This window comes from Leptidea sinapis, chromosome 27 (genome assembly GCF_905404315.1).
Source record: "Leptidea sinapis chromosome 27, ilLepSina1.1, whole genome shotgun sequence".
In the NCBI taxonomy this organism is placed as follows: Eukaryota; Metazoa; Arthropoda; class Insecta; order Lepidoptera; family Pieridae; genus Leptidea; species Leptidea sinapis.
In genome coordinates, this window is record NC_066291.1 from 9,526,099 (window position 1) to 9,586,114 (window position 60,016).

Genomic DNA, 60,016 nt, shown 5'->3' on the forward strand with positions numbered 1-60,016 from the left:
TCACTTGGTGTTAAGTGATCACCGCCGCTCACATTCCCTTGCAACACCAGAGAAATCACACGAGCGTTGCCGGCGTGCACCGGTTAAAGGTTTTTTTTAAAAGGTGTGCACGCTTTTCTTTTACCCATGCTTTGTAGTACGTGGAAGAAAGTTCCTTGAAAACCGCACTATAGAGAAACCACACATCCAGATGGTGGGGATGATATCCTAATTTGTGGCGTGTCTTGCGAAGGTGAAATTCAGCGGCAGGAAGCAGGTGAAACAGCTATTATATTCGGAACACTCCCTTTGATAAATGCGGTACAATACACACAATGAAGCGACGTCTCTACGCAATGCCAAGTTATTCAGTCATTCACAGAGCACAGGGTCCCCGACAATTCAAGCTGCTTTGCGTTGCAAGCGGTCAAATGGGCGCGCTGATGGCTTGGCTTTGCCCTCCAGATGACTGCGGAATTGGCAATCGCTCGAGATTTCGAGACCCAGTATTCTGATACTAGGCGAGGCTTTAAGGGGAGGTCGTCGAAGAGTGGTGATACGACAAATAGTTTTTTTTTGTGGTAAACGCGCGAATGTCTTCTGGGGGTTAAATTGGGCATGGTTCAATTTACCGCATTCCGCAACCTTCCCAAGAGAGGACTCAAAAGAAGACACAAGTTTCTCCCGGCACTGGTCGACGATTTCCCGAAAGAAACCTGCATAGCCCGTGTATGCATAGCAATGTATGTTGGTGGTGTCCAACATATCATTGATATGCAAACAGTGTAGTAGATAGCTCACAGCCTAGGGGAACTCCAACGTTCACGGGCTTCGGGTTCGAGCAATATCCGTCGACAATAACCCGTATGCTGCGCCTAGAGAAAGCTGGAGGTCAACTTGCATAAGCTCGGGAAGCCTAAAAGATGGAAATTTTGAGAGATGCGCCTGCCAGGTCTTCTACCTTGCTTTCGAAAGCCTCCGTCCATCTATGTTTTAGGTATACCATGCCGACCATGGCGAAAGCCGTACTGTCAGTCGTTGATCAACTGGTGACCTTCTCTCTCTACCTGGCGGCGGTTAATTATGCTCTCCGTGATTTTGGAGGTTATAGCTAAAGGCTGTAGTTTGCCTGTGTTATAATTATTAATTACTAGCTGACCTGGCAAACGTTGTTTTGCCATATCTATACTATATATATATATATGTATTATATAATATTATAAAGCTGCAGTGTTTGTTTGTTTGTTTGTTTGAACGCGCTAATCTCTAGTACTACTGGTCCGATTTGAATGATTCTTTCAGTGTTGGGTAGTCCATTTATCGAGGAAGGCTATAGTCTTATGTTTTTTTTTCAAAATTAGGGATCCGTAATAAAATTGCTATTTTGTAACACAAGGTGTAAAATCGAAAACCTATTTTTGCGTGCGCTGCAAAAACTATTGACAATAGAACAAAATGATGTACAGGCTATAATATAGGCAATATTTTATTACTTATAAAACTATCGCGTGAATTATACTTTATATGGCAAAACAACGTTTACCGGGTCAGCTAGTATTATATAATATTATAAAGCTGCAGTGTTTGTTTGTTTGTTTGAACGCGCTAATCTCTGGTACTACTGGTCCGATTTGAATGATTCTTTCAGTGTTGGGTAGTCCATTTATCGAGGAAGGCTATAGTTTATGTTTTTTTTTCAAAATTAGGGATCCGTAATAAAATTGCTATTTTGTAACTCAAGGTGTAAAATCGAAACCTATTTTTGCGTGCGCTGCAAAAACTATTGACAATAGAACAAAATGATGTACAGGCAAATTATATATATATATATATAAAATTTGCCTATATATATAAAATATATATATATATATAGGCAAATTTTTTATTACTTATAAAACTATCGCGTGAATTATACTTTATATGGCAAAACAACGTTTGCCGGGTCAGCTAGTAAATTATATATGTAAACCTTCCTTGAGCTTCAACGAATCTATTACAAAAGATTTCATTGAGATCGGTCTCCTTTTTTTTAATCGGTTGGACAAGGGCTGACTTCCATGAGTCAGGGATTACGCCTTTTGTGTATGAGTGCGGCAATAAACGCGTTAGCCTCGGCTTCAACTCAACGTGTGCCCACGTTCTAAGCACAATTGGAGAAATACCATCCGGCCCGCTCGACTTCCTTACCAACGTCTAACGAATACAGTGCTCGCAGAACAGGTTTCTGTCGGAACTGTACTTCTGCCACGAAGGTCTGACACCGCGGGACGGTTGGCGATGTTTCGCCGAACAGTATTCTGTCAGAACTGTACTTCAGGCATAGAGTTCTGACACCGCGGGAAGGTCGGCGGTGTTTTTCCGTTGTAGTCAAGAGTCGAGTTGAAGGCAAAAAGAGCGCGCAGAAGATCGGCTTTCTCTTTTGCCAGGGTGTCATTCCTCATGTGCAGCGGCAGCATGGACGGATGGTTGAAGATAGGTACGATAAGCTTTCGACAACGACCGGTCCTCAATACTAACCTATGCGAGACAAAGCGGGTATTTTGTGCGAGTGTGGTAATTAACTCGGACGAGTGTGGCCCGATTGTGCTGACGTCATAAGATGGCAGCGTGACACTCCCACTTCTAAAAAGTCCTGTGTCGCCTCTTACGACACCCTTGGGCCTGGCACTCCCCTATTCTTTTAACGCACCGGGGAAACACAGGGCGAATTTCTACTGTATGCTTTAAGAATCGAGTGGCAAGATGGCGCATACTTAAGCCTTTTCTATTGTATTGTAATCCAGTGTTCCATCAGGGTTGCTTGATGTCATCCATGTAGACTGCAGATGTAGGCCAAATATGGATATGACCTTCATCGCCCTTGGATTGTGGGCCCGTGTTTCCATCCGCTCAGTGAGTGCGGACGTATTTGAGAAAAAAATGTCGTGCGAACACCATGTCCATAATAAATGCTAATGAAAGGGATAAGAGATAAAACAACACATATTTCTGTATGATACATTTAAGTAATTTGAATTATTATTTATTTGGAATAGTAGCGGTCTCTTCCTTTATAATAATGAATTTATTTATCTGCATTTCTCTTACAATAAAATATCGCGCGAACACCATGTCCATATTAAATACTAATGAAAGGAATAAGAGATAAAACAACACATATTTCTGTATGATCCATATAATATGCATTATCATTTAAGTAATTTGAATTATTATTTATTAGGAATAGTAGCGGTCTCTTCGTTTGTAAGAATAATGTTTATTTCAACCCAAACTGAAGTGTTAATTTATTGAAACAAATTAACCCTAAAATTGTAAAGCCTCAAGCTACTATGATTTAGCAAGACCCACTGTTTGAAGTTTGGACAAATTAAGAGCTATTATTATTTTCTAAGCGTCGTCGAGACGCTGAAACAATCTAATTTAAAGTGCTTTATCCTCACATACAAAATAACTTAGAAAGTGCTTTTAATTTTTTCATTATATTTGTACCAAAATAATTTAATTAAAAATGTAACAGTTACCAAAGCTACGCTCTTTGTTTGTTATTTTAAAGTGATATTCCTCACTTCTGGGATTAATTATACAAATTTAATTTGTATACCAAAATTTTTGGATGATGTGGGATTCTAGCCGGCGCATTTCGGGTTACGTACCGTCCTAGACGATTGGCTTAGTTGGAAGAGCGCTGGGACGTAACCCGAGAGGGAGTTCGAATCCCGTATCAACCAAAAATTTTGGTATACAAATTTTATTTGTATGCTTTTAGTTTACAATGTTGACGGCAGTGTAGTGGTGTCAATTTCAAAACGTTCCCCAATAAATCAATAATATCAACAGTTTTCCGGTTACGCTTAAACCACTCTTGCATTCCTAGCCAAATTAAGAATAAGAGACCATTCTCTATGTGACTGTGGACTTGATGAGGGAAATGTATACCATTTGTTCTTTAATGAAGTCTTGCTTCTACAATTTTATACCTCCTGAAATCCCCCGCCCCACCCCCATGAAATGCCTTCTCACCTTCGTTTTCACTCCTTTTGTAAATATTTTATGTAAATATATTAAACAAAATAATATTAAGTTATAACTAACACAATAAATATTTTATATAAGTAATATTATCAGTGTTTGTCCATTATAATATAACATGTATATTTGTTTCAGGTATAATAAGAAAAAAAATCTGTTTTGATTCTGGGCACCGGTCATTACTATAATCACTGGTAAATTCGTTAACACCGATCGAATGGACACACTAAGCTTGGTGGTCTACTGAAACGTGACATTGGCGAATTGTGGTGCCCCATCCACTGAAGCCACTAGAAAGAATAGAATAGAAGTTTATTACAAATCACATAAATTAATAATGGTTTGGTGTGGCAACACAGGGCCGCCAAACATGAATTCCGGCCTATGGACTTGCATCCCGTGCCACTAAATAAATTAAAAAAAAAAGATGAATTCCATATTTCTAAATGAAAAGGGATAAATAAAAAACAACAACTTATGCACTTCTGGTTTCTATTCTCATCATAGATTTAATTGTTCTTAATCACATTATACCAAATAGCTTGATAAATTGATGATCCACAGTAAACCTGATTCAATTATAGTTTATTATTTTTATATATATCTATATATAAAGTGCCTGGCTTCCAGTTATAAATAATTATTATAATATCATGATTTCTTGATAATACATATATATGCCTTAGATCATTAAATTATATTTCTAAATAGACTGTGACAGCTGTGAAAACATCAGAGAAAGGAGGTCGCCAGTAATTTATCTCTATTTTGATAGTGTACATACACACAAAGTGACAAACAAACGTGGACGTCTTCCACGCACGCAGCTTGTCACGCACACAAAAGTAATAAGCCTGGCCTATTTTCATCGGTTGTCTAGCAGCAAGACACTCTATTTAGACGTATAAATTATCTAATATAATAGCTTATAAACTCTACACCGCTTGTTTTTAACTACCAAAAAAGGTTACAATAACAGTTATTTTAAAAATGTCAATGATTAGCTATTTTCATGGAATAATTTTAGGACTTTTTTTCCTGTACCTAATATGTTCAGTGATGGCAGTGCCGGATTAAGCGAGCGAGGGGCCCGTAGTAAATTCTATGTAAGGGCCCTTGATTTGATGGCGTGCCGATAAAGTACCTGCCCGTGCAAAAGTTTCAGTATTTATTTTTACAATTTGATGCACTGTCTCTATTTTCTGTTTCAATTCCCAGAAATCCGTGTTTCAAAACATAGTCGTTATATTTCTCTTTTACATTTTGCGTGCCCCAAGCGTGGTGTCGACCCCTATGTCTAAGTCTTTTCATTAAACTACTATTCATTGTAATGACTTCGTTCTGTACACAAAATAAATGGGTTAAATATAATCTCGCTCTACATGTTAATGTAGGAAACACAAAATTTCGGTGTTTTTCGGTGATCTTTGATGTGCTTAATTTCAGCTAAATACTTTATAGCAAGAAATAGAAAAAGTAATTTAAGCGTCGATTATAACTTATATGTTCGCATTTTGCCATGAAGACGAAGTTATTTTGTATGTGCATTACCTTTATCTGACATCAAAAATCATTCCAAATTTGTATTTACTGTAGTTATGTATTACCCAAAAAAATAGGTAATTCTATTCTTATTATGAAACTGTTATGTTAGTATTTTCTTTGATTCCCGCAAGTGTTACACATTTAAAGAATTAAAACGCGTGTTCTTGTAACTATGTTTTTACATTTTGTATTTATTGAAATATGTTATGTTATGCATTTAGATTGAAAAGATCGGTCTGTCTGCGTACTCTTGGAATTGTGCTTTGAATCACGATATTTACTGCTCTGTGATTGGACAATGTGAGAAAGACATTATCAATCACGCAATTATTCATATTAAATTGTGTCGGCATTCACAAAAGGAACCGCTAGTAAAGGCACCCTACACACTGCACCATTTCTTATTCAAGATTTTTATGTTATTTTGGGAATTAAATGAGTTTAGATTTTTGATAAGCTATAACCTAAGCACTTCGATGTAGGATTATTTGAAATTTTCTTCAGCTGACATTGAAAATAATTCCAAATTTGTATTTGTAGATGATGGGTACCACAACGGCACCTTTTTGTGCCGTGAAGCAGAATGTGTAAGCTTTTGTGAAATAGTAATTGTATGTGAAATACATAAACACAAGCCACGTGCTCTTGTGTGGTTTCATGTAGTATACCTTAATCACAATATCCCAATTTCAATGGATATTTAATTATTTACCAAATTAAGTAATTTTATACTTCAGTTATCTTCCTGCAGTCGTGTTTGTCAGTTCGTCACGGACTTTTAATTTCAGTGATTTCCTGTGATAATTATGATATAATACTACGACATGATATTATGTGTGAGTGCGGTGAGTGCGGTACCGGAAAAGGAGGCTTTTTTTTTTATGAAAATAAGGGACGAGACGAGCAGGACGTTCAGCTAATGATACGCTCCCAGCTAATTGATACGCCCTATCCATAATAATGCAGTGCCGCGGCCGCTCAGGATTCTTGAAAATCCCAAAAGTTCTGAGCGGCACTACAATTGTGCTCGTCACCTTGAGACATAAGATGTTAAGTCTCATTTTCCCATTCATCTCACTAGCTACGGCGCTCTTCAAACCGAAACACAGTAATATTTACACATTACTGCTTCACGGCAGTAATAGGCGTCGTTGTGGTGCCCATAATTAAGGCGGCTTCCTGTGCAAAGGAGCCTCCCACTGGAATACAGCTTACACCCTTCCACTGGCTTACCTCATACACCTGTTTCCGAAGGTTAGTGCATAGGCTCCACTTAACTGGGTGGTGGTGGAAGACAGAGGAGTAATGCTTCGCTTGATCATGTGTGATGTACCTGGTCTGTTTTGAAGGTACTAGTGATGAAATAACTGGGTACCTACTAAGTACCTAAAACATCGTCAACATGACATGATGTGGTGTTTTCTGTGTATTTATTGTGTAATTCCATGAGTGTAAAAGCTGCACAAGATACAAATAAAAAGAATGGAACGTACCTACGCTTTATTTATGTTTAAGTCCTTAAGTCCGTAATGGCGGTCTCTTTAAAAGTTAGGATTGTCTAAGAAAAGGTGATGAATATTTTTTTTATTTCAATGGGGATTTTTTTTCTTTTTTAAAATTTATTTATTAAAACTTAAACATCACCATACTATTGCATATGACCCAAATAAGGAAACCCATTGAAGGGATGTTATACCCTTTCTGATTCATGCAGTATATATATCTAATATATAAAATTCTCATGTCGCGGTGTTTGTAGTTAAACTCCTTCGAAACGGCTTGACCGATTCTCATGAAATTTTGAGTGCATATTGGGTAGCTCTGAGAATCGGACAACATCTATTTTTCATCCCCCTGAATGTTAACGTCACGTCAATTTTTTTTTAATTTGTTTGATTATGAGTCAGCATTAAAAATACATACAACTTCAACTTCAAACACGTGTAGAATTGTTTAAAGACAAATATTAGCGGAATTAGCACTAAAGAAAACTCAAATCATTTGTATAATTATGGATTTCCGCAAAGTAACGCCTACATCAATAATTTTGTTACATAGATGTATTTAAGTACATAAATTCGGTATATAAAAAAGACAACCATTGATTTCTAACAAGATGCAACAATATAATAAAATGTATCTTAATGATGTTGAAAATCTACAAATACAATTTGCTTGCAGTTAACAAAAATATTGGAAACATACATGATTTATATTAATTATTTAAAGATAGGACAATATTATATCTAACACCAACATAAAATTGTGTTCAACATACATACAACCGTTTTACTTTATTTTTATCCTTATATTATACACATTTCGATATATGTGTCTTATTTGCATGAATATCTATACAATTTTATAACAAAATATTACACTACTAAGGACTAAGTAAACCTTCTTATATAATAACTAATGGAAGATAGCCACAAAAAATATAAAATATTTAAAAATAGTGTAAAAATTTCAATCCAATATACACAACTAAGAATCGCGATTTAAATAAGATAACAAGGAAATAATTCGATAAGGGAAGCCCGCGCAAGTAGAATAAAGACCGATAGAGACAGATGAGTGACCGGGAACGCCATATGAGTACAAAAAATACAATGCAATGTGTGTGCACATATGTTGTAGCGATTAGCAAAATATATTTTTAATGATTTCTCTGGCGAAAAATTGTAATTTATTTTAAATTGCAATTATTTTCTTATAAATTAATTATTTAAATTTCCTTCATTTTCCAGACATATTTAACTTAAGTACAAATTAAAAGTGCAGTTATATTTACACTTTCCTTAACATATTGTGTTTTGCCCGGACTTCCTCTACTCATACACAGAATCATAAATAATAATAATTATTAATATTGGACAAAGTCTCATGTCAAATCCGCTGCGTGATCATGTACTGCGGCTAAGTGTGCGTCCTGAGTCACAGCGCACCGCGTATGGCGGATTACAGAGCGGATTTACAAGTCGATAAGGACAGGTCCTTAGTGCAAGCGGAAAAGTAGATGCGTGCGCGTGTGTTTTGTTTATTTTACTTTGGTTTTAATATGTCCATATCTAAACTTAAACGTTTACAATATTTAGAACAAGCAGTTTCTTTAACGAAGATATATATTTTTTTTTGTGAAAAGAAAAGTAAGCATTATATAGACTACTGAAAAATGAAGCGGTGAATACGTTACACTATTGTATTAAATTGAAATTTGTAACCAAAACGTTAGACTATATTATAAAATTAATAAGTCCTTCTGAAAAATTATGGCATAGAACATAATGAAAATATATGAGTTCAAATAAATAACATCATGACATAGCATGTAAGATAGTGTTCATAATCTTCAGCAGGAAAGTCATTATTTGCGACATTTCATTTCACTATTCGCGAGTACAAAATACGCTATTGACGAGCGGATCCGCCAATAGAATGCGCCGTTAAATGTGCGCGCCCGCTCACACTCCGGATAAGTTCAAACATTTTTTTAATGCGCCGTTCATTCCGCCTGCGCGGTGCGCCGCCACTCAGGACGCACCCTAACGGCCGTTCTCAATATACTATCTACAGATAGAGATAAATTGTACTGTTAGTAATTATGTAGCTGTCAATAATCTCAAGCTGTCCCACTATAAGTACCTGGTTAGTCATTATTATCGCATTATATTATAGGACGCGTGAATTGCAATTTCCATACAAACTTCTATCGCTGGTGAGCTATACGTCCTCCCATTGACAGACAGCGTGTTCGGATAAGAAGAGTTACCGTCGAGTTTATTGGGAGAGAAAAGTCAACGATACTTACGATTTTTATCTCCGGTTGTGGCCTACTTGAACTGAATATTGGGAACGGCCGTAAGAGTACAAGGGACCACCGCGGGTCTCAAGTTATCAGGCTAGCACAAATAGCACAACATCTCAACCAAATTCTACAAAACTCATATAGCATTGATAAGACGATTTAATAACTGAAGAACATTTTTTATAATAATAATATTGACACACTTTTTACACAATTTATCTTGCCCCAAATCAGGCATATATAGCCTGTGTTAAGGGTTGCAAGACAACAATATATTTAATACAATACACTTACTTAAACATACATAAATACATATAAACATTAATGACTCGGAAACAAACATCCATATTCATCAATAAAATTTTATAAACGATGCGGGATTCGAACCCACGACCTCCGGCGTTCCATGCCGGTGCTCTAAACAACTGAGCTAACCGTTCGAGTACCATCTCGTTATAAAATTCTGTTGGCTTTGTTCAACTCTCAGGTTGTGTTCGAATCCCGCAAATTTTTGTCGTGTATTAATCCTAGAAGTGAGGGTTATCACTTTAAAAACATAACATATTATCCATATTCATCGTATAAATGCCGGGTTTCGAATCCGGGACCTCTTAGTACATTTGAAAGTCTGATTTGGAGAGCAACATACCGCCGAGCGCTGCGAGTGCCGCGGCGGTGAGTAGGCGTCACGCACACACCACAACGCGCCACACGGAGGAACGCGGCACGAACGGGAAGGCGTACCGTCATTGTGCCGGCTTGTGAGCGGCCATCTTGCGACCGCGGGCGCGCGCTTCATGGCGGGACGTCGTGTACTCGAACCAGAGAACATTCGGTATCAACGTTGTATCTCTTATCATTAGCATTTCACTGATTTTCCTGAAATTATTATATTTTTTAAGTTAGCAGGGAGAACAAGCCTGTCTACTGTCTAGTAGCAGTAGAAGTAACTCTACTCTAACAGTGTTGGCATTATTATAAGATCACGCTTCAATGCACTGCATTTTCATATACGGGCGCAGTGCAATATGATCAGATTTTTTTGTGATATTTTACGATTCAGTTCATATTGAAGTATGTAAGTTTGGGCGAGGCATATGCTATTCAACATGATCCCGGAAAATGTACGAAATTCAAAAGAATATGTCGACTTTCTTAATCGCAAATTCAGTGACCACTTTCAGGCTATTTAATAAATAAATTTTATTGCATCTCAATTTTATTTAAAAAAAAGAAGAACCACAATGATTTTCTTGCGTCCATTCTCCTCACAGGTAGGAGGCAAACATTTTTTGATGTTCGATAAGTGATTTATTCCCTTTTTTCATTAAAAATAAATGTTAACCCTTGTTATTTCGAAATTTGGCAGCAGGAATCAAAAAGTTGAAGAAAAGTAACTTATGGCCTATTTCTGCCATGAAGCAGTAATGTGTAAACATAACTGTGTTTAGGCCTGAAGGGCGCCATAGTTAGTGAAATTACTCTCATAATTCAATTAGATGTCTCAAGGTGACGAGCGCAATTGTAGTTCCACTCAGAATTATTGGGTTTTCCAAGAATCCTGAGCAGCACTGCTTTGTTATCGGCAGGGTGTATCAATTACCATCAACAGAACATCTTGCTTGTCTCATCCCTTATTTTCATAAAAAAAAAGAAAACTGCAAACACTTGTCAAGTTAAGAAGAATATATTTATCACCATTCCAGTGAGTACCATAATATGTTATGAGATTGAAGAAATTATCACCAAGAAAAGTTTGTATCATAGTATGTTGTAATGGACCTCTGGACCCTGTCCTGAGAATATAAGGTGAAGGTGGTAATTAAAAAAGTATTGTGGTGTGAAAAGTCAGTAATTTAACTATTATCTATATATATAAAAATGAATTGCTGTTTGTTAGTCTCGCTAAAACTCGAGAACGGCTGGACTGATTTGGCAAATTTAGATCTTGAATTATTTGTGGAAGTCCAGAGAAGGTTTAAAAGGTGAATAAATAGGAAAATGCTGCTAAATTAAATAAAAACAACTAATTTGTTTTTCCTTTGATGTGTCCATACATAATTTCTATGAGAGAATTTATTGACGCACAGTTTGACAGTTCTGCTGTGAAACAATTTCATTACAACAGCAGGGTGCATATTTTACGAAGTAATTTTTGATGTTATGATATATTATTGACAAATTCATATAAAATCATTATTTTATTTATTATATACAGAACATCTGTCGGGTCAGCTAGTTAATAATAAATATCATAAATTACTTAAAAAAGTAACATACTTACAAGGTAACAACCTGTGGAAAGAGTGGGGTAAGTATTTTGTGAACTACAATAAACCAAACAGTGGCTGTCACAATGCCAACTATAGCTCCAACAACCACTTGTCTCCGTGTGTGGTACTCTAAGTACACCCTGCCAATGCTGACAATGAGTGCCATCATAAAACAACTGCTCACAATTATTACACGCCATAAAGCGGATATGATATTGTTGTTATTTAAATGATGCAATCTGTAAATATGTGAAAAAATTATATAAGTGAATTTAAAGATAGATGAGGCAGTGACTAATCATGTATAGTGTTTTTTTTTAAGTTGGTCCAAATCAACCTTCAACACTCCCGTTGGCACCATTTTATGGTTAAATAATAAGTAATGTGTTTTTAAACTGATCCATAGAACTAAATTTACGACAGTTTAAGCAGCTCTGGTTTATAAGTTTTAAGGCAAAAGAATGACAAATTTATATGGTAAAAAATTAAATATTATAATAATAATATAATGCTGACACACTTTTACACAAATTATCTTGCCCCCAAACTAGGCATAGCCTGTATTATGGGCACAAGACAACAATATATTTAATATGATATACTTACTTAAACATACATAAATATGTAGGTATTGACAAAACAGAGGATATAATATTTAATTTACAACATACTTATTGATTATAAAGCAGATATTCATGTCGAAGAGATAGGCTAAAGAGCCTGTCAGTTACGAATAAAACATACACAGAATGTAAAAAAATAAGCTTACCTGAAAATAAAGAAATATAGAACATAAAGGCTAAAGAACCACATGAATTGGGAATGTGAAGAAGGCATGCCATATTCATTATAGAGATTACTTCTTACAAGTGGCCTGTTTTCACATATAGTGTGCTTTAGTATTATATTAATCAACTCATTAATTAATGTACCTATGAAGAACACAATCTGCAACAAAAAGGGATCTTAACAACAGATTTCTTAGAAATTAGACAATATAAAAAGATGATCTGTATGATTATTGTTGTGAAATATAATATAAAAAGGACTAACCGTATGTAAATCTCTTCTAAATAATATGAGAGCAATAAACCCAGCCCCAACACCAAATGGTAATAAACTTGTTAGTGCAAACATTTTTCCTAATAAGTCTCCTGAAATTAAAATTATGGCATTACATTTATTGTTTTGGTGCCTTTTTCTGTAGTGAACCTATAATGTGCAAGTATTATTGTGTTTGAAGAGCATCTAAACTAGTTAAATTACTGGATTAATGAGACTTATAAATATATGCTCTAATTATTAGCAAAATTGCTATGCCGGTCGGTATTTAATGTTCAATCCGTTATTTGCACATTTAATACTGGACATTCCAAAATTTTGAGATTGTAATAATCATTTTTACCTTTTGGATACATAACCAACGTAAGAGCCAAAGGCTGCCATTCTATATCATCTTTTCCTAGATTATCTGCTGATTCCATTGTATTTCTTTGTTATATCTTACATTTATAGGATTAATATTATTATTACACAGTAGTTTATATTTATTGGGCACTCGCTGACGGCTTTGGGCACTGGACCACAGAACACTTTTATTCTAACGAGCTGGACTGTCGTGAGGCAATCTTTAGAGTAATAGTGTTCTGTGGGCAATCTACAATTCTAGAGTACAGACTACACTATTTCTATTCCAGTCATTGTATGTAGTATTCTATGTATATAGCCAAACCACTGCAAATATTAGTAATTAGTGTTTCAATTAATTTTGTTTGAAGAATTATTTACTCTTAAGTTGTGTTACACCAGAGAATAGAGACTAGTTTAAACTTTAAAATAAAATATAGTGATTATATTCACTTTGCTTTAAAATAAAGCATCACTTTATTCAAATTTCAAGTAGTGAATGTATAGTGATGCGACTCGAGCCGTTTTTTACTCGAGTGACTCGAGTCGAGCGGACGAGAACTAACTCTTATTTTGATTTTCAAGTGAAAACAAATTTGACTCGAGGGCGTTTGCAGTTGTTCTCAAGCTACTGCGCAGCCAGTACATTTCGTAACAGGTTTATTACATTTGACTGAATTTAGTCATCTTAATTCAGTCATTGAATTGAATTGAATTGACTGAATTTAGAAAAGTATAATCGCATTCAGCAAGCTAGCATTCATAATTCAGAAGCAAGTGTGGTTTCTGACTGACTGAATCATATTTTAGAAGCCTAATTAGAAAGCATTTAGGATGGTGTAATCGCATTTAGTTATTACTGAATTCAGTCGCACGTGGGTCTTCGTGCGTACAGGACGTATTTAAGTTTTGTTTTGTGTTCCCGCATAAAAATATAGGGGTTGAGATATTAAAGAATTGAATTTTAAATCTTGATATGAATTTTTTGATGCATTTAATCTTAGTTTACGACCAATCTTTCTTTTGCACTAATACTGTCTCGTAGGATAGAATCTTGCTTTATAATAAACGGTGTCACAAGATTTAATAATTAATATATCAAACGATCTCGAATCCATTCGTAAATAATTTCTAAAGTCTGCTGGTTCTAAAACACGCATATTCCCCGCAGTAATAAATATTATTTTACCCATGTTTCATTTTTCAATTTTCATTGAGCCAACGGCCAGGGCTAGGCAAAGGCCAATTTTTGGGTGCCTGGACAACGCTGGAGCCATCCTCGTAATTATACGACACGTCCGAATTCTTCGCACTTGTGTAATAACCGTATAAGCACTAAGAGCTACGCTAAGGAATATATTATAATAGTATAAGTATAGATGTCCCTACGTCAATGAATACATCGGGAGTTTATATGGTATTTGGTTAAATTTTGTCAACTTTCTTTTATAATTTATTTTTATTCTTTGTTTTACCCAACGCGTTCCAGGCACTCTAAATCTTGGTTTAAAAAAACCGTGTAGTAGGCCACCGGATAAGAACGAAGTTCCTTATTATAAAAATATTTATTTTTAAGTTCTATTCGAAGTATAAAGAAATTCGGGTATACATTTTTTATTGTGATTTTTTTATTGATAGATAAAAATAAAAAAAAACTACTTTACAAAGTTATCAACTATTTTTTATTCACAATGATTTATAAAAAAATATATAATAATAATATACAAAGAAACAGCTATTTATATGAATAATAAAATCGTACCGTGTGAAGTTGCCACTGCGTAAAAAATCGGTAAAGTATCAAAGATAGTATGGTGGAGCTTATAAAAAAAACTGTGTATGAGTGGGACCAGTTGGTCCTTGGTGTCATGTCCAGTGATACCCTGCTGCAGTGCGATCGAGCCCGTGTAGTGTCGCGATCGATCTGCGGATTGCAGCAGGGTGGTAGGTCCGTGGTTGGCTTGCACCCGCCGCTCAGCGAGGTTGAGCCCGCCGTCAGTGTACCGGTGAGCGCCATCAGCCAGCGGCGAGGATGCAGTCGTGACTAGGTCACGTGGTAGTCCTCTTATGTCCAGCGGCCGTCGATGATGTGGCGCGCTGCATCGGCGCCCTTGAACAAATTCGTCTAGGCTCTCCATGCGCAGGTACCTGGAGATGACCTGATTCCGTATGAAGCTTGGTGCTCCGGAGATGCTCCTCACAAGAGAGACCCGTCTCGCTTATTAGCGTGAACCATTCGGGAGCCGCGTAGGTGAGTCGCGTGCGAACGTACGCCTTGTATACGCACAACTTCGTACGGAGAGGCAGGTGGGACGCCCCACGGGGCGAAGAATGTTTCGTGCGGCGCGCCTCTGGGCGACCGCGATCTTCACACGGGGCCGCATCGAGAGGGTCCTGTCGACCTGAGTCTTCGCCACGTTGATCTGGAGTCTCCAGTCCTTCAGCCAGGTTGGAAGCGCGTCGAGGGCTCGCTCGAGAATCTTCAGCGCTGCATGCGGGGCATTCAGCGAAGTGGTAATGAACGCCGCGTCGTCAGCATACAGCGCTAAAATGGCAGTGTCGGCGACTGGGAAGTCGTCCGTGTATCTGCTCAAGCAGACGGGCAACAGGTAGGTTCCCCGGGGCACACCGGCTCGAATGGGGCACTCCGTGGACAGAGAGAGTCTTCATCCGCCACTTGAAAAAGTCTGTCTTTCAAAAAGGTGGCTACAGTCTTAACTTGTACACGAGGACAGCTTGTACACGAGGCTGGCGTGCCAGACGTAAAGGAACACCTTCTCCATTTCGAGGAATACTGCGACTGACTGTTCTCGCTTGTTATAGGCGTAAGCGAGGTGGTGCAGTACCCTCGTCACTTGTAAAGTGGTTGAGTGTTCAGCATGGAAACCGAAGTGGTTGTCGCGTGGCTGAAGATAAGGCGTGATGTACAGCAAAAGTAGCTTTTCGAAGACTTTTGTGGAGGTGGACAAAAGAGTGATGGGACGGTAACTCCCAGGCAGCATAATGTTCTTGCCTTGCTTAGGAATCAGGATGACTCAGCCGAGCTTCCACGACGATGGGAAGTGCCCGGTACGGAGGATGCCGTTGAAGAGCCGTGTTAGCGTCACGATTGCTCGTGGAGGTTGGTGACGAACGAATTTTTACATTTATATGATTTCTTAATGTAATGTTCATCGTTTGCTCACGATTGATACAACTATTCTTTACTATGTAGCACTACAACCGGACACGTCCTCACGCAACCAACAGCCGATTAGAACAGGCCTTCCGCTGTACTGTGCATTCCTTATATAGCACTCAATGTCACAATGTAACGTCACTGTCGATGTCGTGAGAGTGACAATGATAGTTAACACATACTCTGTTAAGACTAGATGTCAGTACACTACAACACTACATTCAGTTGAGCTTAACAATGGAAAATTAAGGAATATCCTTACTTATAATAGATAGAATATTTCAAAATGAACTATGTAGACATAAACACATTGGTTACGAAAATCGTGAGAAGTATAATATAGAAACATTAAGAATATAAATGTACCTACGTATAACAGTTAATAATTTTAATTAAACAATGACTTATCCGTGGATTGAAACTAAGTCATGTCTATACTTCTTTTCCTATCAACCCTTGTCTATCTGTTACTGTCAATGTTTGTGAAAGATCCAAATATTTTTATTCAGAACATGGCATGACATCACCCATTGAAAGTCAAAAGCCACTACCCATTCGGGAATGCATTCTCAGACTCGAGGAAACCGGGCGCCAGAAACTCAGCGAGCGTAAAATCTTGATACAATCAAAACTATAATTCAAATAGCCCGATGGCAGTCACTCCATTCCCAATCTGTGGCATCACTAAAAAATTAATTAACGTAATAGTAACCCTTACCACACAAGCATCCCTCATATTTTTTTTTAATTTCATAATACTTACACGTTAAGCGCTGCCAACGTCATGGAGTCATAAGACGGGGTGTCTTTAGTCGTTAAATAGTTTTAATTTAAAAATTAAAACTATTTAACGACTATTATTATTTATCTTTTAAATGCTTGAAAGGTAGGTTAAATATTTATTGTGTTGTAATTTTATTTAATTACCACTTTAGCTTGAAGAACGTGTCAATATGTAGCGACCTAATGAACCATGAATGAATATCTAACGACAGTACCAAGATTAAATTAAGATCTTCGTAATATAAGTAATAAAATAATTATAGTATCACGTATGAAGACTATAATTTTTTTTTCAATCCGGCAAACATCTTATTATACTGACAACGGCAATAAAGAAACACAATTGTTCAATTCTAAATAACCATAATGTTGCACATAATATTCAGATCTTTATTCAATGTGATTCATGTAAGATGATGGTGATAGTTGACCAACAAGGTCAACTATAGCTGTCGAGTCTATATAAGCGAGTGCGCTAAGTTTTATGTATTTATTACTTGTTCTTAAATTAAATAGATGGAAACTCTTCCCAGAATACAGAAATATCAAGAAGTGTGTATAATTTATATAGCCACCCCGATCCAATATATTCTGGGATCCTGCTGCACAAGCATATGCATCGCCTCATAAAAGACTCCAACTCGACTAAATAAATTGATGCTAAATTCGATACATCATCATTCATACCACATAGAATGCCTAATCGGGAGAAGACCTCTCTTAAGATATAGAATCTTTGCTGGTTATTGATTACATGACCTATAACGTACATTTGTCTATATTTGATTGAAAATTATATTGAAACAATACATGGTATACCTACTTCTTTCAAATCAACCACATGGCGTAGCCATAACGTTAGCGTACAACGAGCGTCTTCATCAATGTGTGACAGAAACAAGACGTTAGCTCGTCCACAAAAGTACTACATAAACTCACCGCGGGCGTTCTAACAAACTAACTGACCAACCGTGTCACACGATGCCAAAGGCCACGCCGCACCATCGGTTAGAGCGTGCCACACGATGCCACAGCACGAAGAGCCGACGCCCTGCAGCAGCAACGGCAGCAGATGCCGCCCCGCAAGGATCGGGAGTGCTTCGGGCGCAACCGTGCCCTTACCCGAGACGGATCGTCTTTCAGTCATTCTTCCGCAATAATACGTGCACGCCCTTTACGTTATGAATTCGTAAAAAGAGCATTGTGCTCCTCAATCTTAACAATATTAAAAAGTTGTTACAGTAAATGTTATCTTGACAAACCATTGGAATATGTGAAGTAATGCGCGCTTTAGCACATTGTGAATAAGTGTGTGTAGATGATACCCCGATGTTGCCACACTGCAGCACCATAAACTTGTGCCTCTCCGCCAACGGAAGACACAGGTGACGGCTAACATCACCGTCAGTCACTCGAAGAAGCACGCGCTGTACCATGTGATGCCGCATGCATCTTCCGTAGATGCTGTACATGGGGCCAGGTGAAGCAACTAATGCAGGTGCCAAAGTGGCACCGACGCCAAAGTAGCGTGACGAGCCAGTGACTCACAGTTGGATCCATTAAATATGAAAAATTCATTGAACGCCTTCTAGTTAATCCTGTTTCAGCACTGTCGGATTTCTAAATAAAATTTGCAAAAGGTAGGTACACATCTCACCAACTGCGCCACCGACACAGACTCAAAGCCCAAGGACGTTTGTCAATGGTATACCATCGTCTCGACGTGTAGCCTCGCTATGTCATGAGAGTACGACGGTGGCTTCAAGTGACGTCACACGCCACTCTACGCTACGTACTGCAATGCATTCGTTCCAATATTACCTATAAGAGATTTCTTGTAATTGTTGTCCTCGGTAATGCAATTAACCTGCCGCCTCAATGTATGTTAATAAGCCCCGTTTGCATCTCTCCTATCTAATTAATATAACTCGCAATTTAATGCGCAAATCCATTTACGAAACACTTTTCGCAATTTAATGCACAACATTTTCGCAATTTAATGCACAAACACTTTTCGCAATTTAATGCACAAACACTTTTCGCAATTTAATGCTCGCAATTTAATGCACAAACACTTTTCGTAATTTAATGCACAAACTCTTTTCGCAAATTAATGATGAAATGCTTATACGCAATTCTATGTTAATGTCGGACACCTCTTCTTCTTTAGCCGTTCTCAACTTCTAAAGTGTAGGCTCCTTCAGCTTATGCCATCTATTCCGGTCTTGAGCAGTTTCGAAACACTGTTCCCGCCAGTCTTTTGATATCGTCGTACCAACGCACCTGCGATCTTCCTCTCGTGCGTTTCTCACCACATGGTCTCCATTCTATCACTGCCTTGCACCACGAGCCATGCTTTCGGGCGACATAGCCAGTCCACTCCCATTTCAATTTCGCAACATGTTTGGTTACATCGCTCACTTTGCTTTGCAACTGTGTTGAGTGTAACTCTAACCAGTTTTCTCTCAATTGCCCTTTGAGCCACCTGAAGTTTGTGAAGGATCTCTTTTTTAAAAACCCAAGTCTCAGCCCCATACGTAAGCATGGGCAAGGTGCACTGGTGGTGAATAAGAGCTTTTTGTTCGGCACTGATTTTCATGTTGAACGCGAACTTGAGTTTGGAGTAAGCTGACCACGCCAGTATAAGACTGCGCCTGTCACTTGTTAGCCTGATATCCCATTTCCATTATGACCTCTTGACCAAGATACCCATACTTTTCCACTTTTTCGATGAAAGTACCATTTACGTTTATGTTTGCGGTACTATTTAAGATGTTGGTCATGATTTTGTCGAGGTTCATTTCTAAGCCACACTGCTCAGACGCTTGATTGAGGATTGATTTGTCCTGTATCATAGCTTGAAGGTCGTCCGGGTTGTCCGCAAACAGTAATATGTCATCCGCAAATCGGCATCAAATTGCCCTCTATATTTATGTCACGCTCTTCCCAATCAAAGTTCTTGAAAACATCCTCCAGTACTAAGGTTGGCAGACACAAATTAGTTTATCTAATATATAAAATTCTCATGTCCCGGCGTCTGCCACCAAACTCGAAATCGCTGAACCGATTTGTATGAAATTTTGTGTGCATATTGGGTAGGTCTGAGAATCTGCCAACATCTATTCTTCATAACCCTTCATCAAAAGGGTGACCCACCACTTAATATTTTTTATGTTTTGACATTTTTTATTTTTTTATGATTCAGTATTAAAAATACATACTTCAAAATTTCGCATTGTAATAGGATTCATTCCGACAGAAATCAACATATTAACGAGTTAATTATGTTATTGTAATACATATCCATATTTCTAGACTATAATGTAGAATTATTCGCCTAATACAAGTTGAACAATAGTAGAAGTTATAAAAACATTATCCATATAATTATGTTACTACTTCAAACTTGCAGGTAGAGTAAAATTTGTCTTACCATTATTCCTCCTCTTGTTTTAGTTGTAATAAGGAAAAACTTACAGTTTATCCTCGTCGCCATTTGTAATGTTCATCGTTTGCTCACGATTGAAACAACTAATCTTTACTATGTAGCAATACAACCGGACACGTCCGCACGCAACCAACAGCCGATTAGAACAGGCCTTCCGCTGTACTGTGCATTCCTTATATAGCACTCAACGTCACAATGTAACGTCACTGTCGATGTCGTGAAAGTGACAATGATAGTTAACACATACTCTGTTAAGACTAGATGTCAGTGATGATTGATTGATAGATGAGTACACAAAATTGATAATATATTATCAATATCGCTATATAGCTATCAATTATAATATAGCTATCAATATCTGTTTTAATTTCACATAGAGTCGTTATCAGTCACCGAGCTATAAACACGTCTTTCACAGATGCTGTGCATTGTCACATGCCGATAAAAGTGCAAGTTTTACATACCAATTAAACTTGTATTATTGAGAAGAGATGCACAACATCCCAATAAGCTCCTGGTGACAGACTTCTATGAGGGCGAACTGCCGCCATTCCCCAACGGTGACAAACAAGTTTCGATAGAAGGCACTAATGTACTCAAATACGGCACTGCGATCGCTGGCAATATAAAGGAAAGTTTAAAACGCAATCTCACAGATGATGTGTATGATCTCTGATCAACGATCAACGATCTTTGTATTACAAATGTTATTATTATGGAACCATACCATTGCTTATGTTTATCAAGACTTTGACGTCACACTGCGCTGTAACCAATAGCATTGCTATTGGACGTTTTATATTTCGCGCGTATTTATTGCACTTTTGTTTATTTAATATTTATTATTCAGCTAAAATTTATATTTGAACTATTATAAATATAATTTACACGCATACTGGGTGGGTCCCTATTGTCATGATTTTGTTTTGATAGGTATTTTGCTTAGCAAAGTGTTAGTGCTTTTTGTGGATATGTGTATTATCTTTTTACCCTCAAACTTAATTTTGCATTGGCGTATGGTCTGTCCCAATTGGTTGAGTCGCCAACGCGGCTCCCGATGTGGATAGCCACATGCCGTCCTTATTAGATCTTCTGCTGACTACACATCCCGATGGTTACCAGTTCTTTGTCGACGCCCCTCTCGGAACGTCCGACCATTGGTCAGGAGTGTAGTGTCTATCCGACGCAAACATCGCAGACCACCAGCGACCCGCCGCGTTTGGCACTATAAGTCAGCAGATTGGGATAGGTTGCGTTCCTTTTTTGCATCCTACCCTTGGGGCAAGGTTTGTTTCCCTTCGGATGATCCTAGTGCCTGCGCCGTTGCAGTAGCCAATGTGATACTGCAGGGCATGGATATTTTTATACCAAGTTCTCTAGCACCGATCGGTGGTAGATCACAGCCCTGGTTCGATGCGTCATTTAAAGCAGCATCTGACTGCAAAAAACAGACGTACCGAACTTGGGTTGCGGCGCTGGGCACAAGGGATCGGAACTGCAAATTTCTTAAGAGGAAATATCAGTGCCAATAAAGTGCCTCCAGTTTTTTAAGCGGCAAATCGCCCATGCGAAATCGAAGCACATCGTCAAAATCGGCGAGCAGCTTTCTAGTTACCCGACCGGAACACGCAAGTTCTGGTGGTTGTCGAAAGCTGCTCTTGGTAACTTCAACCATCCATCCCTGCCGCCGTTGCACATAAGGAATGACACCCTGGCCCATACGGCAAAAGAGAAAGCCGATCTCCTGTGCGCTCTTTTTGCCTCCAAATCGACTCTAGACGACAACGGAAAAACACCGCCGACCATCCCGCGATGTCAGAGCTCTATGCCTGAAGTACAGTTCAGACAGAAAACTGTTAGGCGAGCTCTGTTTTCGTTGGGCGTCAGGAAGTCGAGCGGGCCGGATGGCATTTCTCCAATCGTGATTAGAACGTTTGTCCCTGAGTTGACGCCGGTGCTAACGCGTTTATTCCGGCACTCTTATTCAAAAGGCATAGTCCCTGACTCATGGAAGTTAGCCCTTGTCCATCCGATCCAAAAAAAAGGAGACAGTTCGGATCCAGCAAACTACAGGCCTATTGCTATTACCTCCCTGCTCTCCAAAATCATGGAGAGCATAATCAACCGCCAGCTCTTGGTATACCTAGAGGGTCATCAGTTGATCAACGACCGACAGTACGGCTTTCGCCATGGTCGGTCGGCAGGTGATCTTCTGGTAAATCTAACACATAAATGGGCGGCGGCTATTGAAAGCAAGGGGGAAGGCCTGGCAGTTAGCCTGGATATAGCGAAGGCATTTGATCGTGTATGGCACAAGGCGCTCCTTTCAAAACTTCCATCATTTGGGCTTCCCGAGAGCTTGTGCAAGTGGACCTCCAGCTTCCTCACTGGGCGTAGCATACAGGTCGTTGTCGACGGATATTGCTCGAACCTGAAGCTCATGAATGCTGGAGTGCCCCAAGGCTGTGTGCTATCTCCTACGCTGTTTCAACTGCATATCAATGATATGTTGGACACCTCCAACATACATTGCTATGCAGATTCCAGCACTGGTGATGCCGTATACAAGGGCCATGCAGGTCTCTCTCGGGAAATCGTCGACCAGTGCCGGGAGAAACTTGTGTCTTCTATCGAGTCCTCTCTCGAGAGGGTTGCGGAATGAAGTAAATTGAACCTTGTCCAATTTAACCCCCAGAAGACTCAACGGCTGGATCACTTGGCGTTCCGTAGAGACGTCGCTTCATTGTGTGTCTTCTACCGCATTTATCACGGGGAGTGTTCCGAAGAGCTGTTTAACCTGATTCCTGCCGCCGAATTCCACCTTCGCACGACACGCCACAAGTAAGGATATCATCCCCACCATCTGGATGTGTAGCGGTCCTCCACAGTGCGGTTTTCAAGGAGCTTTCTCCCTCCTACTACAAAGCTGTAGAATGAGCTTCCTTGTGCGGTGTTTCCGGGACGATACGACATGGGTACCTTCAAAAAAAGCGCGTACACTTTCCTTAAAGGCCGGCAACGCTTTTGTGATTCCTCTGGTGTTGCAAGAGAATGTGGGTGGCGGTGATCACTTGACACCAGGTGACCCGTACGATCGTTTGTCCTCCTATTCCATAAAAAAAATCTCCACGACGATCGGTTCTGCGCTGCCTTCATCCAAGTTATTCCGGTGATCTTGGCCTGATCATCGGTCCATCTTGTGAGGGGCCTACAAACACTACATCTTCCAGTACGTGGTCACTATTCAGGACTTTAATGCTCCGATATCAGTCTGTCCATTGAGCTATTTGCCCTGCCCACTTACTTTTACAGAAGCGGTGGTCGTTTTTGAACTGACATCAAGAAAAATTCTAAAGGAATCAATTTTGAGAAAATAAATGCCTTTTTATGCCTTTTCACTGCCGTTTCACAATCATTTGGGCTATGTCGGTGATTTTGGTTCTCTATGAGCTTTCTCAACAGGCTCATAGATAGCGACCACGTCTGCGAACCGTAAGACATCACAACAACACACACTGGTTAAAATTCTTCGTCTTCTGGATTGTTTGTTCGACGTACTCGTCAACAATTTCTAAAGCACGGTGTCTGATTGGGAGTAGGTGCGACATGGACATTAGACATGATCTTCCTCTTGTTCATGTTCATTTTGAGATCTACTCTTTGGGAAGTTGAATTAAGGTCATCGAGCATATTATGGCTTTTAAGTATTCTTAATATATCAAATCTGCGAATTGAATGTGAGTGATATTCTCGCCGTATAAATTTAGAAAACACATTTTAAGTACTCCAAGCTTGGTTGTTTACTTTAACGTGACATTGGCTATGTTATGGTATGTGTTCCGCAGAAGCCACAGTAGGAAGATTAAATAGAATAGAGTAGGTCCCACTCTCAGTAACCGAGCCATAAATACAAAAAAAAAACGTACAGGTTTTATTCATCAATGTCACAAAAAAAAATTAAAATTCCTTTCTTCTTGTAGTGAGTAGTGAAAAATAATCGCTGTATTTCTACAATATTTTAGGAGGTAGAAATCTAATAAAAATTATATTTGATTTAAACTAAAACTTTCATAAAAATGGCAGAACCAGAAGTAGTTGATTTGGATCTCACAATCGATGATTTAGTACCAAAAAGTCCTGAAAGGTAAATTTCCTATCATTCTGATTTTATTATAAATCATAATAATCAATTTCATACACTCCGTGTATACTATGAGTACAACATGATTAAAGAAAAGGATTTAAATTTTAGGTTTATTGACTTGACCTACTTGTAGAGCAAGTCGATGACCTATGATCATTTTCAAAATAAACATTATTTCTTAACTGATGGTCTTGATATCAATGCTCTAAATAATTATAACTAAAAAACTAAGTGACTGTCATAAAACCTATCCTTTTGTACTGGTGTTTGGTAAAGACTTACACAAAAGGATAGTACTGTAGTAAATGATATTCCTTGTCCAAAAAATAGGGAAACTCTAGATGTGTGTTGATGAAATTGATAAATGTAGAACAAACTATTCTTGATAAGGAATGAAATAACTTAGACACAGTACTAGTTTGGCCTATTAATAACTAAACGCAGAAAGCTTAATCTTCATTTAAAGATGTGTGATGTAGTAAAATCCTTGAAGATAAACACTTAGATATATTTTATCTGCCCTAATGGTTATAATGCATAGGTGGTAGCATTTTGCTATGCGAAGCAAGCTGTTGGAATGAGGAAACATTATTCTTGTATTTTAATGACATTTGATAAAGGTAACATTATTTTTAAATAAACAACAATACAAGATCTAGCATGTAGGTTCTATAAGGATGCAGAGGAAGCAGCTTTGTATATCCTCTGTTCCTGAGGACCTTTAATTTCCAAAAAGTCCCAATTTAAATTGGCACATCATACAAGCAGAAGAACTACTACTCACTAAGGATCAAAGAGTTAAACATTTTTGATGTTAAAGGTCTAGTTAGTGACATTTAACAAGTACATAAATAAATCAGTTAAGTGAAGGCCATGGTATAGAGCTATATGGCCAGTATGGCATGAGTTTTCATATCAAATCAAATCCACAAATGACACTTATGAATGTTAGAATTTAGCTTTTACCACCTCATTGCTTCATGACATTGGTATTTGGTGGCTTATTGCTCCGGTAGCTTTATTGTTTTACAAATTATTTTAATAATAATCTGTTCGGTGATGCAACAAAAATATTCAAATCTCAAATACTCAATGACTATAATTGAGTTACATAAAAAAAGAAAGAAAATATAATCCACAGAGACCAAAAATTCATAAATGCATTATGTGAGTATTAACAATTATGAAGATATATATTAACTTTAAAGTTTAACCAGCCACCATAAGTAGCAAAGGTTTATGAGCATGGCACTTGTACCACCCATTGCCACTCACCACCCCACAACACTACCACAAGTAATGACATTAATGTGAGCAAGACAAAGCCAATTTGGAACTATGAGCCTAGTGGGGAATTCCCACTGGGAACATCAGTAACCAATATCCTTTGATATATTGATTGATGTGGGTCTTCTGGTCACTCACCATTAAATGCATGCTCTTTATTCTTTTAACAGCTTTTTGATGGAGTCTGCAAAGCTATAACTTCCAGCTATAGTTGTGTTAGTCTCAGAAGTATGGATCTTAATAAAAATTATAAATAAATAAAGTTAAATAAATACACTTATATTGAGTGAAAAAAATTATCATATCCATATTTTATAATTATATCATTGTAATTAACACTAGAGACAGTCACCAGAATTTTATTTTTGGACAAAGTATTGTCAAAAAGTTGGGTATTCTCATTCTCACAAACATATTTGTAGCATTGCAAAATCTGGGAAGTTTCATAAGAGCTTGATATGAATCTTTATATTGGTGTGTCTTATAGTAAATTTATGAAGTATGTGTTACTTTACGGAAATCCATAATTATCCAAATGATTTGAGTTTTCTTAAGTGTTAAATCCCCAATATTTGTCTTTAAACAATTCGACATGTGTCACCAAAATCTGGCACAAAGAATCTTTGTCTCGTGTCAGTGTTTAAAGACAAATATTGGCAGAATTAACACTAAAGAAAACTCAAATCATTTGGGTCTTATAGTGCTTAAGGTCTTGTTTGCAAAATTACACCACAGTTGACAGATGACACAGGCAATAAGTTTTGATACACTTTGCTAACCTTTGTGTAATCATATTACTATGTGCCGAGAGTGGCCTTCACATCCTCTCATCATTGCAGTCATTGACACAAATTTAAACTATAATCATTCAGATATATCTCAGGAATATTTTCTGGTCCATTTCCAGGCCTAAATACCATCAAAGTATGATTTTATTAACATTATACTTCAATCCATGTTAGCTCCTCCAATCTTCTCCATTCCTGCCTTCCTGAAGCTACTCTACCCCAGATAGTTCCTGTAAGCTGTCTTATATTATCATCTTATTTCTTTGTTTCAGTCTTTTTTTCCATTCCTTGTCTATTCCTCTGATCACAATATGTCCTGCCCATTTCAACTTTTGTGTTCTTATATTCCAGGTTATATACTGACTTTTGTGTTGAATCTAGGCTTTAGAGCTTATTCTAGCCCTCCTGAGTTCGGTGATCAAAACATTTATGAAAAGATTGAATATCATCATTAGAATCATTAGAAGTCGACCCACCTTGACACAGACCACTACTTGTCACCACATTTAACATATTTTATTTGATTTCCGTGGCCGAGTTTTAATAACTAATGTGCATAACATACTAAGAAGTCTGAATTTAAAAGAGATTCAAAATGGTGCATATTAAAAATAGTGATGAGATATTTGATTATGTGTTAATGTGTTTGTTTTTGTATTTAATTTTAGTGTTTCTTATTTCCTCTTTTACTGTGTTAATATATATTGTTGCTATGGATTTCAGAAAAAGCCTATCCAAATCCTAGAAATTATGGTGCATTTGAGATTTCTTTCAGGATACAGTTCTGACATCTCTGTATTAGACTAATATTGAGGTCACTTGCCAAGCCCCACTGTTGAATCCCATAGATCCATATTGGCCTCCCGTCCCAACATCCAATATAAACTCTTGCATTTAATATTTATTTCATCCCTATTAGTCTGTATGTGTTTTCTCCAAGTAAATTGACTGTCCAAATGCATTCCCAAGTATTTTGCATAGTTGTTTGATAGTTGATAGTTGTTTGGGGGGTTGATAATTCTGGAGGATGACGGGGGGTCTTTTCTCCTCAGGCTAAACATTACTTAGACTGACTTTTGGGCACTAACATATTTTATTTTTCACATGATGACCAAATAAATTATTAATATGCAGCCTAATAAATAAGATATTTCAAAATTGTGATTTCAGAATTGCAGAAGAGAAAAAAGAAAGTGGAAATCACTTATACAAATTTAAAAATTACACAGGAGCTCTGGCCATGTATGAGGAAGCAATAAAATTATGTCCAGAAAATGCATCATACTATGGAAACAGATCAGCATGTTATATGATGCTTGGAATGTACAAAAAAGCATTAGAAGATGCACAAAAATCTATTGCTCTTGATCCTACATTTACTAAGGGATACATAAGAATTGCTAAATGTTGCATAGCACTTGGTAAGTGGTAGTCTATAATTATAACTTCAATATATGAAAATTTATTGAAGTAGGCATTACTTTGCGGAAATTCATAATTATACATCTAAAAAGGATTTCGCTTAAATGTGTTAGATCAATTAGAAATAATAAATCACAAAAATAACATATTTACATTGTTGAATGAACAAACAAATTTAGTCTCATCACCTTTGTTACGTATCTTTTCCTGGGGTAATACGTCACAACAGCCGACCAATCACAGCGCGTCATTTCATGGGACGATGGTATAAAAGAGCGGCTTCCGGCTCATTTGATTCAGTCTCGTGCCAGATTTTGGCGAGACAACACTTTCTGAGGATGCCTCGTGTAGAGGCGAAACACATGTCGAATTATTTAAAGACAAATATTGGCAGAATTAACACTAAAGAAAACTCAAATCATTTGTATGAATATTGATATTAGACCAGGAAAAGTTTTGGGTAATCAATGGTAGTAATCAGCATTACTATTCTTCTTACTACTTAATAAGATGGTGTAGTTGTTAAAATAGGGATGCAATTGCAGTTATTTTGTATAATTGTATTTTGTACAATATGAGAGTGGAGAGGCAATTCTTTTTCTTTACTAATTTACATTAATTAATGTTTCTGTCCGAGTTAGGGAATGATAAAAGTTCAACCAGGCTCATCACAGGGTAATTTAACCACTTTTCACAGATTGTCTTTACTACAAACCTTATTTTGTCCCTATAGTTGTATTTAATTACAAAAAATTTATATAAATTAAATTTGTTTTATGAATCATTTTACAGGTGATTTGACTGGTGGTGAGCAAGCTGTTAAAAAAGCTGCTGAACTTGGTGGTGCAGATTGTGCTTCAAATGAGAAACGAGCTTTGGAATCTCTCCGAAAATTGCATGATGATGCACAAAAGGCATTAGAAAGTGGTGATTATAGAAGAGTAGTTTTCTGTATAGATCGTTGCCTTGAGTACAGTCCTTCATGTTCCAAGTGAGTATAGTTCCTTTTATTTAATAGATATTGTTTACTAGATTATATTCCTTTAATGATGGCTGGTCAATGAGTCAACTTGTGAATGGGTGCTGCTTGTAATGCCAGGTCACACCTGTTATAGTTAATAAATCATTGAATGTATTTCATTTGTTATTACAATCATCGTGTTCATCATCATCCTTACACAACAATGATTTCAAGCTCTAAAGGTTAATCAATCCAATAAAAAATAATTTATACAGTTTATTTTTTATTTAATTATATTATTTAAATATGATTCATATATTGGATGCAACACCTTACAAACTATATTGTTATGTATATTACAGCCATTGTAAAATCTATTTGATTGAAAAGAGTGGCCATTGTGTTTTTTGTATGCTTTTCTCACGAGCTCAAAATTTTACAAACATATAGTAATTTCAGTAATTTGAAAGAAATATTTGTAGTGACTATTCAAAAGTGCTTAGTTTAAGCCTACTTGAATAATATTATAGAGAGAAATATAGCCACAAATAAATGTGTGACCTTATAGGTAACCAACGGCTATTTTTGTAACTCATTTTGTGCTGTGCAACTATTTTTAGTGAATGTAATGTAATTGTGTGGGTGGCTTATCTTGCTATTCTTCAAGTTACTTGTTCTAGTGGTATCAAATCTATGATGTCACCAATATAACTACGAACCATCTTGCAACCCTATTGCGGATCTGTGGATAGAACAGAATAATATAAAAACCGTGGTTAAAAAACAGGGGTTGATAGTAGAAGCGTGAAAATTTGAAGTTGTAGGTATTGCCCTGTGCTTCTCCGGGGCGTAAAAAGAATAGGGTAGTCCCAGGCCCTAGGGTGTCTTAAGAGGCGACTACGGGCTTATTGAATGTGGGAGAGTCACGCTACCGTCTTTTGACGTCAGCACAATCGGGCCAGACTCGTCCGGGTTACTTACCACACTCGCACAGCTTAAACAACTTAAACGTCCACCACCACCTTGAGACGGCGCAGCCGGCCTTGTGTTTCCTTACGGAGACGCAGATATCTCGACCTAGCGATACGTCATATTTATCGTACCCCGGGTACAAAATTGAGCACAATTTTATGCCACATGCCGGGGTATGTGTGTACGTTAGGGAGGATATCTGCTGTCGCCGTCTCGGCAATTTTGAGGGTAGGGACCTGTCTACTCTCTGTCTCCGCGTAGATTTAGTGGACCACGTCCGCATCTATGCGTGCGTCTACAGGTCCCATAGTGATAACGCAGAAACCGATCACCTCATGGGCTGCGTTCAAACGGCAATTGACGACGTGGTTGCAGAAATCGTAGTCTTGGGTGATTTCAACGGGCACAATGCCGAATGGCTTGGATCACGTACCACAGACTACGCAGAGCGATCTGTGCATAATTTTGCATTGACGTTTGGTCTGTCCCAATTGGTTGAGTCGCCAACGCGGCTCCCGGATGTGGATAGCCACATGCCGTCCTTATTAGATCTTCTGCTGACTACACATCCCGATGGTTACCAGGTCTTTGTCGACGCCCCTCTCGGAACGTCCGACCATTGCCTGGTCAGGAGTGTAGTGCCCATCCGACGCCAACGTCACAGACCACCAGCGACCCGCCTCGTTTGGCTCTACAAGTCAGCAGATTGGGATAGGTTGCGTTCCTTTTTTGCATCCTACCCTTGGGGCAAGGTTTGTTTCCCTTCGGATGATCCTAGTGCCTGCGCCGTGTGATACTGCAGGGCATGGATATTTTTATACCAAGCTCTGTAGTACCGATCGGTGGCAGATCACAGCCCTGGTTCGATGCGTCAGTTAAAGCAGCATCTGACTGCAAAAAACAGGCGTATCGAGCTTGGGTTGCGGAGCTGAGCACAAAGGATCCGAACTGCAAAGTTCTTAAAAGGAAATATAACCGTGCCTCCAGATTTTTTAAGCGGCAAATCGCCCGTGAGATGTCAAAGCACGTCGTCAAAATCGGCGAGCAGCTTTCCAGTTACCCGACTGGAACACGTAAGTTCTGGTCGTTGTCGAAAGCTGCTCTCGGTAACTTCAACCAGCCGTCCATGCCGCCGTTGCACTTGAGGAATGAAACCCTGGCCCATACGGCAAAAGAGAAAGCCGATCTGCTGTGCGCTCTTTTCGCCTCCAACTCGACTCTTGACTACAACGGAAAAACACCGCCGACCATCCCGCGGTGTCAGAGCTCTATGCCTGAAGTACAGTTCAGACAGAAAACTGTTAGGCGAGCTCTGTTTTCGTTGGACGTCAGGAAGTCGAGCGGGCCGGATGGCATTTCTCCAATCGTGTTTAGAACGTGTGCCCCTGAGTTGACGCCGGTGCTAACGCATTTATTCCAGCACTCTTATTCCAAAGGCGTAGTCCCTGACTCATGGAAATCAGCCCTACAGGACACTACAGCAAACTACAGGCCTATTCCTATAACCTCCCTGCTCTCCAAAATCATGGAGAGCATAATTAGCCGCCAACTTTTGGTATACCTTCTGGTCACCAGTTGATCAACGACCGACAATACGGCTTTCGCCATGGTCGGTCAGCAGGTGATCTTCTGGTATTCCTAACACATAGATAGGCGGCGGCTATTGAAAGCAAGGGGGAAGGCCTGGCAGTTAGCCTGGATATAGCGAAGGCCTTGATCGTGTATGGCACAAGGCGCTCCTCTCAAAAGTTCCATTATTTGGGCTTCCCGAGAGCTTATGCAAGTGGACCTCCAGCTTCCTCACTGGGCGCAGCATACAAGTCGTTGTCGACGGTTTTTGCTCGAATCCCAAGCCCGTGAACGCTGGAGTGCCCCAAGGCTGTGTGCTATCTCCCACGCTGTTTCTTCTGCATATCAATGATATGTTGGACACCTCCAACATACATTGCTATGCAGACGACAGCACTGGTGATGCCGTATACACGGGCCATGCAGGTCTCTCTCGGGAAAACGTCGACTAGTGCCGGGAGAAACTTGTGTCTTCTATCGAGTCCTCTCTCGAGAAGGTCGCGGAATGGGGTAAATTTAACCTTTGCCAATTCAACCCCCAGAAGACTCAAGTTTGCGCGTTTACCACTAAAAAAACCCAATTTGTCGTATCACCGCTCTTCGATAACACTTCCCTTAAATCCTCGCCTAGTATCGGAATACTGGGTCTCGAAATCTCGAGCCAATTCCGTGGCCACCTGGAGGCTTGGCTCTTAAATTGGCTTGGAAGAAGCTGGGCGTCATCAATATAGCACGGCAATACTTCAAGCCGGCCCATATTCTAGCGCTCTACAAAGCGCAGGTCCGGCCACACATGGATATCACACTGTCATCTCTGGTCTGGCGCACCCCAGTATCAGCTCGATCCATTTGACCGCGTGCAACGCAGAGCAGCTCGAATTGTCGGGGACCCAGTGCTCTGTGAACGGCTGGATCACTTGGCTTCATTGTGTGTCTTCTACCGTATTTATCACCGGGAGTGTTCCGAAGAGCTGTTCAATCTGATTCCTGCTGCCGAATTCCACCTTCGCACGACACGCCACAAATTAGGATATCATCCCCACAATCTGGATATGTGGCGGTCCTCCACAGTGCGGTTTTCAAGGAGCTTTCTTCCACGTACTACAAAGCTGTGGAATGAGCTTCCTTGTGCGGTGTTTCCGGGACGATACGACATGGGTACCTTCAATAAAGCACGTACACCTTTCTTAAAGGCCGGCAACGCTCTTGTGATTCCTCTGGTGTTGCAAGAGAATGTGGGCGGCGGTGATCACTTAACACCAGGTGACCCGTACGCTCGTTTGTCCTCCTATTCTATAAAAAAAAAATCAATACATAATCATAATAAAATAAAATGACAAAAAAATAAAAAAGTATTTTGAGGTGGGTCACCCTTATCATTTAAGAGTATGAAAAACAGATGTTGGCCGATTCTCCGACCTACGCGATATGCACACAAAATATCACACTAATCGGTTCAGCCGTTTCGGAGGAGTTTGGTGACAAACACCGACACGAGAATTTTATATATTAGAAGTTATTTCTGAGTCAATCATCTTAATGATATTTTTTAAATGCGGATCGAATCAATTTCATGTGAGGATCAATTCATTTTATCGAAAGAAAAAATGTAAGCAGCAGAAATAGTCAAACTTAATAAAATATTTTCTCATACTGAAGGCCAGTTATTGCAAAGTACCTGAATCACAATCAATACTAATAAGTGTTCCATATTTAAATATGAAATTTATTTTGCACAAAATCTCCATTCTTGTTCTAAGGGGCAAACAATTTTGAAACGAGTTAACATAATTCGGAAGAAAAAATCTACGAGTGATTGTCTACATAAGTTATTCCATCAAAGCTGATGGAAATTGATACGCCCTGCCCATTACAATACAGTGCCGCTCAGTATTCTTGAAAAACCGAAAATTTCTGAGCGGCACAACAATTGCGCTCGTCACCTTGAGACATAGATGTTAAGTCTCATTTGCCCAGTAATTTCACTAGCTACGGCGCCCTTCATATCGAAAATCAGTAATTTTACACATTAGTGCTTCACGGTAGAAATGAGCGCCGTTGTGATATCCATAATCTAGCCGGCATCTTGTGCAAAGGAGCCTCCCACTGGTATATCTCGTCCGGACCTTCATGACAGTGTACCCATAGTTATAACCGATTACAATTTATGTTGTCTGTTATAACTTTACTCCAAATTTTCTTTCTGCAGAGCCAAATTAATGAAAGCGGAATGTTTAGCCTTACTTGGCAGATCTGGGGAAGCTCAAGAAATCGCTAATGATGCACTTAGATCGGATAGTTTCGACACTGATGCAATTTACGTCAGGGGACTGTGTCTGTATTTTGAGGTAAGGATATTAAATATGTAGGTACTAAATTATACACACATAAAATTTGAAAAACAAAATTTTATGAACGATGCGGTATTCGAACCCACGACCTCCGGCGTTCCGTGCCAGTGCTCTAACCAACTGAGCTAACCGTTCGAGTACCGCCTCGCTATAAAAATCTGTTTGGTTTGTTCAACTCTCAGGTTGTGGCTTCATCTACACACAGTGAGGGTTATTACTTTAAAAACATAACATTTGTTTAGATTTACAAGAGCGACTTCTCAAGTCAATTTGCTAATATGCAAATATTGGGGTTGAGCAGGTTATCAACTGTAAAGTAGATCCTGTAGATGAAGCCACAACCTGAGAGTTGAACAAAGCAAACAGAATTTTATAGCGACGCTGTACTCGAACGGTTAGCTCAGTCGGTTAGAGCACCGGCATGGAACGCCGAAGGTCGTGGGTTCGAATACCGCATCGTTCATAAAATTTTGTTTTTCAAATTTTATTTGTGTATTAATCCTAGAAGTGAGGGTTATCACTTTAAAAACATAACATATTGTACTAAATTATAACAAGTTAAATAAAACTGTTCAATTAAGTGAGCCAATTTTTTTAAGGATAAAGATGACCAAGCATTCAAACATTTCCAACAAGTTCTACGACTCGCACCTGACCACAAAAAGGCATTCGAGGCATACAAGAGGGCTAAGCTATTAAAACAAAAAAAAGAGGAAGGTAGGTTTTTTTATCTCATATCTTTAAACGAGCAATTCTTGTATATATATATATACTAGCTGACCCAGCAAACGTTGTATTGCCGATATTAAAATTGCGATACAAAATTAACTGTTCATCGTAGATGGGTGAAAATTTGAAGTTGTATGTATTTTTATAATGTTGACTCATAATCAAACAAATTTAAAAAAAATGTCAAAAAAATTAAAAAAAAAAATCGTGTGGACCACCCTTAACATTTAGGGGTATGAAAAATAGATGTTGGCCGATTCTCAGACCTACTCAATATGCTCACAAATTTCATGAGAATCGGTCAAGCCGTTTCGGAGGAGTACGGGAACGAACATTGTGACACGAGAATTTTATATATAAGATATATATAATCTGAGTCTCGGAAGCGACTCCAACGATTTTTCATAAAATTTAGTATACAGGGGATTTCGGGGCGATAAAAAGCTAGGTTTAAATTAAAAAAAAATGTAGTTTTAATGAGAAACAGCTACAATAACATTAGAATACAAAGGTAAACTTGCCAATATATACAAGACTGTAATAGCTCGGAAAGCAGAACACCCTGGTTCGAATCCAGATGTCCTATAAGTTTTTTTTTGTTCAAGTTTTGTACATTCTTGAAAATCTGTCCGTCGTCCGGATATTTTAAAACAAATGATGATAATAATATAATAATATGTTGATAAAATTTGAAAAACAAAATTTTATGAACGATGCGGGTTTCGAACCCCCGACCTCCGGCGTTCCGTGCCGATGCTCTAACCAACTGAGCTAACCGTTCGAGTACCGTCTCGTTATAAAATTCTGTTTGCTTTGTTCAACTCTCAAGTTGTGGCTTCATCACTTTAAATAGAAACATAACATATTGATTATATTATGTTGATGCAAATTTACATGTTGATTTATTAATATATATATATATATATAACTTATGTAATATAATTTCATGTAATCCTCATATGTACCACCACAGTTAATAAAGATATATAAAAAAAGTACGAAATATTTCAGGTAATGAGGCATTCAAAATGGGCCGATGGCAGCAAGCTTTGAATCTCTACAACGAGGCTCTTAAAATTGACAAGACCAACAGAAAGGTGAATGCCAAGTTGTACTTCAACAAGGCAACAGTATGTGCCAAACTGAACCAGACACAAGAAGCGGCCAATGCGTGTACAGCAGCTCTTGAGCTCGACGAAAACTACGTAAAAGCGATACTTCGCCGCGCTAAATGCTATACGGAGCTTGGTGAATTCGAAGAGGCTGTAAAGGACTATGAGAGACTGTACAAAATAGATAAAAGCAAAATAAACAAACAATTGTTGACTGAAGCGAAAATTGCATTGAAAAAATCCAAACGCAAGGATTACTACAAAATTCTCGGTGTTGAAAAGTCTGCATCAGAAGATGAGATTAAGAAGGCTTACAGGTACCAACGCTTAGTGTTTCAAATTAGCATAATCTACACACCTACTTATATATAAGAGATTCCCACCAATGTTTCATCATTGATTCATCATGATATCTCTGGCCCAAAAACTTGAATATTGGTAGTTATATTCCTTTAGTAGAGGTCAGCTATGATTTAACGGATTTTTATATGCAAGGGGGTTTTCGGGGTTAATTAACAATAATTGCCATTCTTACCCCCTTATTCATAATGGTCCGCTAACTTAAAACAGCCGCTAAGGAGTGTTTTTTCTCATTCTGACTTAGGTCAATAGAAGAAGATTGAGTGAGAATTAGCATTGCTTTAAGTTAGCAGACTATTATGAATAAGGGGGTTAAGCTTTAGCACTTATAAGTATAAAATAAACATTTGGAACATGCCACAAATAACACCATAATAAGTTTCAAGTGTGATATATATACATCACCGCATTTACTCCAGTTGTTTAAAATATTCTTGGTCTATTCTATTCTTCCTACTGTGGCTTCTGTGGAAGACACCACAGATTTGCCAGTATCCTGTTAGAGTAGACTACCAATCTTTGAGTATGTGTCTTCTAAGTTAAACGGTAATAATCGGTGTTAAGATTATATAAAGTTTAATTTTCTTATAATATTGTTGTAATATATAAGTTGACGCACGACTAATGACAAAAGTATGCCTACATTGTCTTTAAGCATACTTTTGCCGTTCCGCTATCGGACTGCGAATGATATGTCCTTATATGTATATAGAAGGTCATTGGTTACAGCTCTTTTATATTCAGATGTTCTTTTTCTTTTTATAAAAATAAGGGACGAGACGAGCAGAACGTTCAGATGATGATAATTGATACGCCCTGCCTATAACAATGCAGTGCCGCAAAGGATTCTTGAAAAACTCCAAAAATTCTGAGTGGCACTACATCTGCGCTGAATAATTTCACTAGCTATGGCGCCCTTCACACCGAAACACAATAATGTATACACATAACTGCTTCACGGTAGAAATAGGCACTGTTGTGGTACCCATAATCTAGCCGGCTTTCTGTGCATAGGAGCCTCCGACTGGTACTCTTCCACTGTCAGACTGCGAATGATATGTCCTTATATGTGTATAGAACGTCATTGGTCACAGCTCTGATATATTCAGAATTATGATTGGATTCCAACCCACTGGTTATAGAAGACACTTTATTTATACCTTCTTGAAGATTGTTATAAGTCTGTTGTAATGATATTTGTAACAATGTTTTCAGAAAACGCGCCCTGGTCCATCACCCGGACAGACACGCGAGCGCATCTGACTCCGACCGCCGAGAACAAGAGAAACGCTTTAAGGAAGTCGGCGAGGCATACGGCGTTCTCAGCGATCCTAAAAAACGTGCTCGCTACGACCACGGACAAGATCTCGATGGCGATAGCTCCGGTGTTGGTTAGTATTTTTTCATATAAGATTCTCACTCTTATTTATTTAAAACGTTACAAATTTATATAAATAAAACAGCAAACCAAAAATCACGAAGATATGTCCGGATTGCTAACATGAGTTGAGTTCGTAATGATAATTAAAATAAGAACAGAAAAAACTTAAGTAAGTACATACACAAGGTTTACAAACAAAGCATCATTAGATCAGGTTCGCATTCAACCGGTCATCGCTGATTCATATCTCTATGCGAAAACAGGACACCGCTATCTTTCGATCGCGCTATTCCGTCGCACACGCACAGCGATATGTCTATTCGCTCGGCCGGTGGGCGGTGATAAAGAACCAGATGTTTGACCCACTTAGAATGTAAGCTACAGGGTGTTCAAAAATTGTAATTTTTAACTTATCTCTAAAATTTTTACACACATACAGAGTGAAACGAGACAACCTCGGAATATACCTCCCTATAACTGAATCATAGCTGTTAGCATTTCTGCGAGAGATAATAATTTAGTATATAAAATTCTCGTGTCCCGGTGTTTGTTACCAAACTCATCCGAAACGGCTGAACCGATTTGTATAAAATTTTGTGTGCGTATCGGGTAGGTCTGAGATTCGGCCAACATCTATTTTTCATATCCCTAAATGATAAGGGTGACCGCTGATTTTCTTTTTTTTTTGACAATTATTTAAATTTTATTTTATTATGATTCAGCATTGAAAAATACATACAACTTCCGCCGTCCACAGCTTCTTCAGGCGATGAAAATCTCTAACCACGCAATTTATTCTTTATTTTAGGGATAGAAATCATTAGGGCTTAGGTCGGGGCTGTACGGCGGATGGTTTAATAATTCTGTGTTCTTGCTCTAAAAACTCTTTTATTCTGTGCGCGGTGTGAGAACTCGCATTGTCGTGATGGAGGATGATGCGGCGGTTGCAGTTCTCTTACGGAGTTCAGAAACGACCTGTGGCAAACCAATGATAGAATACCATTTTGCATTAACCGTTCTTTGTCCCTCAATAGGAATAGTCGCAACATGGCCGGTTTTGGAGACAAACGTGGCCACCATTTTGTTTGCAACACTCCGTGAACGAACAATTTTTGTTGGCTTTAACTCATTTTCGAACACCCAAACTCGTGACTGGTTTTTTGTTTCGGGTTCGTACGCGTATATCCAGGATTCGTCACCTGATACGATGTTGTATACAGCATTTGAGGATCCTGCGTGGAATCTTTCGAGAGTTCTGACGCACCAAGTAACGCAATCCGTTTTTTGCTCTTCACAGAGCAAATGCGGTATCCATCGGGAAAACAACTTTTTACACCTAATTGTTCATGCAACATTATTTGTATTTGACTCATGCCAATATCTAAAGTTGCCTGAATTTCGCGGTATGTCACATGTCGATCTTCCTCAATCAGCTTACGCACAGCATCAATGTTTTCTTTGGTGACTGCAGTTTTTGGTCGACCTTGACGGGGATCATCACTGAGCTTGACACGTCCACGTTGAAATTCAGCAAATCAGCGATAAATTGTGGTTTTGGATGGGGCTTCATCGCCAAATGCAGAAATCATCCGGTCAACACACTGTTTTTGTGTTAAACCACTTCGAAAGTCATAATAAATCATCTCTCTAGAATTTTCTCGAGTCAATTCCATTTTCTCAACAACTAAACAAGTTTGAAGAGACCTTGTGACAAGACCGAGAAACTTTTTTTAAATAAATAAATGGTATTCAATTTTTAAAACCAAGGAGTTTTCAATTAAAAATATTTTAATATGACAGGAACAGTGGAAATATTCCATTCCCGATACTTTTGTTGCAGCCCTCGTAGCACGATATGCCCTGCTTGCCCTGTACTTTTCCCGGGGCGTAGAAAGAATAGGGGAGTCCCAGGCCCATGGGTGTCGTAAGAGGTGACTAAGGGCTTTTAAGAAGTAGGAGAGTCACGCTGCCGTCTTTTGACGTCAGCACAATCGGGCCAGACTCGTCCGGTTTAATTACCACACTCGCACAGAATACCGGCGTGAAGTAGCGGCTTAGTGCCGCTATGTTTCGCATAGGTTAGTGTCGAGGACCGGAGGCCAATCCCCCCCCCCCCCCCCCCCTTACCCCCAACAAAAAATATGAGAGCGGTATATAAAGATAAATTACCCCAGGAGGGTACCGGCTCCTGTAGAGCCGGAGAATCCCTTCCCGAGCATTCGCGCTCGGGCTGCCCCTCGTATTCTGGGGAGGGCACAGTACCGCGCATGACCAAGGACAAACGAGGCAGTCACACCACGGCACCCCGCTCCACGCTTAATGTGGACTTTTGTAACATCAGGGGAATTCACTCCAACTTAAACGCCGTCCACCACCACCTTGAGACGGCGCAGCCGGCCTTGTGTTTCCTTACGGAGACGCATATATCTCGACCTAGCGATACGTCGTATTTAACGTACCCCGGGTACAAAATTGAGCACAATTTTTTGCCTCATGCCGGGGTATGTGTGTACCTTAGGGAGGATATCTGCTGTCGCCGTCTCGGCAATTTTGAGGGTAGGGACCTGTCCACTCTCTGGCTCCGCGTAGATTTAGAGGACCGCGTCCGCATCTATGCGTGTGTCTACAAGTCCCATCTCATGGGCTGCGTTCAAGCGACAATTGACGACGTGCTTGCACAGATCCCCTCCGCTGAAATCGTAGTCTTGGGTGATTTCATTGGGCACAATGCCGAATGGCTTGAATCACGTACCACAGACTACGCAGGGCGATCTGCGCATAATTTTGCATTGGCGTATGGTCTGTCCCAATCGGTTGAGTCGCCAACGCGGCTCCCGGATGTGGATAGCCACATGCCGTCCTTATTGGATCTTCTGCTGACTACACATCCCGATGGTTACCAGGTCTTTGTCGACGCCCCTCTCGGAACGTCCGACCATTGCCTGGTCAGGAGTGTAGTGCCTATCCGACGCCAACGTCGCAGACCACCAGCGACCCGCCGCGTATGGCACTACAAGTCAGCAGATTGGGATAGGATGCGTTCCTTTTTTGCATCCTACCCATGGGGCAGGGTTTGTTTCCCTTCGGATGATCCTAGTGCCTGCGCCGTTGCAGTTGCCGATGTAATACTACAGGGTATGGATATTTTTATACCAAACTCTGCAGTACCCATCGGTGGCAGATCACAGCCCTGGTTCGATGCGTTAGTTAAAGCAGCATCTGACTGCAAAAAACAGGCGTATGGAGCTTGGGTTGCGGCGCTGGGCACAAAGGATCCGAACTGCATAGTTCTTAAGAAGAAATACAACCGTGCCTCCAGATTTTTTAAGCGGCAAATCGCCCGTGCAAAGTCAAAACACTACCGCATTTATCACGGGGAGTGTTCCGAAGAGCTGTTAAACCTGATTCCTGCCGCCGAATTCAACCTTCGCACGACACGCCACAAGTTAGGATATCATCCTCACCATCTGGATGTGTGGCAGTCCTCCACAGAGCGGTGTTTTCAAGGAGCTTTCTTCCACGTACTACAAAGCTGTGGAATGAGCTTCCTTGTGCGATGTTTCCGGGACGATACGACATGGGTACCTTCAAAAAAGCGCGTACAAGTCGAGCGGGCCGGATGGCATTTCTCCAATCGTGCTTATAACGTGTGCCCCTGAGTTGACGCCGGTGCTAACGCGTTTATTCCGGCACTCTTATTCTAAAGGCGTAGTCCCTGACTCATAGAAGTCAGCCCTTGTCCATCCGATCCAAAAAAGGAGACAGTCGTTGTCGACGGATATTGCTCGAACCCGAAGCCCGTGAATGCTGGAGTGCCCCAAGACTGTGTGCTGTCTCCCACGCTGTTTCTTCTGCATATCAATGATATGTTGGACACCTCCAACATTTGAATTGTCGGGGTCCCAGTGCTCTGTGAACGGCTGGATCACTTGGCGTTGCGTAGAGACGTCGCTTCATTGTGTGTCTTCTACCGCATTTATCACGGGGAGTGTTCCGAAGAGCTGTTAAACCTGATTCCTGCCGCCGAATTCCACCTTCGCACGACACGCCACAAGTTAGGATATCATCCTCACCATCTGGATGTGTGGCAGTCCTCCACAGAGCGGTTTTCAAGGAGCTCTCTTCCACGTACTACAAAGCTGTGGAATGAGCTTCCTTGTGCGATGTTTCCGGGACGATACGACATGGGTACCTTCAAAAAAAGCGCGTACACCTTCCTTAAAGGCCGGCATCGCTCCTGTGATTCCATTGGTGTTGCAAGAGATGGTGGGCGGCGGTGATCACTTAACAACAGGTGACCCGTACGCTCGTTTGTCCTCCTATTCCATAAAAAAAAGATATATCTAGGTAGGTCTGAGAATCGGTCGCATCTATTTTTTATACCCCAAATTTTTTTTTAATTACTTTATATGGCAAAACAATGTTTGCTGGCTCACCTAGTATATTATAATAATAAATATTTCAAAGTATTTTGTACTTTTTGTCGCATTGTAATGAAATGTAGCTTCTGCCAGTACTTACCCATTCGCAAATCGATCCCCTCTAAGATTCAATTCCGGTGAATTACAAAAGATTTTGGCGTGCGAAAGTGAATCTATGTGTATTATATCACGTTTAGTAAAAGAATGCTTATAGTAAGTATGATTTCAGTGAATGTATCAGAAAGCTATGAATACAAGCTATAAGTCTGTGTTTTACTCTGCACACACGACATGATGTTGAAAAACCATGTTTCAGAATAAATTAATATTTTCAATGAAATAATAGGGTTTATTTATTTGTCTTTATAATCAACTTTTTTTTATGTTATTTCTAAAATAAACAGATTGAGATATTCATTCAGAAAGACTAAAAATAATCCCTTGACCTTGATCGACCTTGAATGTGCGTGATCGCTTTTGTATTATATATATATATATCTCGCTAGATCGCTTTTGTATTATATATATATATATAATACAAAAGCGATCACGCACATTCAAGGTCGATCAAGGTCAAGGGATTATTTTTAGTCTTTCTGAATGAATATCTCAATCTGTTTATTTTAGAAATAACATAAAAAATTATATATATATATATATATATATATATATATATATATATATATATATATAAATCGAACTATGCTATATTGGGACAAAATAAGTACTGAATATATTTTATGATAATTTTTCTAGTAAAGTAAACATGATTCATGTATATTACACCATGAATAAAACTATATATATAAAAATGAATTGCTGTTCGTTAGTCTCGCTAAAACTCGTGAACGGCTGGACCGATTCGGAAAATTTAAGTCTTGAATTATTTGTGGAAGTCCAGAGAAGGTTTAAAATGTGAATAAATAGGAAAATGCTCGGAATTAAATAAAAAAAAATGTTTTTGCTTTGATGTGTCCGTACATAATTTCTATGAGATAATTTATTGACGCACGGTTTGACAGTTCTGCTGTGAAACAATTTCATTACGACAGCAGGGTGCATAATTTACGAAGTAATTCTTGATGTTATGACATATTATTGACAAATTCATATAAAAACTTTATTTTATTTATTATATACAGAACGTCTGTCGGGTCAGCTAGTAAACAATAAAAAAAAGAGAAAGGAAACTACGTTCCAAGGTCTTTATTACATATGAATGCTATACTACAGCATAGCATATGGACGCTATTTCAAGTATAATTTATAGTAACAAATACAATATACTGTTATAATTATTATGCTCATGACTTTCAAATATAGTCTAGATTATCTAATATATAAAATTCTCGTGTCGCGGTGTTTGTAGTTAAACTCCTTCGAAACGGCTTGACCGATTCTCATGAAATTTTTGGTAGGTCTGAGAATCGGACAACATCTATTTTTCATCCTCATGAAAATAGAGTAGTGTCACTATCACTGGCCTCTTACCACTGGACTGGTTGCCGGCTGTCAAAGTGCTTTTGTGACTATTTGATTCTATTCGCCATTTTGGCGCTGTTGGCCATATAGCAAGAGTCTGCGGTACTAAAACTAGTGATGACAACCTCAGCTAAAGAAACATCGATAGATAAAACTATTTACAAAACACAATTGTGTACTTTATTACGTTGATTCCTGATGTATAAATAAAATGGAGAACGACCGAAATTAATTCAAAATGCAATAATACTTCAGAGTACCTACGCTATACGCTTCTCTCGCAGCCATTTCTATACTTAAAAATTAGTTCTCTGGACGTTCGCGAGTGGCGCTTCAAATTGGCACAAAAAAAATTGCTGTTAAACATATGAAACAGCCTGTCCAGTGGTATTTTTACAGGTCACAGTGGTCTCGAAACTTCGTTTAAATTTTTTTCGTTTACGAAGTTTCGATTGGGAAAGAAAGAAAGAGTGTATTTATTGTAAGTTTATGATAAAACAATTTTGATCTAAATGATGTGTCTATTATTCCATAACATTATTAATTTGTTGCAGACATTGATCCAAACGTCGTGTTCCAGTCATTCTTCCGAGGCAGCGGCTTTGACTTCCAAGGAACCCCATACACCGGAAACGTTTTCAATTTTCAATTTGGTTAATTTCTCTCAATCACCTTAATTCATACAGTTATACATACTTACGGTTTATCATAGAAATTGTCTGAAGTATTTGCCATTCCACTAAACTTATTGGTTAAAATAAACTACATTTATAGATTTTTTTTTCATATGATGCTTTAAATAATTAAAACCAAAAACTTATTTATATTATAATATTAAGGCGGTATGACTAAACAATACTGTCTACTCTATCGCGATCACAAGTAAAAAATGTTACTTGTAGAGTTATTAATGGGTTAAAATGCTGTTACAATAGCACTAGGATGAATAATTTAAATTAACAATGAATTAAATAGTAACATATATCTTGTTTTAAATTTATTACAAAGAACAGAAACAATAGAAAAAATTATTATTGCCAAACTCAGAAAGTCCCTACTTCCTATGACTGATGCTTCCTTAAGTCAATCTCTAGACGGATATAATAATAATTAGTTTTTTCAGACCATTGTCCCTATTTTACATTTAAAAAAATTGAAAAGCGTAAATAACATTAATTTTTAAACATATGATAATATTATTAATATTGTAGTTTTATACTGGCAACATTTAATTGACATTCCGACTGACCGGACTAGCAGCCGTGGTCATGCAACAAATTAAAACAAAAATTTAAGACGTCATAAATGTCATTCATTATAATGAATACGTCAGTAGACCCTGACTCGAACTGAGCTTTATTAAATTATGTAATAACTTGGGAGTTTTGATTATATTGTGACGTCAGTTGACATCTGACCGCTGCTGGACATATTATTTCCTTTACCGAATAGGAACGACCATTCGTCTCATTACCACACGCGCCACCACCCCTCTCGTAATGATCTGCTTCTAGTTACTATTAAAGGAATTAATGGTGTATTTCACTAGTTTTGGGATATCAAATAATTCCATTAGTGAAAGATTTATTTTATTAAAAATTCTTATACTGACATCAAAACACGACTATGAAAGGTGCAGAGATTGATAGAAACATGGTTATATACTTGTAAAAAACGGATCTAGCCGAAATCCAGTACGTTTTAAGCACTCTTCACTTTCAAACTTAGCCGGATTATACTTCGACGCCATATTGTAATTATTATTTCGAACTTGTCAAATTTCACTGGACGTTTCATACTAACAATTTTTACTGAGGCAGTCCCGCTTTTTATTACGTAGTATTTACATTCTCTTTGGAGACAATCATGAGTGCGGTAAAGACAATTGCAGCTACGACTAAAATCATATCAGGGTTTCGTATCTATCGATATAGTTTTTATCGCTAAATTTATATACGTGTAGGTATCAAACATAGTATATAGCTATAAACATCAATATTAAAACAAAAAAATGAGGTACTATAGAATTGTAACTAAGTCCGATATAATATGGATGATCCCAAATAATGAATACCATTAATTCGCGAAATTTATATAAAATTATGAATAGTGCTTTTCAGGAAACAAACCGTCGAGAAGTGGAGAAGAAAGTTAGCAATTTATTTTATATTATAACATCCAAAATGTACGGAAAGTATATTAAAAATTTCCGGAGAACTTATTAGCTACATTTAATTCGTTCGATAGTGATTAAACTAATTGAACTGAAATTAGCGATAGTACCTGTCCTGCAGTATGATGTGAGACTAGTAGTGAGAGTTAACATTTACGAGACTGCGAGTGCGTCTTTTTATAACCAGTTGTTTGGCTCTATTGAAACCTCATGCCTAACTTGTTTTTATTTACTAAAAAAGGTCGAGATGTGTAGAATAGTTAAGATATCGTCAATATGCACATTGTATTATTATTATACCGGATAATTAACAAATAAAAAAGGAAGGTAAAACATATAAACGTCTGCCTAAATCTGTGGACATATTTTATTAGTGAAATTGTAGGAATCTTTCAGGTAGCGGGGTGTGAGAAATGCTGGGTGAGGGATGCTAAGTCAGGTCAGCCTAGCAATTCACGAACAGAATTGTGAATGGTGCACTGCATAATTTTTTTAATATGAATAATATAAACGCCGAAATGAAATAAATCGAAAGTGTTAAAAACCGTTAAATTTCGGATCTCCCAAGCTCGAGTAAAAAGTAACAAAAATTATATTATCTATTTGGGTTATAATAACGTCGTATTCCACATAATAGGGAGATCTATAGTTTAGTTTCGTAGATTGCTAATGTTACTTTTGCATAACGTAGAATAGTTTGTTCTATGATTTAATTTTACTTGTCTGAATAAAAAAATCCAACAAAACACGCTTTTTTACTCTGGAACTAGGTCCATTTCCAGAATCCCTCAGAAGTTTCTATACTAAACGTTAAAATACCGTTGTCACTGTGAATACGGGAGACACTACAGTTCTTTGATCATTATACAGATTACGTATTCAGACGATTTCTCAAATACAAACCTTTATTTTTAAATTGCGCATCTAAATTATATCCAGATATGATAATATGAAAGCATACATTTTTTATATGGAAGAGGTGTCACCTGATGTTAAGTGATCACCGCTGTCCACACTCCCCTGTAACACTAGATCACAGAAGGATTCCGGCCTTTAAGAAAGGTGTAAGCTATTTTTTTGAAGATACCCTCGTCGTATTGTCGTTTCGTACGGAAAACATCCCACAGGTTCACTCCACAGCATTGTTGTACGTGGAAGAAAGTGCCTTGAAAACCGCACTGTGGAGGAACATCACATCCAGATGGTGAGGATGATATCCTAATTTGTGGCGTGTCGTGTGAAGGTGAAACGGCTCTCCTTATCACTCCCTGTGATAAATGAGGTAGAAGACATACAATGAAGCGACGTCTCTACGCAACGCAAAGTGATCTAGCAATTCAGAGGACTTAGTTTTTAATTATTTAAATTTTGGTTTTAAATTAATAAAAATATTGATTTAGGGTGAAGAGAAATTTGGGTCCCCGACAATTCGAGTAAATCTGCGTTGCACGCGGTCAAATGGTTCGAGCTGATACTGGGTGCACCAGATTGGGGTTCGCACAGACCAGAGATGACCGGCGCTTTGTAGAATGCAAGAATGTGGACCGGCTTGAAGTATTGCCGTGCTGTACTTATGACGCCCACCTTCTTTGAAGCCAATATGGCTGCCCTTCAGATCACTAGAAAATTAGCAATCATTCAGATTCAAGACACAGTATTCCGATACTAAGCGAGCGATTAGAGCGCAATATATAAGATAATTTCGCTCATTAAATTATAGGGTATAGGTATATTATAATAGGATTAGGATAACCATGACTTCATGTAATTCAGGACTGTATGTGTGAACAGATGAAGAAATAGGTCACTTAAACAATTATAACTTGAACCATTTTTATGAGTAATAAATAAATAAATTTGTATTAGCAAGATGGTAAATGATATACACCCCACCCGTGCCGTCTAATGATGTCAGCACAATCGTCCAGACTCGTCCGGGTTAATTACCACACTCTCACAGAATACCGGCGTGAAGTAGCGGCCTAGTGCCGCTATGTTTCGTATAGGTTAATGTCGAGGACCGGAGGCGACGGCTGGTAACTTCAACCAGCCGTCCCTGCCGCCATTTTTTTTTCCATTATTTAGACCTGCGATCAGTCCTCAAGACTATAATCAGGTGAGTTGCAAGAGGTTGAGGTTTGGCGAGGTGGATCCACTGTCCCATCTCCCCTTAATTAAGTAGTAAAGTACATCGGCTCTCTTGAGTCTTCTAATCGGATTTTGCTGCAACAGTATACTGGATAGCGGGTTTGGGTGAGTAGTCAAACGAGCCTTATAGTTGATTGAGTATCGTTTTACTTCGTCAAATATGGTTGGGATTTCCAGATACTCATGGATTTCCGAGTTTCGAGCGTACCAAGGCGCCGATGAAAGTACCCTTAGTATACTGTTTTGAGCTCTCTGGAGGCACATAATGTTGCATTTGCTGGCTGTCGAACACAGTTGGATTCCATATGTCCAGATCAGTTTTATTATGGAACAATATACCCTAAGTTTGTTAGATAGCGATAAGGCAGACTGTCTACCGAGAAGCCAGAGTAGGTTTTTGAATCTAAAGTCGATTTCGTTGCGCTTCGTTTTTATATGGTCTTTCCATACCATCCTACGGTCCAGATAAAATCCGAGGTATTTAACGCAGGTTGATTGCGGCAGAGTGTCAGAGCCTAGATTGACCGGTGGACAAGTTTTCCGTCTTACCCTGTGATGTGGTGAGACTTAGGGGCCCTTGCTTTTATGCGCCACTTGGTCAGCCAAGCATAAGTGGCATCGAGCTGAATTTGTAAAAGTCTGGTCGCTTCATTGGAGTCACTGTTACAACTGAGGAACGCCGCATCATCGGCAAAGGTTGCTACAGCTGCTTCTGGTGATTGGGGTAGGTCACTTGTAAATATGTTTCAGAGAACTGGACCAAGTACGGAGCCTTGGGGTACTCCGGCCCTGCAGCTAAAAAGGGAAGATCTTGCATCACGGAGCTTTACTTGAAATTTTCTGTCACTAAGATAAGACTCCATCAGTAGGTAGTAGGAGTGTGGAAGGTACATTTTAATTTTGCACAATAGTCCTTTATGCCAAACCCGATCGAAAGCTTGTTGTACGTCGAGAAAAGCAGCTGAACAGTATCCCGTCTTTTCCAGACATTGTCTAATTGTACAATACACTCTGTGAACTTGTTCTATGGTGGAGTGATGTTTCCGGAAGCCAAATTGATGGTCTGGTATTACATGACCCATATCTAGGCAAGGGGATAGTCGTGCCAGGATGATCCTTTCCCACAATTTTGACAATACAGGCATCAGGCTAACAGGGCCTGCCGCCATTGCACATGAGAAATGACACCTTGGCACATACGGCAACGGCTCCTTTGCGCTCTTTTTGCCTCCAACTCGACTCTTGACGACAACGGAAAAACACTGCCGACCATCCCGCGGTGTCAGAGCTCTATGCCTGAAGTACAGTTCAGACAGAAAACTGTTAGGCGAGCTCTGTTTTCGTTGGACGTCAGGTAGTCGAGCGGGCCGGATGGCATTTCTCCAATCGTGCTTAGAACGTGTGCCCCTGAGTTGACGCCGGTGCTAACGCGTTTATTCCGGCACTCTTATTCAAAAGGCGTAGTCCCTGACTCATGGAAGTCAGCCCTTGTCCATCCGATCCAAAAAAAGGAGACAGTTCGGATCCGGCAAACTACAGGCCTATTGCTATTACCTCCCTGCTCTCCAAAATCATGGAGAGCATTATCAGCCGCCAGCTCTTGGTATATCTAGAAGGTCACCAGTTGATCAACGACCGACAGTACGGCTTTCGCCATGGTCGGTCGGCAGGTGATCTTCTGGTATACCTAACACATAGATGGGCGGCGGCTATTGAAAGCAAAGAAAGTTAGCCTGGATATAGTGAAGGCCTTTGATCGTGTATGGCACAAGGCGCTCCTCTCAAAACTTCCATCATTTGAGCTTCCTGCCACCGAATTCCACCTTCGCACGACACGCCACAAGTTAGAATATCATCCCCACCATCTGGATGTGTGGCGGTCTTCCACAGTGCGGTTTTCAAGGAGCTTTCTTCCACGTACTACAAAGCCGTGGAATGCACTTCCTTGTGCGGTGTTTCCGGGAATTTTCGACATGGGTACCTTTAAAAAAAAAGCGCGTACAACTTCCTTAAAGGCCGGCAACACTCCTGTGATTCCTCTAGTGTTGCAAGAGATTGTGGGCGGCGGTGATCACTTAACAACAGGTGACGCTCGTTTGTCCTCCTATTCCATAAAAAATAAAAAAAACCCATTACAATCAAAAATCAGAGTGGCATCGCAAATTCACTAGTTACTTTGAGACAATATTAAGATTGTGTCTGATTAAATTACTGGTCATTTAATTTTGGTAACATCATCATACACAAGTTAAAAGCTATTAAAAAGAATACAAAAGTAGAAAATATTTATTTTATATACATTTTTATTAAGAGACTTAAAACCTTTTTATTGATAGTCATCATCTTCTTGTTTCATAAACACATTAGGCGGTGGAATGTATGGTTGAGGATTTACATCACCACCAACAAAACCTTGCTGCTGTAATAATAACCACTGTTGATGATCCTGCTTTGCTTGTTCTTCCCGAGCCTGGATATAAAAAACTCAAATAAATTTTTATATTTTTTTGAATAAAGATAACACAAAAAAAAGGAAATTTCTGACTCAAGTGCTTAAACTTATATTAAAAAACTCTTTAAACATATTATTATACATCTCAGAATGCTGATGACAATTAACTTTTTTTTCACATATGACGTAAATGTTGAATGAAGTTCCATGATCATTATATCCAAGAAAAGCAAAAAAAAATAAACCAAAAGGCCAGCAACATTTACGAATCCTCTGGTCACCTGGTTGTTACAAGAAAATATGAGTGGAGAATCACCTACCATTTGATGACTTGTACACTCATTTGTCCTCTTATTCCATAAAAAAAGGTGTTTCTGCCGCGTTAGTTCCACATAGGAACTCATATTAAAAAATCTCTCGAATTTTGAAGTATCCATCTTTCACGTCTAAGCTGAATAAACAACTGAAAGTCGATAACCGAATGTTGGACACCATGTGAGAAAAGTTTTACTCAAAAATCTCAAACCATGAAGGTTATATTATGTCAATTTGAAGTACCTATTACAATAAAATAGCAATTTCTTACTTTAACACCTACTATTTCCATCTCCTTCAGCACTTCTACAACTTCTATCAAAAAGCAACAATGTCTTATAAGCTCTGGAGTAGCAGCAGTTAACACATTTTTATTTCTTACAGTAAAAGTGTAGATTTCATAGTATTATATTATTATGACAAGAGTGAACTGTACTAATTCAGATTGAAGTGAATGGTGGACCAACGTGTACATACTACAATCAAAATACAGGTATATACGATACTACTGAGATTAAGTCAAGAGTCAAGTTAATGAGCTGTCAGATTTGAATCCAGCCAAAACTGTTTCATGTCCCAGTTTGCTGATAATTATTTTTGCATGAAAAAGAAGCTATGAATATTGGTGGATGTAAGTGTCAAATAAAACAATCTTGACCAGATCGTCGGTAAATCGGGTTGGAGGGGGGCTACCAAACACTGCATCTTCCGGTATGTAATAATAATAAGAGCCTCGACCATCATCTAAAGAGGCTTTCGCTTAATAACTGGATAAAGGGTCAGTTACAGAAAGCAGCTGTTTTGGGAACGGCACGCATCGTGCGGAAGTTCCTCAGTCTGTCGCCCTAACCACCGGCGGAATTGTCGTGAACCAACGCCGGCGGGACACTATTTTTTATATTTATATTTGTAATATTGTTTTTTTATAAATATGTTATATATATATAAATGTATAAAATAAGGTGAAATTATAATAAAGATAATAATAATACTTTATTTTCATCTTTTTCTTACACTTACTGCACGTAACTTAATTTACTAAATGTACAATATTTATTGTATAATAGTAATTATTAACATCTTTTTTATCGTTAATTGTAGTAATAATAACATTGGAAAACAGTTTTGCAGTGATATTAAAATGGTTGGACGTCTGACCCCGAAACTAGTTAAAACTGTACAATGACTAATGAAATAAAAAGAATAAAAAATACAAATAAAATGTGTGTGTGTGTGTAATTTGTGTGTGCGTGCGCGCGCGTGTGTGTGTGTGCGTGCGTGCGTGCGTTTAATACTTAGTAAGTAGGTTACAGTAGACTTTCCGTTTCTGAATATGATAATTGTTTAAGATAGGCGGTGGTTTTCTTTTTTACCTCAAAATTACTTAGTGTGTAGATAAACGTCTTCTCATGAATCTTATTGTAAAGCTTAGAGGAGAGAGCATCATATTGACGTTTCGCGAAGGCCGTTTTACATTTTATTATGGGACATATTTGGGTGCGGCGCAGTCCAAGAGCAGTCACGTTGAGGGGTAGGGTCGCATGTTTTCTTAATATACTCTGAAGAATATATAGTTGCCGGACCGTTAAAACTTGGCATTCTGAGTAAAGTAGGTTGGTAGAGTATTGGATAGGTTTATAAAGCATTATCTTCAGGATAGCTCTTTCCAGACTTAACATAATTGTTACGCGGGCTCCACCCCAAAAAGGGATACAATAGGTCAATAGTGATTGGCATAGGGCAAGGTATACAGTTTTCTTCATATTAGGATCAGTCACGTGTTGTAACGTCTTAAATATGTATATTAATTTCCGCAGCCTCACTTTTAACGCTTCTATTTGTGTATGCCATTTTAGGGTAGAGTCTATGGGGATGCCGAGGTACTGTACGCTAGAGACAATATTGAGAGAGGGGCAGTTACAGTTGGGTGTTATTGAATGACAAGTATATATGATGATATTCGAGTTATCAAGTGGAACCGAGGAAGCAGATGTTAAGGAAAAAGGAAGAATTTGTGATTTTCCGATATTTAATGTGAGTAAATTAGTTGCAAGCCAGTCAGCCATGATGTTAACCGCTTGTTGGGCATGCTGTAGGGCACTACTCCAGTCATTACCATGAACAACAAGTGTGGTATGTGGTCCCCATTTGAGGACTTTACTGCCCCAAACAACCATCTATGCTTCAACCTATGTGCCCTGCCCCCTGCCACTTCACTTTGTAATCATTTGGGCTATGTCAGTGACTTTGGTTCTCCTACGGATCTCCTCATTTCTGATTTGATCTGGCAGGGAAACTCCCAGCATAGCCCCCTCCATTGTCCTCTGAGCAACCATGAGCTTTCTGATCAGGCCCATCGTTAACAACCATTTCTGCATACTATTAGTCATCACTGGCAACACACACTGGTTGAAAACCTTCTCGAGGCTCAGTGGTATTGGTATGATGGTCTACCTACATAATATTAAAGACAAAAATGTTACAATATTGTATATACATCATTGAAAGTAAATTGAGGTGACTTCATTTGTAACTCATAGTTATCATAAATTACAATAGGTATATTATAATTAATAATATTTTTAATTTGTAACCTCATTATAATAATTATTATTTTTAATTTGTAACCTTTGCAAAAAGTTCCTGTTGTTGTCTTAGTAATTCTTCTTCAGGTATTCCAAGATTTTCAAGTCTTGTACTTTGTCTACGTCTCTTTGCAGCCACAGCTTTACAATCTTTAAGAACCGCCTCAGCTTCTACAGTGTAGTCATTGAAACCAAGCCTATCCAATGCTGGAACACATGATTGCAATAAATCATTTATTATGCAGTTGCCTTAAACTTTTTCTTATTGTATTGAAAATATAAGTTGAATAGTATTTAGCAGGGTGTGGACTTAGAAGGCATTAAAGCTGATAGGATAGTTTTGGAATATTACAAATCTTCCTCAAAATAATGTCTTCTATTCCTTTCTATCTCTTCTCCATAAATTAAATTATAAAGATTTAAGTTATATAAATATGTATGTTAGACTATAAGGTTTTTATTTTATGGGCCTTGTAGCCTGAAATAAAAGGATTATTATTATTATTATATAAATATTCTGATGAATATTTCCTTTTCTCATTATGCTTTTAAATTTTATTTGTTTTCAGTTACAAACATTTTTAATAACTATCAATAATATTCTCTACTTTTTAATAAGATAGTGTTATACCCTAAGATTTGATACATTTTAGCCCATAATTCCTGCCAAACAATACTAAATTTTTATAAAATATACTTATATGCACAAAGCTAAACTTTAATATTTAGTGGTTTATTTATGTTAAAACTAGTAAAAAATAATTTAAATATTACTAGTTATTATTTATTACTGACCAGTTAATACATGTTCAGCATTTATAGTTTTCTTGTTGCTTTGACTACACACATCATTTGCTTCAGAGCTTATAAGATGAATAAATTCTGTACAACAGTTTAAGATGAGCTCTCTTGATTCAAAAGCAACTCGAACGGATGGCACTAATTCTTTAATCATTTTGTTTATACTCGCTCTGGGCAGGGTTAGTTCATCCTCTTCTGATGGAGGAGGACATAGTTCATGCTCAGGACTACCCATGTCTTGATGCTGTGTTAGAGATAGTATTTTCCAATTAATGAGAGTAAGCAGACATATTGCAATTTTGATTCATTTAATTTATTTTAAAAGCTTATTCAATTGCAGTATAATAGTGTACCTAAAAGTAAGAACAGAAACACAAACCACTGTCTACTAACCACACACTTACTCTAAAGACATCTAGATATAGTAAATAATCAAATTGTATTCTGTGATAGTAATAGCTTAAAAGTTCAAACAAAACAAAAACAAATTAACAACAAATTAACAAAATACAATTACAAAATTTTGAAAAAATACAGCAAAGAGAATACAAGTTTTTTATTTTGGCACTGCACTGTAACTCTACAGTGCAGTGCCAAAAAAAAAACTCACACTTCACACTCGTGAACGTAGTGCGCTGGGAGTGGCTGAGCCTGGTTTGTGTCTTCCATTTCTTCGTCGGGTTGATATTCCTCGAGCATAGATTCGTCGAACAGGAATTCGTCGTTTCGGCGAGCTGGTGAAGCTGTTCTTCGATGTGTAGCCGGGCAGAGGTTCGGTGTTCTTCTGTTCTGGCTTCCTTCCGTCGGCGTTCTTGTTCGGGTTCCTTCCGTCGATGTTCTTGTTCGGGTTCCTTCCGTCGGTGTTCTTGTTCGGGGTCACCACTTTAGAGACTGAGCGTTTGGCGATTAAATAAAACAACTGCTTGACTAGTCATTCAGCGCGAAGTCCACGCTGGAGGAACTAGCGTTGCTTGCTGACACGATGATGGAGCAAATACAGGAGGTAGCAGCCGTCTCCAGCCAGCCACCAGCCGTCTCCAGCCAGCCACCAGCATCAGGTCCAGAATCATCGACGTCAAATCAGGTAGATCACACACAATTCCTTATTAACGAGATACGAAAACTATCACTAGAAGTCGCCGAACTCAAGTCAAGGCCATCTCAACACTATCATCGCCACCGATTTCGCTCGTCATCTCGCAATAGAACTTAGTCACAACACCGTTCCCGCACACTCAATAGCTCACCAACTCTTTACTGCTATTACCATCGCCGATTTGGTAGTTCACGACGTAGTACTACGCCCTGCAGCTACAAGAAAGAGCCATCAGTAAACTAGAACGGACGTTAGCTGCGGCGGAACCCGGCGTCCTTCATACTTCATACCGCCTTTTGGTAACAGACAAGAAAACAAAGATTTCATTCTTAGTAGATACCGGTGCTAATATATCCGTCCTACCAAGAAAACTAGGCCTGAAAGCAACGCCTCTACCATTTAAATTGTACGCTGCAAACAACACAACAATTTCAACTTATGGTGAGAAAACATTAGAATCACTAGAAGTCGCCGAACTCAAGTCAAGGCCATCTCAACACTATCATCGCCACCGATTTCGCTCGTCATCTCGCAATAGAACTTAGTCACAACACCGTTCCCGCACACTCAATAGCTCACCAACTCTTTACTGCTATTACCATCGCCGATTTGGTAGTTCACGACGTAGTACTACGCCCTGCAGCTACAAGAAAGAGCCATCAGTAAACTAGAACGGACGTTAGCTGCGGCGGAACCCGGCGTCCTTCATACTTCATACCGCCTTTTGGTAACAGACAAGAAAACAAAGATTTCATTCTTAGTAGATACCGGTGCTAATATATCCGTCCTACCAAGAAAACTAGGCCTGAAAGCAACGCCTCTACCATTTAAATTGTACGCTGCAAACAACACAACAATTTCAACTTATGGTGAGAAAACATTAGAACTCGATCTCAACCTCCGTCGACCATACAAGTGGAAGTTTATTGTAGCTTACGTCACGAAACCAATATTAGGTGCCGATTTTCTCAACCACCATCAACTTATCGTAGACTTAAAAAATCGAAGATTAATTGATGCCGTCACAAATATTAAAATCAACGCGCCAATAATGTCAACGACCTCACCCACAATACGAAGTATCGATATACTGGCCCCGTAATACTCGCCGAATTCCCCGGTACCACGAGATTAACATCGATGCAACTATCGCCAAAAATTAACGTGGAACATTATATTGAAACACAAGGACCTCCATTACATTGCCGTGCTCGTCCCATTCCACCTCATCGTTATGAAATAGTGAAGAAAGAATTCGAAAACACGATGTAACAAGGACTCTGCAGACCGAGTAAAAGTCCATGGTCTTCACCACTCCATATAGTACTTAAGAAGAATGGCGATATACGGGTATGCGGTGATTATAGACGATTGAACAGCATAACCAAACCCGATCGTTATCCAGTGCCGAGAGTCAAGGACTTCACCCATCATCTGTCTGGCAAAACAATATTCTCCACAATCGACCTCAACCGCGCTTACCAACAATTGAAGACCAGGGAACAGGACATAGAGAAAACAGCTATCATCACACCAATGGGTTTATTCGAATTTCCTCGCATATGTCCTGGTCTGAAGAATGCGGGACAAACATTTCAGCGATTTTTTCACGAAGTGCTCCGTGGATTAGACGACGTTTTCCCATTTATCGACGATTTGCTCATAGCCTCAGCAAACGAGACTGAGCATCGCGATCACCTAAGAACAGTTCTTAGAAGATTGGAAGAAAACGGTATCACTATCAACCCCGCGAAGTGTAACTTAGGCCAAACGGAAGTCAAATTTCTTGGATACATCGTATCAAAAAACGGTATATAGCCACAAGAAGAGAAGATTAAAGCCATTACTGAATATTCAAAACCGAAAACTAAGACGATTTCTAGGCATGTTAAATTTCTATCGTGACCACATACCGAATGCTGCATCAATACAAGCTCCGCTAAATGCTTACCTACACCATGTCAAGAAACGTGATAAAACAATAATTGAATGGACCGACGAAGCATCACAATCATTCGAAGAGTGCAAGAATAGTATATCCAAAGCTACCTTACTCGCTCACCCATCACATGATGCCCCCTATGCAATATTCTGCGATGCGTCTGACAATGCAGTAGGTGCCGTCCTACAACAATACATCGAAAATAATTGGCAACCACTCGGTTACTTCTCAAAGAAATTCTCAGAGACGTGAATTAATTATATTCACAGACCACAAACCCCTCACATTCGCTATGAATAAAACACATACTGCAAACGAAACGCCACGCCGAACGCGCCAATTATTATTCATCAGTGAATTCACAACCGATATTCGACACATCAGTGGAAAAAACAATATTATTGCCGACGCATTAAGTCGCATAGAAACAATAACCGTATCACCTACGATCGACTACAGCGAGATGGCAAACGCACAAGAGCGAGACAGCAGCATAACACAACTCATTCAACAACCAAACTTAACTTTCAAGAAAATAAATGTACCTAACACGAACCTAGAATTATATTGCGAAACATCAACAAGTCATGTACGTCCTTACATACCTACAGAATTCCACAAACAAATTTTTAATAGTGTACATAATATTACTCACCCAGGAATACGAACATCACGTAAATTAATATCTCAAAAATTCTTTTGGCCATCAATGAATATCGACATCGGGAAGTGGAGTAAAACTTGTATAAATTGTCAGAAAAGTAAAATACTAAACGCCACACAGTCAGCAAAATTCAATGTTTTGACGCAAGCGATCGTTTTCAGCATATACACATAGATATTGTTGGACCTCTACCTACCTCTGCTCAAGGACATCGTTATCTGATAACAATGATCGACAGACATACTGGTTGGCCTGAGGCAATCCCTAGCGACAATATTACAGCCGAGACAATGGCAGATATCATATACAATCACTGGATCTCAAGATTTGGATGCCCAGCGACACTAACAAGCGATCAAGGTCGACAGTTCGAAAGCTCTCTGTTTACCAACGTCATGAAAACTATGGGAGTTAAACGGATACGAAGTACTAGCTATAACCCAAAGAGTAACGGAAAGGTAGAACGCTTTCATCGTTGCTTGAAGACAGCCCTTCATTCAAGGTTAACGAACACCTGTGCATGAGTCAATGAACTACCAACCGTATTATCAGGCCTGCGCGCAGTTCTACGATCGGACACAGGCGTTAGCGCCGCCGAACTAACGTACGGCTATAACCTTCGTCTACCAAGTGATTTCTTCGACATAAACACACAAACATCATCTACCTCATTGGATCATACCTACGTTGATAAATTACGTACCCATATCGCAGCTAATAAACCACACTCACCTACTTCACATCGTAATAACAAACACATATTTGTTCATCAAGACTTACATACATGCAGTCATGTGTTTATTAGAATAGATTCAGTAAAACCACCATTACAAACACCATATGAAGGACCGTACCGTGTTATCAAACGAAGCGGTAAAGTTTATTCCATTCAGTTACCAGGTCGACAAACAATCATATCGATCGACCGTTTAAAACCTGCATATTTATTAAATAAAACTGAAGAAAACAATACATTATATTCATAACCTTTACCTGTACAAGTTACCAAAAACCTTACCGATACCATACCTAACAAACATACCACCAATACCCAAAATACCAACTTACCGGACCCTACGAACAACTTGACGTCCCAGCCTATCAAAATGTCAAGGACAGGCCGACACATCAAATTGCAGGTGCGTTTCACTTGAAGGGGACTCCTGTAGCTGTACCTACAACCAATTATATCAATTAATACAAATGTCCAATATCTAACTTGTAACGTAATACCTTCGTAGCATTATAGATCGTAGAAATATTAATCGTGCATAATAACTGTAATAAGCGTATGCCGAAAGATTCGTTCTGAAAAGAACATTTTATTTTATATAACGTTATATTAGCTCTGATAAGAACCATTTCATAATGCTGTACATCAACTCATAGAATCATACAGATTACCAGTAGTCATCATCGATGTACGAGCATCGTCACGTTCTCTCGATGACCGCAGATATACTCACGTGATCAGTCATATGCTCCGCGTTACACAACCGCACAGCAAGACCGAGCGTCCTCGAATGACGCGTCGGGACGCGGGGGTCGATCGCTTTTCATGCAATTTTAATCAATGAGCGACAGAGTAGGGTCTGAATGCTCATTGACATCGTATGATCGAGGTTCGAGGCGAGTTTACACAAACCGCGTTCGCTGGCCGGCTTACTGCGATAGCATTAGTTTTAGAGCGAGATAGAACACATAATATTATTCTCAATTCTTATTGAATGAAACGTTTTACTATTGGTTAAAATGTTAGCTTTAGTATTGGTGTGTATTTTCTGAACTTGTAAATATTTTTTAAGTAACAATTGTAATTGGGTAACTAGTTTTAAGGATTTTGTATATATATCATGTAACTTTCAAATAAATCATATCTTCCACATATTTCCTCAAAGCCAAGCAGTTGTTTTATTTAATCGCCAAACGCTCAGTCTCAAAAACATATAAAACATACAAAAACATAAAAGGAAATAAATAAAACAAGTAATAAACATTGAAAATCAACATTTATTTTAAAATATACCTATTTTTATACTTATTGTTGAATGAAAAGTCTGTGTGAAATAAAATAGAAACACAATATGAATAATTTATACATGGTCTTATAGCTTGTTTCAATAGCTTTCAGTGACAGTCACTCAAATCACCCTAGTTATAAGCATTTTATTACTAACCGTAAAATAATACGCACGGGGAAAACGCTGCGCGAGCGCCGAACGCTTGCCGATCTAAGGCTTACATTATGCGGCGGAGCGCGCCGATCCGGAAAGGATAGGAGGACAAACGAGCGTACGGGTCACCTGGTGTTAAGTGATCACCGCCGCCCACATTCTCTTGCAACACCAGAGAAATCACAAGAGCGTTGCCGGTCTTTAAGGAAGGTGTACTTGCTGTTTTTGAAGGTACCC

At 38.7% G+C, this 60,016-nt stretch overlaps 4 protein-coding genes across 9 annotated transcripts in view; 2 read left to right on the plus strand and 2 right to left on the minus strand.

The window, feature by feature from the left end:
* The window catches only part of LOC126972703 (uncharacterized), a 6,324-nt gene extending 1,786 nt beyond the window's left edge, over window positions 1-4,538 (plus strand). The window contains exon 6 of one of the 3 annotated variants that reach the window (XR_007731185.1): window positions 4,144-4,537. The gene's annotated coding sequence lies outside the window, so the exon portion shown is untranslated. Of the gene's footprint in view, window positions 1-4,143 lie in introns of all 3 variants that reach the window. The other 2 variants (XR_007731184.1, XM_050819606.1) reach the window with 2 other exon arrangements.
* Window positions 4,539-6,903: 2,365 nt separating this feature from the next.
* LOC126972697 (dolichyldiphosphatase 1-like) lies at window positions 6,904-13,333 on the minus strand. The gene is made up of 5 exons (XM_050819595.1): window positions 13,040-13,333; window positions 12,688-12,788; window positions 12,404-12,582; window positions 11,646-11,873; window positions 6,904-10,240 (listed from the first exon to the last, which is right to left on the minus strand). The coding sequence occupies exons 1-5, from the start codon at window positions 13,116-13,118 to the stop codon at window positions 10,108-10,110; spliced, it is 720 nt and encodes a 239-aa protein (XP_050675552.1). The 5' UTR covers window positions 13,119-13,333; the 3' UTR covers window positions 6,904-10,107.
* An 11,076-nt stretch (window positions 13,334-24,409) lies between these two features.
* On the plus strand, window positions 24,410-46,348 carry LOC126972673 (dnaJ homolog subfamily C member 7). Its single transcript, XM_050819559.1, has 8 exons — window positions 24,410-24,594; window positions 27,840-28,090; window positions 28,884-29,082; window positions 33,803-33,941; window positions 34,544-34,661; window positions 35,685-36,102; window positions 37,361-37,536; window positions 43,984-46,348. The coding sequence occupies exons 1-8, from the start codon at window positions 24,527-24,529 to the stop codon at window positions 44,085-44,087; spliced, it is 1,473 nt and encodes a 490-aa protein (XP_050675516.1). The 5' UTR covers window positions 24,410-24,526; the 3' UTR covers window positions 44,088-46,348.
* A 3,674-nt stretch (window positions 46,349-50,022) lies between these two features.
* Window positions 50,023-54,473, minus strand: LOC126972702 (protein Dr1). Of its 4 annotated transcripts, none has more exons than XM_050819602.1 (4): window positions 54,308-54,473; window positions 53,898-54,147; window positions 53,146-53,309; window positions 50,023-50,220 (listed from the first exon to the last, which is right to left on the minus strand). In XM_050819602.1, exons 2-4 carry the CDS (start codon window positions 54,136-54,138, stop codon window positions 50,077-50,079), a joined length of 549 nt encoding a protein of 182 aa, XP_050675559.1. In that variant the 5' UTR covers window positions 54,139-54,147; window positions 54,308-54,473; the 3' UTR covers window positions 50,023-50,076. The 4 variants fall into 4 exon arrangements, with proteins under 4 accessions (XP_050675559.1, XP_050675558.1, XP_050675561.1 ...); XM_050819601.1 differs by having other exon boundaries at window positions 54,297-54,463; XM_050819604.1 differs by having other exon boundaries at window positions 54,257-54,421.
* Window positions 54,474-60,016: the final 5,543 nt, after the last annotated feature.

What these genes read in the sequence shown, in the direction of transcription:
- LOC126972697 (XM_050819595.1), bottom strand. Translation starts at nt 13,118, where the DNA reads ATGGAATCAGCAGATAATCTAGGAAAAGATGATATAGAATGGCAGCCT. An exon ending in TTAGAAGAGATTTACATACG is followed by an intron (nt 12,583 to 12,687) that starts GTTAGTCCTTTT and finishes TTTTTGTTGCAG; the next exon opens with ATTGTGTTCTTCATAGGTAC. An exon ending in TTTCCACAGGTTGTTACCTT is followed by an intron (nt 10,241 to 11,645) that starts GTAAGTATGTTA and finishes TAATAATTTCAG; the next exon opens with GAAAATCAGTGAAATGCTAA.
- LOC126972673 (XM_050819559.1), top strand. Translation starts at nt 24,527, where the DNA reads ATGGCAGAACCAGAAGTAGTTGATTTGGATCTCACAATCGATGATTTA. An exon ending in GTACCAAAAAGTCCTGAAAG is followed by an intron (nt 24,595 to 27,839) that starts GTAAATTTCCTA and finishes TTGTGATTTCAG; the next exon opens with AATTGCAGAAGAGAAAAAAG. An exon ending in GACTGTGTCTGTATTTTGAG is followed by an intron (nt 33,942 to 34,543) that starts GTAAGGATATTA and finishes AATTTTTTTAAG; the next exon opens with GATAAAGATGACCAAGCATT.
- LOC126972702 (XM_050819602.1), bottom strand. Translation starts at nt 54,138, where the DNA reads ATGGGTAGTCCTGAGCATGAACTATGTCCTCCTCCATCAGAAGAGGAT. An exon ending in TGCTGAACATGTATTAACTG is followed by an intron (nt 53,310 to 53,897) that starts GTCAGTAATAAA and finishes CATGTGTTCCAG; the next exon opens with CATTGGATAGGCTTGGTTTC. An exon ending in AACAGGAACTTTTTGCAAAG is followed by an intron (nt 50,221 to 53,145) that starts GTTACAAATTAA and finishes TTTTATATCCAG; the next exon opens with GCTCGGGAAGAACAAGCAAA.